This window comes from Triticum aestivum, chromosome 2A (genome assembly GCF_018294505.1).
Source record: "Triticum aestivum cultivar Chinese Spring chromosome 2A, IWGSC CS RefSeq v2.1, whole genome shotgun sequence".
In the NCBI taxonomy this organism is placed as follows: Eukaryota; Viridiplantae; Streptophyta; class Magnoliopsida; order Poales; family Poaceae; genus Triticum; species Triticum aestivum.
The window spans coordinates 310122001-310194089 of record NC_057797.1 but is presented as its reverse complement, the minus strand read 5'-3'; positions in this window follow the sequence as shown (position 1 = coordinate 310194089).

Here is a 72089-nt window from a genome sequence, read left to right as displayed (position 1 = left end):
TTGGCAACTCGGATATTGATCTTATTCTCGGAATGGATTGGCTTTCTAAGCACAAGGCGCATCTTGATTGTGCAGCCAGGCAGATTCAATTGACTCATTCGTCTGAAGATGTAATTGTCTTTCCCGCTCGTGATGATACCATCCGTCTGTTTTCTCTCAATGAGAAGGGTGAACTCGATGCTATCTCGCAAATTCCAGTCGTTTGCGAATATCAAGACGTCTTTCCAGAAGAGCTTCCAGGAATGCCTCCGCACCGTCCAGTTGAATTTGTTATTGATCTTGAGCCTGGCACGAAACTTGTGTGCAAGCGTCCTTACAAGCTCGGACCTGAAGAGTTGAAGGAGCTGAAGAAGCAACTCGATATTCAAGAGAGAATGGGTCTCATCCGGCCTAGTTCTTCTCCGTGGGGTTGTGGTGTTCTTTTTGTGAAGAAGAAGGATGGAACGGACCGACTTTGTGTTGATTACCGTCCATTGAACAAGAAGACCATCAAGAACAAATACCCACTTCCCAACATCAATGAGCTGTTCGAACAACTCAAAGGTGCCCAAGTATTCTCCAAGCTTGATCTCCATATGGGTTATCATCAGATTCGAATCCGTGAGCAAGATATTCCCAAGACGGCTTTCAGGACAAGCTATGGTTCATATGAATACACTGTCATGTCTTTTGGCCTCGTCAATGCTCCTCCGACGTTCTCTCGCATGATGAACTTCATCTTCAACGCCTACACCAATGACTTTGTTTTGGTCTATCTCGACGACATTCTGGTTTTCTCGAAGAACAAGAAAGATCATGCCAAGCACTTGCGTTTGGTACTCGATAAGCTGAGGGAACATCAGTTCTGCGCCAAGTTCTCCAATTGTGAATTTTGGCTCGATGAGGTTCTTTATCTTGGTCATATCATCTCTTCCAAGGGCATTGCCGTGAATCCTGAGAAGGTGTCTGCAATTGTGAATTGGGAACCTCCTCAAAACGTGAAGCAACTCCGTAGCTTCCTCGGTCTCGCAAGCTATTGTCAAAGATTCGTTGAAAACTTTTCTAAGATCGCGAAGCCTCTCTCTAATCTTGTCCAGAAGCACGTCAAGTACGTTTGGTCTCCGGAGTGTGACATTGCTTTCAACACTTTGAAAGAGAAACTGATCACTGCTCCAGTTCTGACTCCGCCTGATGAATCCAAGCCGTACGAGGTCTTTTGTGATGCCTCTCTCCAAGGTCTTGGCACAGTGTTGATGCAAGAGAAGAAAGTTGTTGCTTATACCTCTCACCAGTTGAAGCCCAATGAGAAGAACTACCCCACTCATGGTCTCGAGTTGGCGGCAGTTGTGCATGCTCTTTTGACTTGGAGACATCTCTTATTGGGAAGAAAAGTGGACATTTTCACTGACCAGAAGAGTCTCAAGTACATCTTCACTCAGCCTAATCTCAACCTCAGGCAAACTCGATGGGTCGAAATGATTCAAGAGTATAATCCGAGTATCGAGTATACTCCAGGCAAGGCCCATGTGATTGCTGACGCATTGAGCAGGAAGGCTTATTGCAACAGTCTTATTCTCAAGCCTTATCAACCCGAGCTTTGTGAAGCTTTCCGCAAGCTTAATCTACAAGTTGTTCTTCAAGGTTTCCTCGCCATCCTTGGAAGACCAGATTCGCCAAGCCCAGCTTCTTGATGCTATGGTGAAAAAGGTGAAGATTGGGATTGCCAAGAGTCAACCCAAGTACAAGTGCTACCGCCTTGACGACAAGGATACTCTCTTCTTCGAGGATCGTATTGTTGTACCCAAAGGTGACCTTCGCAAAGTGATCATGAACGAGGCTCACAATTCTCTCCTCTTCATCCACCCTGGGAGCACGAAGATGTATCAGGACCTCAAGCAGGCTTATTGGTGGACTTGAATGAAGTGCGAGATTTCTCAACTCGTGAATGAGTGTGATGTCTGCAGAAGAGTGAAGGCAGAACACCAAAGGCCAGCGGGTCTCCTCCAACCTCTCGCCATTCCAGAATGGAAGTTTGACCACATTGAAATGGACTTCGTCACTGGGTTTCCAAAGTCCAAGCATGGCAATGACGCTATATTCGTTGTCATCGACAAACTCACCAAAGTGGTTCATTTTCTGCCTATCAAAGAGTCGATCACTGCAGCTCAATTGGCGGAGCTCTATACCTCTCGAATTCTCTCTCTGCACGGTATTCCACAAGTGATCTCTTCAGACCGTGGCAGCATCTTTACCTCCAAGTTTTGGGATTCTTTTCAGAAGGCCATGGGCACCAACATCCGCTTCAGCATAGCTTTCCATCCTCAAACTAGCGGTCAAGTCGAGCGTGTCAACCAGATTCTTGAAGATATGCTCAGGGCTTATGTGATCTCCTTCGGCATGAAGTGGGAGGATTGTCTTCCTTATGCTGAATTCTCCTACAACAACAGTTTTCAAGCAAGTTCGGGCAAGGCCCCATTTGAAATTCTGTATGGCAGGAAGTGCCGTACCCCTCTCAACTGGTCCGAAACCGGTGAACGTCAGCTTCTCGGAAATGACTTAATCATAGAGGCAGAGGAAATGTGCAAAGTCATTCGAGATAACCTCAAAGCAGCCCAATCCCACCAGAAGAGCTACTATGACAGTAAGCACCGTGATTTGGCTTTCGAGATCGGAGATCATGTTTACCTCCGCGTCTCTCCAATGAAAGGTACTCGTCGTTTCGGTATCAAAGGGAAGCTTGCCCCCAGATACGTTGGACCTTTCAAGATTGTCAGCAAGAGAGGCGATCTCGCCTATCAACTCGAGCTTCCTTCAAACTTTGCAAATGTTCATGACGTGTTCCATGTCTCTCAGCTTCGAAAGTGCTTCAAGACGCCTGACCGCACCGTCAACTTTGAGGACATTGAGCTCCTAGAAGATCTCTCCTATCGTGAGCACCCAATTGCTATTCTCGAAGAGACTAAATGCAAGACTCGCAACAAGTCAATCAAATTTCTCAAAGTCAAGTGGTCACACCATTCCGACCATGAAGCTACCTAGGAACGCAAGGATCACCTCCGTTCTGAGTACCCGGCGTTCTTTCAGTCCTAGATCTCGGGACGAGATCCTTCCGTAGTGGTGGAGTGTTGTAACACCCTGGATGTAACTTTCCCAATTTGTACTCCACCTCTTGCCGTTTCCGGCGTTAAGTTATTTTATTTTCTCAGGTTCGGGTTTTTGTCTCCGTGTGTTGTTATCATTGTCATGCATCTCATATCATATCATCATGTGCATTGCATTTGCATACGTGTTCATCTCATGCATTCGAGCAGTTTCCCCGTTGTCCGTTTTGCATTCCGGCGCTTCGTTCTCCTCCGGTGGTCATTTCTACCTTTCTTTCGTGTGTGGGGATTAAACATTTCCGGATTGGACCGAGACTTGCCAAGCGGCCTTGGTTTACTACCGGTAGACCGCCTGTCAAGTTTTGTACCATTTGGACTTCGTTTGATACTCCAACGGTTAACCGAGGGACTGAAAAGGCCTCGTGTGTGTTGCAGCCCAACACCCCTCCAAGTTGGCCCAAACCCACCTAAACCCTCTCCATCATCTAGAGCGTTCGATCACGATCGCGTGGCCGAAAACCGCACCTCATTTGGTCTCTCCTAGCTCCCTCTACCTATAAAATAGCATCTCCCTTGAAATTTTCGGTTCATTCCACCCCTAACCCTAGCCCCGCTCCTCTCCGCGCGGCCGGACACGTCCGTCGGCCGCCAGACACATCGCCGCCACCATTTAGGAGCTGCCACGTGGCCCCCTGCGCCACCCCCCACCGCTCCGGCCCGGGAGGCCCAAGTCGGGCCCCCGCGAGCCCATCACCACCGCCGCCCTTCTCCTCGCCCGCGCCGCTCCCCTCGCCGACCGGCGCCGCCGCGCTGCCTCCCGGTCGCGCCTCGCCGCCCGGCCTCCACCGCCATCGCCATCGCCGGCCACCGCCATCACCACCGCCGCCCGGCCGTCTCCCCCTCCTCCGGCGGCCTCCTACGTCTCCGGCGAGCTCGTCAACTCCGGCGAACAGGAACTCCGATGATCCTCGAGATCCGTGCCGGCTGGATCTAGATCCGGATCGGGTTGACTTTTTGCCCGAAACCTTAGTTCATGTGCTCATGTTCATCATACTATAACTCCGCACCCGTAGCTCCGTTTTTGGCATATAGCATATCAAAATGTTCAACTCAGAGAGTACATCATTTCATTCGATTGCATCATTTTCATTTGAGTTCATCTTGATGCCCGAAATGCTGTTAGAAGAGTGCTACTTGAGATAATTGCCAGATCTGCTGCTCTATTTAGATATTTGTCATTTTTGCCATGATTATTGTGTGCATGATATGCCCATGAGCTCTACATATGTTTTGTTAAGGGTTTTGCCATCATTCAAGAGGTGCAACCCATGTATTTTTGTGATGTGTGTGGTGACTAGCACAAGCTTGCAAAGTGAGGCACTTGGTAATGCTGATTTCAGGGACTTACCATTTCCACTAAGTCCTTGATCTGTTTATCTCATATGACCTTATGCTCATGTTGTTTCCTAGTGATCCGTGCCTCTTTTGAGGATGATCAGTAAGGGTGTTTTGTTAATCTTGTAGTGCTCTATCCATCCATGTCTTTGTTTAAAATTATGGAGCACCCTAGCTTGAGTCAATCGAGCTCTACTTTTGCTACTTCGTGAATCTGGGCAGATTGTCTACTTGTTAGCGATTTTGCCGATGATGTTGTAGTTGATCCGTGCATGCTATGTTATTGTTCTTGCCATTTATAGCTTGTATTTTGTGTATTCTTTATGGGTGTATGCTTAGTTTGTCATGACTTGCTCTATAGTGAGTGCATCAAGCTCGTAAACATGCCTACTTGATATTTGTTTTCAGCATGCCCCAGTTTTCACTAAGTCTGAGAACTGATTATGTTTTTGCCATGTTCACATGCTTGCAATTGTATTTTCTAATCCCTTTTGGCTCAAGGTCACTAAGGGACTTTTGTTAAGCTCTTTAAGTAGCTCCATGTCATGCTTTACTTTTCCATGCTCAGGTCCGGTAGCATGTAGTTTTGATGCTCCGGAGAGTGCTATCTGATCTGAAATTCCAGACAAGTGTTAATTTCACCAAGTCTGAGATCTGTTTACCATATGCATTTTTGCCATGCTTGTTTGAACCTGTTAATGGAAGAATTGGCCGTAGCTCAGTGCTAGACTTTTGTTAAGCATCTTGAATGCATCCCTGCCATGTATTTTGAAGCCATGTTTGGGTGCTTTAGCTTGTTCATCTCTTTGCATTTAGATGGCTACTTGCTGTAAATCGCAGACCGGTGTCATATTTGATTTGCTTGCCATTTGCAAAGCGTAACTCCGATTCCGACGTTCTTTATATCATTTTCAAGCGATTTCATCTCATCTTTCCAGTGGCACACTTTTATTCCCAAGTTGAGGCCAGGTTCATGCATCCCCTGTCAAATCTTGCATATGCATCCCGCATCGCATCCCGCATAGCATATCATCTTTGCATCATATTGTTTGATCCTTGCACATGGTTGATTGTGTCCTTGTTGCTTGTTTATCTTGTTTGGGTAGATCCAGGAGACGAGTTCTCTAACGAGGAGCCCGTTGAGTTTGCTTTCAAGGATCCAGTCAACTCTGACCACTTTGCAGGCAAGATGATCATACCCTCGAAATCACTACTATCTTTGCTTTGCTAGATGCTCGCTCTTTTGCTATGCCAATGCTATGATGCCTACCACTTGCTTTCAAGCCTCCCAAATTGCCATTTTAAACCTCTAACCCACCATGTCCTAGCAAACCGTTGATTGGCTATGTTACCGCTTTGCTCAGCCCCTCTTATAGCGTTACTAGTTGCAGGTGAAGATTGCAGACCGTTCCTTGTTGGAACATTTATTTACTTGTTGGGATATCATTATATTGACATGTTATCTTAATGCATCTATATACTTGGTAAAGGGTGGAAGGCTCGGCCTCTCGCCTAGTGTTTTGTTCCACTCTTGCCGCCCTAGTTTCCGTTATATCGGTGTTATGCTCCCGGATTTTGCGTTCCTTACACGGTTGGGTTATAATGGAACCCCTTGATAGTTCGCCTTGATTAAAGCTTTTCTACCAATGCCCAACCTTGGTTTTTACCATTTGCCACCTAGCCTCTTTTTTCCCTTGGGTTTTCGGAGCCCGAGGGTCATCTTATTTAACCCCCCCCCCCCCGGGCCAGTGCTCCTCTGAGTGTTGGTCCAAATAGAGCCACTTGCAGCGCCACCTCGGGGCAACTCGAGGGTTGGTTTTAGTTGTATGTAGTGTTCATCTGAGTGTGCCCTGAGAACGATATATGTGCAGCTCCTATCGGGATTTGTCGGCACATTCGGGCGGTGTTGCTGGATTTGTTTTAACCTGTCGAAGTGTCTTGAAGAACCGAGATACCGAGTCTGATCGGAACGTCTTGGGAGGAGGTCTATTCCTTCGTTGACCGTGAGAGCTTGTCATGGGCTAAGTTGGGACTCCCCTGCAGGGATTTGAACTTTCGAAAGCCGTGCCCGCGGTTATGGGTAGATGGGAATTTGTTAATGTCCGGTTGTAGATAACTTGAACCTTAACTTAACTAAAATGAATCAACTGAGTGTGTTACCATGATGGCCTCTTCTCGGCGGAGTCCGGGAAGTGGACATGGTGTTGGAGTAATGTTTGCGCAGGTTGCTCTCTAGTTTCTCGCTCGCGCTTTGCCTCCTCTTCTCACTCTCTTTTGCGAACAGGATAGCCACCATATATGCTAGTCGCTTGCTGCAGCTCCACATATTTACCTTGCCTTACCTATAAGCTTAAATAGTCTTGATTGCGAGGGTGCGAGATTGCTGAGTCCCTGTGGCTCACAGATTACTATTACACCAGATGTAGGGCCTGATGATTCCGCTCCTGGTGACGCGCTCGAGCTCAAGTGGGAGTTCGACGAGGACTCTCAATGTTACTATGTTTCCTTTCCTGATGATCAGTAGTGGTGCCCAGTTGGGAGTGATCGGGACCGTGTCGCATGTTGGGTTATCTTTTATTTTGGCGCCGTAGTCGGGCCATGAGTGTTTGGATGATGTAATGTTGTTTATGTACTTGATTGACGTGGCGAGTGTAAGCCAACGATGTTATCTCCCCTTTTATTACCTATATTACATGGGATGTTGTGAAGATTGCCTAACTTGGGACATATGCCTTCAATGCGATTATGCCTCTAAGTCGTGCCTCGACACGTGGGAGATATAGTCGCATCGAGGGTGTTACAATGAGATAGTAATCGTCGTAGCCGCGTCGCTTTGTCGGCGGGTCCGCAATTGCTATCTTCTTCAATCTCATGTAGTCATATTCATACGTATTCTTGCCCAGCCAGTCCGGAAGGCTGATCCCAATGGTGGAGAAGGGGTCTACCGGAACGGCCGCACTGCTGTGGATGTTGTGCAAAATCATGGTGGTATCCAGCCGGAGTATGCAAGCCAATCTTTGTTGGCACCGACCCAGACCTATATATAAGACGGTGGGCAGCGAAGAAATTACGGGATGGAAATGGAATAACTAAGTACTACATGATCAAACTCCATTACTGACCTGCTCATCGGACAAAATCTGACTACCTCTCAACATCATCAGCTCTAGCAGAGTCAATGTGCAACCATGGCCAGGGAGCGGTGGACTGTTCGAAGAATTGTCCCATAGAAGAACCTTCTCCTCGAGGACGCATGGAAGACCAACAAGCATGGACTTTTCCCAAGCCTGTTTAAGCAGCGTCTTGAAAAAGTTGGTGCAGGAAGCACTGAGTCTTGCGGCGGTGAGGACGTCGGAGCGGTGTGTGATTTCTCCCAGAGAATCATCGTCCAAGGTCTCCCAGCCCCGACGAGGAGGAGAACCGCCTGGCGAATCCATGGCAGCAGCGACGAACTGCCTTCTCTCCGGGGGGGGGGGGAACTGGCGAGGAGGAGATAAGAGCGTAGTAACCGCAGGGCCTCGTCCCTTCCAACTGTAGATCGTTCCTCAGCGAAGGGGTGAGGCTATTATTTACTACTCTAAATAATAGCACTAGTAAATAATAGCACTAGTAAGAAATTTTTGGCACTAGGTAGTAGTTTTTGGTACCATGGAGTACTAGTACTAGCATTATGGAACGTTATGGGGTTGCATTATACTGTAAATAATAGCACTAGTAAGAAATTTTTGGCACTAGGTAGTAGTTTTTGGCGTGGATTAAGAAATTTTGGGTATGTTTTTGCCATTTTTTGTACATGCCAACTAGTGTCAAAAAACGTCGTACATTATGTGACGGAGGAGTACGTACTCGTACTGTAGCAGTACTAGTACTACTTTGCTCAACTACTCCTCAAAAAAGCACCCAAATAATGCTCTTGTTTTCCTCAAAAAAGTATGTTTACCAATGCATTAATTGCACTGCATGCATGCATAAATTACATTCGTTGGTCAATTTTCTCTTGATACTTGCATGCAATGATTTAATGCACCTTGGAATCTGAACATGTGATGGGAAACAACTAAATTGAGCCTTATAAAATGGAAAAACTAAAATTTTGAGATGAGCCCTATAAACCGGAAAGGAGGGAGTACTGTACTTCTAGTCTGGTCTTGTATAGTGCACCAGTTTTGAACTCTTGAATCTCAGGGCCAAGGAGCTACAGTTGGAAGTGGAGGGTACTACTGTTCTCTACAACCATCACTGTACTATCAATGCAGGGGAAGCACATGATGCGGAGCATCCCAAGGTCATCCCCATGGACCTACCATCGTCTCATCAAGTGCCTACCAGACCCGTGACTCGATCACGTGCAAGAGCCCTTGAAACCGAGGTGACATCTCTCCTCTCACAATTCCACTTCGAGGCACATGAAGCATGGCTACTACCTCATATGGATAGCTTGTGCATACTCAGGTACAATGGAGAAGCTAAGGAGCAAGGAAAGAAGAAGAGGAAGATGGACGAGAAGACGGAGAAGAAGAAGAGCTGCAGGAAAAGTCCCAGCCACCGGACGACCGGCCGGGACCGGACGTCCGGCACCTGAAGCGTCAGCCGAGCCCTAGCCAGCGGACGTCCGGTCCAGACCGGACGACTGGTGCCCCTGCACCCGAGGACAATGAGCGGACGTCCGGCCCCGACCGGACAACCGGCGCGACCGCACCCGAGCCGAAGTCAGCAGAAGTCCGGAGCCTCCGGACGTCCGGCACCCCCATCATAGAGCGGAACCAGCGGACGACTAGAGGACACCGGACGTCCGGCAGCTCCTAAGACACCGGACGACCGGTCCCCAGCGGACGTCCGGTACCTGTCTGCGCACAGTGTTCGGGCCCGAGGCCCATGTACCCCTTCACTTCGCCCCCATTTGCACTTTGACTATAAATAGACCCCCAATTCATCCTAGCTAGGGTTAGCATTGGTTTAGCTCATTTGAGAGATAGAGCATTGCTCATCCATATCAGATCTACTCCACGAGAGAGACCGCGGCCCCTCTTCAGAGAAGATCCACCTTGGATTCAAGACCCCGCTACGGGAAGATCCCCTTGTGGATTCAAGACCTCCTCACGGAGAAGAACCGGTTACTGTGTATCGTCCCTAGTTGTCCGTAGATTCATGTATCGTTCTATGTGCTCAAGGATCTTGCCCATGTGTGACCTATTCGTGTCGGTTTAGTGATTTCCTCTTGTGTTTTCCTTCCGTTCATCCTTGTGTTCTTCGTGTTTTCCCCGGGATCCGCTCCTTTCATGAAAGATCGGGCAATTAGGGTCTCTACCCTACATCATTTTGGTATTCAGAGCAAGGTCGATCACGATGTCGGAGCCCCCCTCTTCGTTTTCTAGCTTGATTTTGTTGTTTTTCGTCCTAATCCAAAAATCCCCACAAAAATAGCCACAAAATTTTTTCTTGTGTTTTGTGAGTTTTGATGATCTTTTGTTGGTTTTGATCTGTGAATTTGTTGTGTTGCAAGTGGATCTCGCCTTCCCCCACCATTTTCACCTTGAAATCCCATCAATTTTGACCCCAAAATCTCCATTTTCCACCCAAAATTGCGTCCTGGATCTGAAATTTCACGTTGACCCCAACCACCGGACGACCGCCACTTCACCGGACGTCCGGCGACCCAGGAAGCACCGGACGTCCGACGTTACCGGACGACCGGCGACTGGACATCCGTCCACTTCCGGACGACCGCTACTTCCACCACATCATCCGCTACACCACCTCAAACTTCCGCAAACCTTCCCAATATCCCAACCCACACCACCACTTAACCGCTACCTACTCCGACGATTTTGGTCGCCTTTGGTTTTGAGAATTTGAGTTGCGGTACCATATCCTTTTGTGTTTCGGTAATCTAGGTATGGTTCGACATCGACATCACCGCCGCTCATCTTCGCCACGGACGCGTCATCAACAACGATCACCTCGACTACGACTTGGTATTCTTGCCTCCACTTTGACACCATACCGAAAGCAAGACTGGTAACCTCATCTTGGTATTGGACATATCACTCTTGCCATTACATTGATAGCCATCATCGCCTTACTCCTTTGCGTTGCTTACCCATCGAGACTAGCCATTGAGTATTGCCGGCAACGAGACTTGTGCACTTTAGTGATCATACTTCCCATAGCATACATACATACATCATTGTTGCCCATATTGGTATCATCTCTTGTGTCACAAAGTTGTCATCGCCTACTCACTTGCTATCTTGGTTCGTCAAGCATTGCATGAGAAAAGAGCTCAAACATCAAAGAGCCAACCAAGCTTTTAAGCAAAGAGGAAAGATAAGCAAAGAGCTTTTAAGCAAGAACCATAGCATCATACAACATTAAGATTGTCATACTCGATCATCTTGGATCATATCATAGCAACACCTTGCATAAAACATATTTGCGATAGAAGTCGTTGCATTTTTGCTAAGTTGGTTGTGCACAAGTTCTTGTATCCGCCTATCGTGCAATCGTGCTAGCATCTCTCTAGTGTTGTGCAACAAGAGCATTTTTGTGGATACCACATTTTGGCTCATCCTTGGTTGCACAACCCCACTTATCTTTTTGCACGTGTTTTTCTGTGTACTGTATATTCTTGGTCTACTTGTTACATTGCATCTTGCGAATCTTCTCCAACATTATTGAATCTTGGTTACATTCACATTAAAAATTGTGCCACCATCATAACCAAGCTCCACCATAAGCTTTTACTTGTGTAGGTGTGAGAAACCGATGAGAATTCGTACCAATTGGGCTATTTCCTTGTCCTACATTGGCGTGATCATCGATTCACTTTCAACTTCGGTCAAGGTACATTTGGTACTCGTTCTTCTCTTTCTACCACTCACACTTGTCTTGGAATGATGGATAGGCCGAGTACTTCTACCAACCCACTCTTCATGGGGCAAGACAACGACATGAACTCCTTCGTCACCAAGAGTCATCTCTTTGGTGCACAACGTGCTTTGCATCAAGAGCAACAAGCTATGAGTGAACGCATCGACAACCTTGCCGCCGACTTGCGACTTTCCGAGCAACGTACCAGGGACTACTTCGACCACAAGCTCGATGATCACAAGCAAGAGAATGACGCAAGGATGGACGAGATTTACGCTTTTTTGCTCAACCGCTCTTCTTCCACTTCAAGAAGGAGCCGTTCAAGTCGCCATTCCGACTCAAGTACACCGACATCAAACACTCTTCGTCGAGCCGCGCGCACCGACCATCATGCAAACCTCAATCCGCTTCAGGACACCGACTCTCAAGAGCACCGACGACATCAAGCCGAAGAAGCCTTTGCGCTAGCTCGAGAACGGCAACAACAACGCCAACATGAAGAGGAAGAACGCGCGCGTCTACACCAAAATGCAGAAAATGCCAAGGCTCAACGTCAAGAACAACAACTCTGTGACGCTCAAGCACTTGAGGCGCAACAAGCTCTACGTGATGCGAGTCGAGCCGTTGCCGACCGAGGCCGACATGCACATGAACAAGAGGAAGCACTTCGCGAATAACTTCATGAACGACGATTTCAAGCTCGCATGCAACGTCTAGTTCCCCCTTGAGCTTGACACGCTCCTCCACAAGCTCGCCAAGACCATCAAGTTCATCAAGAGCATGAAAACAATGGGAATCCTCCGTGACAAGAGCAACACAAGGTTGACAACCCTCCGCGTCAAGAGCACCATGAATTGGACAATCATCTACAACATGGGCGTCATCATCCCCGACCCAACACAATGAAGAGCAACGCTACGGCAAGCTCAAGTTCACCATGCCCAAGTTCAACGGAAGCAACGACCCCGAAGAATACCTTTCATGGGCATTGAAAGTTGACAAGATCTTCCGTTTGCATAATTATGAAGAAGAGAAGAAGATCGCGATGGCATCCCTTGAGTTCCAAGACTATGTCCTCATTTGGTGGGAACAAGTCATTGAGCGCCGCGAGGCAAGAGGTGATCCAGCCATCACTACTTGGGCACAAATGAAGGATGTCATGAGAGCATGCTTCGTGCCTACCTACTACAACCATGACCTCTTCAGGAAACTCCAACAACTCAAGCAAGGAACCAAGAGCGTTGAAGAATACTACAAGGAGATGGAGATTGCAATGATAAGAGCCAATGTGACAGAAGATGATGAGCAAACTATGGCACGTTTCTTGAATGGACTCAATCATCCTATCATGAAGATCGCCGACTTCCAACCATACTCAAATCTCATCGAGCTCGTGCACCAAGCTACCAAAGCGGAACGCCAAGTGCAAGATGATTTCAAGTATGCCAAGTTCTCATCCAAGTCCTACGGCTTCAATAACCAAGCTTCCACGACTCCAACACCTACTACAAGACCGTCTACTTCCAACCTCAACAAGTCGACTACCAAGAAAGCTTCGCCTACTACAAGCAACTTCAAGATGAGAGCTTCATCATCATCAACCCCCACTGATGAGACCGTCAAGACAAGTTCCCTCAAGTGTTTCACTTGCGGAGGCCGAGGCCACAAGTCCTATGAGTGCACCAACAAGCGCACCATGATCTTCAACGATGATGGCACTTATGATTCCATGAGCGAAGGAGAAATGGAAGCCCTTGAGCAAGTCGCCATGCACCGCCAAGTGAACAATGAAGAAGAACAAGTCTTTTGTGATGAAGACTCAAGTCCCGCACTTGTTGTCTCCAAAGTCTTGACTCTCCAACATCACCAAGAAGAAGACCAAAGATGCACCATATTCCACACCAAGGCCGGCATCAATGGACGATCCGTCAAGGTCATCATCGATGGAGGGAGTTGTCACAATCTCGCAAGTGAAGAACTTTGCTCCAAGCTCCAATTGCCCAAGACGAAGCATCCACATCCATACAAAGTGCAATGGCTTAGTGACTCCGGTACCATCCAAGTCGAGCACCGAGTACAAGTCTCCTTCAAAATCGGCGCCTACGAAGACACCTTGGAGTGCGACGTCATACCAATGACCGTTTGCCATCTTCTCCTTGGACGACCATGGAAATTCGTTAGAGGAGTCGTCCACAATGGGCGTACCAACCACTATAGCTTCAAGATGCAAGGAAAGGAGTTTGTGTTACGACCTATGTCTCCACGCCAAGTGATCACCGATAAGCAAGCCACCCATCGTGGAGAGAATGGTGATAGAGTGAGCCACCAAAAAGAGAGTGAGCGCCACAAGCCCAAATTGAGTGCCTCCACAATGAGCGAAAACAAGAACCTAGTTCTATTTTCCACCAAACGTGAGATGAGAGAAGTGTGTGAGAACCCATCTAGTGTCCTACACTACGTCCTCGTGTGCAAGGACAATACACCACAAACTAACACTTCTCACACTCTTCCTCTAGTGTTGTCTTCTCTTTTGCAGGAATTTCAAGATGTTTTCCCCGATGAGCTACCTCCAGGACTACCTCCACTACGAGGCATTGAGCACTGCATCGACCTCATCCCCGGAGCACCGCTTCCGAACAAAGCTCCCTACCGCGTCAACCCCGAAGAAACCAAAGAAATTCAAAGGCAAGTAAAGCATCTCATAGACCATGGTCATGTGCGTGAAAGTTTGAGCCCTTGTGCCGTACCGGTCCTTTGTGCCAAAACGTGACGGTAGCTTTCGCATGTGCTCCGATTGTAGACCTATCAATGCTATCACCGTTCGTTATAGGTATCCCATTCCACACCTAGATGATATGCTAGATGAGCTTAGTGGTGCCACTATCTTTTCCAAAATTCATCTTAAGAGTGGTTACTATCAAATCCGCATTCAAGAGGGTGATGAATGGAAAACCGCATTCAAAACCAAGTTTGGTTTGTATGAGTGGTTAGTCATGCCTATGGGTCTCTCGGAAGCACCGGGCACTTTTATGCGCCTTATGAATCATGTCTTTCGCCCTTACATTGGTATATTTGTTGTGGTTTACTTCGAGACATTCTTGTGTTTAGCAAATCTATCCAAGAGCATGTCACCCATGTCCGCACCGTTTTGCAAACTCTTAGGAAAGAGCGTCTCTATGCTAATATGGAGAAATGCCTTTTTGGTGTTGATAAGCTCATTTTCTTGGGTTTTGTGGTCTCTTCTAAGGGTGTTCATGTAGATGAGTCCAAGATCAATGCTATTAAGACTTGGCCGCAACCAACCAACTTGCATCAAGTGCGTAGTTTTCTTGGTCTTGCGGGTTTCTATCGTCGCTTTGTGAAGGATTTTAGCACCATTGCTTCGCCTTTGCATGCTTTGAGCAAGAAGAATGCGCCTTTATTTGGGGACCATCCCAAGATACCGCATTCAATGAGCTTAAGAATTTGCTTACTCATGCTCCCGTGCTTGCTTTACCCAACTTCGACAAGCCTTTTGAGATTCATTGCGATGCTAGCGGTAATGGCATAGGAGGTGTGTTAACGCAAGAGAAGCGCCCCATAGCTTACTTTAGTGAGAAACTTTCCGGAGCGCAACTCAACTATCCCATCTATGACAAAGAGCTATATGCATTAGTCCGCGTTTTACATGAATGGGAACATTACCTTCGTCCCCATGAGTTTATCATTCGTACCGATCATGAGACTATCAAGTATCTCAAGGGTCAAACTAAGTTGAACAAGCGTCATGCTAAATTGAGTGAATTCATTGAGTCTTTTCCCTATGTCATCAAGTACATCAAGGGTAAAGAAAACATCATTGCGGATGCTCTTTCCCGCATATGCATGCTAGTCACGCAACTTGAGTTAGATGTCATTGGCTTCGAGCATATCAAAGAATTGTATGAGCATGATGACACTTTTGCCACTCCTTATGCCAAGTGTTTGTCGAATACATCATGGGAACGCTATTACATCAAAGATGGCTATCTTATGTGAGCTAACATACTTTGCATCCCCAAGTCGTCACTTTGTTTGTTGCTTTTGCAGGAATCACATGGAGGAGGCTTAATGGGACATTTCGGACGCGACAAGACGTTCGCCACGCTCTCGAAGAGCTCCTTTTGGCCAAAGATGTTTCGGGACGTCAATCGCTTCACCAACCGATGTTCGACATGCCGCAAAGCTAAGTCCAAAGCTCAATCTCATGGTCTCTATATGCCTCTACCGATTCCATACCAACCATGGGAAGACATTAGCATGGACTTTGTACTTGGTTTGCCTAGAACTCGCAATGGGAAAGATTCTATATTTGTCGTTGTGGACCGTTTCTCAAAAATGGCACATTTTATTCCTTGTCACAAGATAGACGATGCTTCACATGTTGCTAATCTCTTTTGTAGGGAAATATTGCGTCTCCATGGTGTGCCAAAGACAATTGTCTCGGACCGCGACGTCAAGTTCCTTAGTTACTTTTGGAAGACCTATGCGCCAAGCTCGGAATCAAGCTACTCTTCTCCACGACGTACCATCCTCAAAACGACGGCCAAACGGAGGTGACAAACCGCACACTCTCCGCTCTACTTCGAGTACTAATCAAGAAGAACATCAAGGAGTGGGAGGAGTGCCTACCTATCGCCGAGTTCGCCTACAACGGAGCAAGACACTCAACAACCAGCAAGTCACCTTTCAAGGTCGTTTACGGATTCCAACCATTGTCACCATTGGACATTCTTCCTCTACCACTCCAAGAGCGCATCAATTTGGACGCAAGTGCGCGTGTGACACATCTCAAGAAGATGCATGAAGATACAAGAAACACCATCGAGCGCCAAGTTCAACGCCTTGCGACCAAGCTCAACTTCAACAAGCAACCTATGGTCTTCAACATTAGTGATCGAGTCTGGCTACACCTTCGCAAGGACCGCTTCCCACAAGAACGCAAATCCAAGCTTCGACCACGAGCGGATGGATCCTTCAAGGTGCTTGCACACTACAACGACAACGCTTACAAGATCGACCTCCCGCGCGACAAGTACAGCGAGAGCAACATCTTCAATGTCAAAGATCTCTCTCCCTTCCATGGTGATGAAGATTTTGATCCGAGGACGGATCTTCCCCAAGGGAGGGGAGATGATGCGGAGCATCCCAAGGTCATCCCCATGGACCTAAAATCGTCTCATCAAGTGCCTACTGGACCCATGACTCGATCACGTGCAAGAGCCCTTGAAACCGAGGTGATGTCTCTCCTCTCACAATTCCACTTTGATGCACATGAAGCATGGCTACTACCTCATATGGATACCTTGTGCATACTCAGGTACAATGGAGAAGCTAAGGAGCAAGGACAAGAAGAAGAGGAAGATGGACGAGAAGACGGAGAAGAAGAAGAGCTACAGGAAAAGTCCCAGCCACCGGATGACCGGCCGGGACCGGACGTCCGGCGCCTGAAGCGTCAGCCGAGCCCTAGCCAGCGGACGTCCGGTCCAGACCGGATGACCGGTGCCCCTGCACCCGAGGCCAATGAGCGGACGTCCGGCCCCGACCGGATGACCGGCGCGACCGCACCCAAGCCGAAGTCAGCGGAAGTCCGGATCCTCCGGACGTCCGGCACCCCCATCACAGAGCGGAACCAGCGGACGACCGGAGGACACCGGACGTCCGGGAGCTCCTGAGACACCGGACGACCGGTCCCCAGCGGACGCCCGGTACCTGTCTGCGCACAGTGTTCGGGCCCGAGGCCCATGTACCCCTTCACTTCGCCCCCATTTGCACTTAGACTATAAATAGACCCCCCATTCATACTAGCTAGGGTTAGCATTGGTTTAGCTCATTTGAGAGATAGAGCATTGCTCATCCATATCAGATCTACTCCACGAGAGAGACCGCGGCCCCTCTTCGGAGAAGATCCACCTTGGATTCAAGACCCCGCTATGGGAAGATCCCCTTGTGGATTCAAGACCTCCTCACGGAGAAGAACCGGTTACCGTGTATCATCCCTAGTTGTCCGTGGATTCGTGTATCGTTCTATGTGCTCAAGGATCTAGCCCATGTGTGACTTATTCATGTGGGTTTAGTGATTTCCTCTTGTGTTTTCCTTCCGTTCATCCTTGTGTTCTTCGTGTTTTCCCCGGGATCCGCTCCTTTCGTGAAAGATCGGGCGATTAGGGTCTCTACCCTACATCAGTACACCCGCGTAGTGGCCTAGTGGGTACTCTCGGTGCTCTATTCAGTCGCTCCTCTCACGTAGCTGGCCTACTCAGCCGCTCCTCTCACGCACATACTAGCAGTCTGTTTATCAGCGACGGTTACTACGGGGGTAGAACATTTGAGTTATTTGATACAGCGAGACTAGGCTTTTCGCTTCCATTTGTGGAGGTGTAATGGATCTCGTCGAACTTTGTTAGTAGTTCCTTCTTTATGAATTAGATGAAGCAAAGCTTTTGCCTCCATTTCAAAAAAAACACATGTCAAGAGGAATTTCTTTTATAGTAGAGCTGATAATGGAGTGAAGTCCATGCATGCAACGCCACAAGCTACAGAGTAGTAGTAGAGCCTTTTACGTACAGAGCCATATTGCACAGTTCCCAATGCCCCTCCAGGCTTTTCCGGCTCCTCGGGCTTAATTGGGAGGCGCTAGTTTAAATATGCTACTAGCTATAAGCTGCAAGTGAGGTGCGGCTAGGGCGAGCACACGAGCCACAAGATGCTCAGAAGGAAAACCCGTTCACATGGCCAGGCTCTCCAGACTCCAGTGCACCCAGATTGTGGGGTCGCACATCCGTTTGACTTCAAAACTCAAACTACCCGTGTAAAATATTGGCTCGCAGTGAAGTGTAGTACTCCCTCCGTTCCGAATTAGTTGTCGTAGGTATGGATGTATCTAGATGTATTTTAGTTCTAGATACACCCATTTCTGCGATGTATCTAGATAGTATACTATTTTAAAAAAAGGCCGCCGTGCGTTCGGCCGGGATTGAACCCACAAAACGAGGTATACACTCCCCCGACCACTAGTAGTACTTGTTGGAGTACAACGCAACCTAGAACCGCCTTTTGTCGTTAGTAGTACGTACATTGTTCCTTACAAGAAACCCATAAGAGCATGGTTAATTGTATAGCCAGCTGCTGGCTATAAGCCAGTGCCATGTCATCTATAGCCCATCTTATAGCCAACATGTAGTAGTAGTTTATTTCTTATAGACCGCTGACTCAGCTCTATTGTACTTGCTCTAATAATGCAAGAAACCACTAAAATGCCAAGAAACTACTACCACTTGCATACGTGGCAGACTTAAGATAAGACTACCTTATCAACCATTGTACTCCTCTTACCAACAAAAATCCTCGAGTGACCTCCTACCTCCGGCCCGTCCACCTAGTCATCCTCGGCCATGGGACGCAGCTAACGCCGCCGGCAGAAGGCGAGGTCAAAACCGCCGGCGGTGCGGAGCCCATGTTGCAGCAGCCCGGATGCCAGCTCCGTCCGGCGCTCGCGGTCGCCAGCTAGCCAAGATACCTCCGTCCAGCTGCTTGTCTACAAGGTTTGCTATCTAGATTGGTACAGCAGCGCGGCGGCTTGCTCGCGCGCGCCGCGCTAAGGCCAGCCATCTGGCTCAAGCGAAGGCCAGCACGGTGGCTTGCTCGCTCATGAGTCACGCTCGGGCCATCCTGCCAACCCGTGCGGAGGCCAGCGCAGCGTCCATCCCGTCCGGCGGAGCGGCGACCAACTCGCTCATCACCGGCGCCACCGACGAACACGCATCAGTACTGTTTGAAGTAATGTTCAGGAAAAATAATGATTTGAGGGGGAATAACAGGATAGAAGGTCAGATGTGGGTCCCTCGTGTCAATGGTCAAACAAAATGTGTTGGTTTAAGCTACCTCGTCAACACGGACATGTGGGCCAACCCTGTCATAAATGGGTTAAAATGAACCTAATCGGTAGGAGTACTAGGTAGTTTTTGGCATGGATTAAGAAATTTTGGGTATGTTTTTGCTATTTTTTGTACAATAGATTCCTCCTAGGGTTGGTTGAAAGTGGTATTTTTTTGTTAAATACTCTACATATTGTAAGTAGGAGTGAAAGTTAAGCTGTGGAAGCCAATAAGCAAGGCTAGTTACATAGTGCATATGTGTACATGATTGAAAGTAAATATCAACCATGAGTGACTAATATCTTGATGGAAAACTCTAAAGTATGGAATACTAGGAAAAGAAATGCATGGCTAGAAATACTAGCAGTGTTCATGTCCGTTGCAACGAATCACAATTAGAATAATACTTATTCACAAACTTGGTAAAAAACACTCTAATTTTGATATACATATGTCACTAGAGATATATTATGTTTTAATTAGAATATATTCCTTGGGCTGTTTTGCTGAGGTCAGGGAGGGATGTGGTTGGTTTTAAGATACTAATTATGGGTTTTTCTGCAAATTGGTAGACAAGTGGGATGTTGGTGAGGAAAGGCAACAACTTACCTCACAATCGTTAGATGTAGATCTAATGGTCAGAAACGACGGATGGCAGACACACCAGCATCACCAACTTAGTCTTGTGTAGGAGTACTAGCAAGATCCGTGCATTGTACGTAACATCAAGATGAATTTTTTTTATAAAACATTTGTTGTGATTGACCCTTGCGGGAGTAATCCCATGTGTAAAAACTAATGATATCTCGAGAAATATGAGATAAGGTGAAGAGGAGTGGGGTGTGGTGGTGGTTGGTGGTCGGACTGAGCGGAGGCATGGGGATTGATGAAGCCGGTAGCGGCCACCAGGCCAGTTTGTTCCAGAGGCTTCCTTTATTAATTGCTCAACAATGAGGTTTGTTGGAGATAAGGATGAACGAGCGAAGGCCTTGTCTGCAAATGTGGAGAGGGGTGCGGGTATCTTTTAGTTTAATTTCCATCCGTCAGATATAGATCGGACGGTCTATGTTGCAAGATGGCACACGTACCATCATCACCAACTCGGTTTTTTATAAGATAAGAAATATAAGTATGGAGATACAAACGTATTATCGATACTTGCTTCCGTAAACTAGCATCTACATTCTATTCAACGCCTCGACATGTGGGGCCTTAGCACAATGACTTCTCGACTGTGTAAAACAAAGATTTTCCCGTCGCCGACAAGGAGGGGGTGACGAAGGCGCGCTTTTTGGCTTGCTCTAGTCCTAGTAGTCATACTAGGTGGTCTGACACTAGTAGAAAAAGGGCCTGTTGTCCCGGTTCGTAAGGGCCTTTTGTCCCGGTTCCTGAACCGGGACTAAAGGGTCGGTACTAGTGCCCTTTTCCTTTAGTCCCAGTTCAATCCAGAACCGGGACAGATGGGCCTCCACATGGCCTGTGCGCGGAGCCCACGCAGGAGGGCCTTTGGTCCCGGTTGGTGGCACCAACCGGGACCAATAGGCATCCACGCCTCAGCATTTTTGTGGCTGGGGTTTTTGTTTTTTTTTGAAAGGGGGGGGGTTGGGGGGTAAATTTAGGTGTTTCATATATTGTGTTAGCTAGCTATAATTAATAGAGAGAAGTGTCCTCTCTTATGTCCGTGCTTGGTCGACGCTACATACTATACATACGTATAGAGAGGACTAGACACGCTAGCTAGCTAGTAAGCAAACAAAAGAAACAGAAGATCGTCATGAACATATATGCATACAGAGAGAAGTGATATCTACCACCTCTCCTTCTCCGAGAGATTGGTCGAACAACAAGTTCTCGTATGTCTATCCGACACTACCGGCTACATATACACAATAATTATCTCTTAAAAATATAATCTCCTAACATACGGACTCATGGTCCACATAGTATTCTCCGTCTTCAGCGATCAGTGGTCAAGAAAGAATGCCGCCAATTCCTCTTGAATTGCTCGCATGCGAGCTGGTGCTAGGAGTTCATCCCGCTTCCGAAACATCTAATTTGAAGATGGGGGTCAATACATACATACATACATACATATATATATATATATATATATATATATATATATATATATATATATATATATATGAATGAATGAAACTCAACACAAATGATGGTAATAAAATAAAATTGTGAATGTTGTTATTTACGCACTTCATATTGTTCGTCAGAGTAGCCCCGCTCACAGCTCGTGTGGTGGATGGACTCGCAAATGTAGTATCCACAGAAGTCATTCACTTGTTCCCGCCACAACCACTTTACAAGAATAGAGGTCAGTCAAACTGATAAGCAAGAATGCCAAATGGTATTGATGAAACTAGCGCTTGAATCAATAGGAGATGCGCGGAACATGCTACTATAGTACCTACTTTCGGGTGTCTAAATTGCAGCTTCTTCGGGAGTCCCGGAGCTTTTTTGGTGAATTTTTTCCAAACCCAGCCAGACAAAGAAAACAATTACTTGATATATCAGGAAATGAGCAAAGTTGCCGATATGGTGGATAATGATCGATTTAACTTACTTCTCAAGCATTTGAGTCATTTCCGCATAGTCCTAGGGATCTTTTCATCTTTAGTCTAAGACGGTTACTAGTCCCTGCTCAAGCTTAATCTCTAGGAGAATAAAGTGGAAATTGCACACGCATGCATAACTCATCAATTACATTACTATAACCTTGACTAATATATAAGGGAAACCGAATATGCACAAGACAGTAACACTCACTTGAAGTTGTAAGGAAAGAGTATTATATCTTTGTTTTCATTTATTACCAACGATCATAGCAAGTTGGCCTCGGTATCTGCGGCATGAAATTTAACCTGAGTTGCATCTATGCTATTTGTGTTAATGAACCCAATATCACCGATTTGTCGTTTCTTCAATTCGACGATCTTCAATCTGCATAATATAGTGAGGATAATTATAAATACATGCAATGAAAGAGCTGAGCTATATAGAGAGACTTAATGACAGAAGTAGTACTACTTACAGATAGTAGCAGGTGACCATTGCTTTATCGAGGGCCAATTGATTGAAAAACTGAAAGAACTCCTCAACTGGAACATGCAACAGATCAATTCCAACGAGGTCATGCTCCTTTTTAACTCTCACATACAAAGTACTCCTCCCCCCAGACTCTCTGCAGAATTTCAAGTACCAATCATGCAATCTTCGCATCATCGTTGATAGAGATCTTTCATCTTTGACGAGAGGCTTCCCGTACTCGTATCTTTGTATCCGCACCTCCATGAAATCATAATGTACATCGCCGGGCAGGTAATCTCCAAGATTGCTATAACAGGGCACCATCCTCGGATCATTAGCGACGATGTTGCTAGGCACCTTGAGCGGGGGGCACGATTGCTTCGCTTGTTCGTCGAGCTGTGCAATTTGTTTCCCAGCTCGTCGTTCTTTCAGCCTTTTATCACTGACAGTACTTCTCGACCGCTCCGCTTCGGCAAATTCCTTTCCAATAATGCGCTCATAGTTTCCTTTTGGCGGAGACTTGGGTGGTTTTGTCAGGGCAGCCAGAGTGCGCTTCACTTTCACCGGATCTACCTTCTCCTTCGGAGGTGGATGTTTCTTTGCATTCACCCCTTCAAAGAAGTTCCTCACTTCTTCTCGTGTGATCTCGGTGTTCTCCTCCAGGGTCCTCTCGTATGGTAACTTCTCTGGAGTCTTCGGAAAAGGACCGAATCTGTATGTCCTCCCGCCTCTAGCTGTACTGCTAGACGCCGGCAGAGCATACAGAGCGGTTGTCTTCTTTACTTGCTTACGAGGCGGAGGAGAAGGACTACGACGCGCCGGAGTAGCCGAAGCGGCGATAGGTCTCTTCCGCCCTTGCTGACGAGGCAGAGAAGGAGGAGGCTGGCTGCTTGGGCGCGCCGGCGCAAGTGGAGAAGGAGGCGGAGTGCTGCCACGCGCCAGAGAAGGAGCCGGCCGAGTGCCCTGATCGTCACTCGCCGGAGGAGGAGGCGGTGGAGGAGGCGGAGTGCCCTGACTCGCCGCAGGAGGAGGAGGAGGTGGAGGCGTCCAGTTCGGAAGGTTGATGAGCTCCTTCCGCCATAGGCATGGAATCTTCAGAGCAGAACCCACCGAGTGTCCCCTTCACCGGTAGGGTGGTCAAGCTGGAGGTCCTCAAATCCCTCGGTTATTTCATCCACCATCACCCTAGCATATTGATGGTGTCCTGGACTAGGAGGTACTGAACATGTCATCTCCCGATTTGATAGATTGGGTCGAGGACCCCCGTGGCCGTATACTCATGGGCCAGTTCGGACAGCTGCCGCATACAAGGAAGATTCCACAAGACTTGGCGATCAAGACAAGGACTTCTCCCCACCGGCATATTCGGCTAGGACTCTTGTTAACCTAGGCCTCTGGTGCACTATATAAACCAGGGCCAGGCTAGTCGATATATCATATATACATACAATCATACCATAGGCTAGCTTCTAGGGTTTAGCCTCCTTGATCTCGTGGTAGATCTACTCTTGTACTACCCATATCATCAATATTAATCGAGCAGGACGTAGGGTTTTACCTCCATCAAGAGGGCCCGAACCTGGGTAAAACATTGTGTCCCTTGTCTCCTGTTACCATCCGCCTAGACGCATAACTCGGGACCCCCTACCCGAGATCCGCCGGTTTTGACACCGACATTGGTGCTTTCATTAAGAGTTCCGTTGTGTGATCGACAAAAGGATCGATGGCTTGCCTGCAGATCAACTGCGACTTTGGCATCTTCGTCACCAGCTCGACTGGTCACCTTGGTTCGACCAAAACTGCGCCCCGTGTTCGGATCACCATGTTCGGACGAGGGCCTTCATCAAACATCAACTCCCATCTCTATCAAGATCATGGAGGAATCATCCATGGAGCTCGGGGGCTCAACGTCAACATTGCCCTCAAGTGACCGTGCTGTTTTTCTGGACAGCAAACTCGTATCTGCCGCCACCACCTTCTCGAGTATCGCTTTGACGATCGCTTTGGTGGAATTGTGCGGAATTGAGTCTACAACAACCCAGGAAAATTTCGTCGAGTTCCGATGGAGGAATCTCTGGCAATCGACGATATACCGGAGCCCTATCAAATCTGGACGGGAATTTGGATGAGTTTAGGACGTGGTGTCCAGCTTCTATCTTGGACGTCCTTTGGAAGATCCAACTGTTGATCGGCTGCGGAATTCCTATATCTACCACCTCTCAAAATTACAGTTCGATCCGACCGTCTAAACTCCGGGAACCTTCCGATTAGTGCATCACTTTTCGGATCTGTTTGCTGCGCGAAAACGAATTCGACCCGCGTTCATCTTTTTTATGAACGGGATTTCGGACGTCCTTTTTGAAGGAAGTTTTGTATGGGGTATTGTGTTTTGTTCCCGAACACATCCCACTAACTTTAAGATCTTTTGAACATGATCTTCAACATCATGCTGGTGTCAAACCAGTCCGGCAATATTACTCCACGGCTGCTGACCTGCGGTAGACACGTCGTCACTTTAGCCGAGCTCAACTTCTTCGGATCATCATCTCGGCAAGCCGAACAAGAGTCTGGCATCGCGAAGGATAAATCATTATCAACATCGCCGCCCCACGGATTACACGGAGCGGGCATACCGGCATCGTCGCATGGTCGCTTCATCTAGCCAGCATCGACCACGTCACGACCTGCATCGACGGGGCCGCACAATTGTTTCTTCAAGCTGGTGTCCATCACGCCTACCTACTTCGACTCATCAGCAGACGTCGAGGCTTCGACATCTCGGCTGGACCGGGGGCTTCGCCATCTCTTCATCAACCTACTCCGGACACTTCGGCGTCACTAGCCGACCAGCTCCGTCACGTTAGCTGGGCCGAGGGCTTTGCCTCGGCGAGTCAACCTTTACCAGCATTGCCATGCCGTCGCTTTATCGCCCATCAGGCAATGGGTGTGCGGAGCGAGTCTCAATTTTGGGAGCTTTATCGCCCATCATTGCTATTAATCCTAGTATTTTTTGCTTGTTTGGGTTCATTTTTCCCAAGGAATTATTACTTTGGTTTGTCCATGATATGTACACAGGTCTATCAAATGGTGACCGCATTAACGACGGTCGCCTGGTGGTTCGATCAGTTTCCGTACATAGTCCGGCGAACGCCGCATCCAGAGCTCGGACCGACCTGTGAATTCAGGCTTTGCCGCGCCTTTACTACATCACGCCGATGCCCTGCATCGACATTGACTTTGGCGCCAGGCCATATTTTTTCTATTCTTCACTTTGCATAAATTATTTATTATGCAACACATTTTTTTAATTATCATTATTACTATTATCTCCGGTTTGCACTATTTTTTGTGCACAGGAAAATGATCTGGGGACTTCGGCGTCACTCTGCCGGTCTACATTGACCGTGCTATGTCACCACTTCGGCTTGTCGAGCTCTCCGCTCCGCCACCTCGGGGCCGGCTTGGGGGATGGAACCTTGCCCCGCATCAAGCTCGGACCGCGTCATCAATACTGAACACATTAACCAGCTAAGTCGCTTTCATACTCAAAGATTTAATTTCTAACTTGTGCTCGGTTCGACCAAGCATTATACTTTTTTGGAAAAAAGTTCCTTGTAAAAAATTTCCTTGTCCAAACTTTGTTTGTGACGCATAAATTCAAATACCTCGTTTACTTGGGGGCTTCCTTTACGAAGCTTTTCCTATTGCATATGATTATACTTGTACGGCTGCGTTCCTTGTTCGTGTATTATGCCACAATATGCACCATATTGACTTAAGCGATTTGCAAGCTGGGTTGCCTCGCTCCTGTGTTTACCCCTACGTTCCCGATTGTTCGGCTAGGGAGTAAAGGGAGCACCTCTGCGATTGTCACGATCGGGTCACCCGAGCCGGACCTCAGACTGGGTGAAGCCGAAAGCTAGCGCTCTTATAGTTTTCAATGATGGTCGGCACACAACGGAACTCATGAGTACAAAAAATCTATTGCACAAGTCTCATAATAACAATGAGCACCGAAGAAAGGTATCGGTGGGGGTACTATTTTCTTCGAAGATGCTTCTTACACTTCGCAGTATTATAGCATAAGTTCCCTGAGCGCGCTTTGTTTGTTACAACCTTATGACCTGATTGCCTGGTTATTAGAAACACCGTTGATATTCTCGACAGATGGAATACATAACACTTTTCGGTCCTTGACCGAAGAGGGAGAAGCCGACGGTCGGTTAAGACGCGTTTAAAGTTCGGTTGAACATAAATATGATATAAGTACTTCGGTACATGCAATCATTCTTTTACCCAAGTCACTTGGGGGCTCTTAAATTTATTTGAGCCGTTTTATAATAAGTGTTCTTCTTCTTAGTCGTTGCAAAGTTTTATTATTATTATTATTTATCACTCCTTTTTTCGATGCGAGTGTGCGGTCACTAGCCGGGGAGCCTAATTTCTCTCTCCAATCCGCTAGAGTTTAGTTTGCTAAACTGGCCTAATGAGAAGTACTCCGCCCTCGGGATAGGAGGTTGAAGCCATAGGCTGACCCGCTCGAAGTCTTGAGATAGAATATATCATGTTAAAGCACGACAGAAGCACTTCCTTTTTCTAAGACCAATTTTCGGATTGGCACTGAACACTTGCTCTTGTTCGGACGTCATGTTTTTACTGACGTTTCTTGGTTTTCCAAGATTTTTGGCACTTTTAAACTATTTGTGCTTTTCCAGCATTAGCCTCGCAGTGCAACGCCGGACACCTTTAGGGATTCGGCAAAAACATTCTCAGATATTGCTATATATGCATCGATTTCGAATTGTGTCTTCGGTCAATAGTTGGGTTGCCCGGCTCCTGCGCTTGCCTCCTACGTTCCGCTTTATTCGGCTAGGTGTGCAAAGGAAGAACCACTGCTATTGTGCTTCCAGCTCATATGGTTAAGCACCTCAATGGAGAAAGCCGAAAACTGACTGTCACAATAAGCGTAAACTGGTCAGCGATCCGATGACGGTGTTAAATGACGGGCCATTCATAACTATGGCCGAAGTGTTTACGGCTTCACCTCGACTGTCGCCGAACACTACCGGGCGCTAGTAACTGGCCTCCCAAACAAAATCCTCAATATTTTGCTCTTACGTTAGAGCTGAGGTTTCATGATCATGCTTAGCATGACAACACAAAGAAAGGGACCGATAGCGGGACTATTTTCTTTGGAAGACAATTCTTATGTTAAACAGTAATATAACATATCTCTCCGCGTACCTTTGTTTATAAAACCGTATGGCTAGATTGCCTTGTTTGTCGTAAATCTTTGCCCTCATAAAGGCTTTATAAAGTAAGACAAACACTCCTCGACTACTGGCCCAGGAGGTGGAAGCCGATGGTCGGTCAACAAAGTTTTGTACAATGCGGATTCGAGCATTAAATGATGTAAAGTACTTGGGTACATAGAGTCATTACACATAATTTGTGATTTTACTACGGATGTTCATCCTTAATTCGGTGACCCGTGCCCGCATTAAGGCTCGGTGGCTACTGGGCTTTGGGCTTATTATTTACAAATATTAAAGGGGCACATCGATCCCCTGATCTGGTGTTGCCACCCGACCAGTGTCTCAGGGACTACTACATTGCTTGACCAATGCAGAAAATTTTATGTGCAATATAGTTTCCGAGGAGATTTTGATCCTCAGGTTGGTCGGCCGCACCCAACCTGAGTCTCGAGGACTGAGCACGCCGCTTTTAGTGTCCCGAAGTATTCTGCCGAGCTTGGACTTGATCCTCAGGCCGATTTTGCAAATCAACCTGAGTCTCAGCGGCTACTGGGATCAGCGGTCTTACGTCATCCTTCAGGTGCATCTCGGGTTTTAGACCGATACACACCTTGAGGGCTACTGGCTATATATCTCGGCAGAGAATAAATTGCACCAATAAAAAATATTCACAAAAATCGTCCGACATTCAGGGTGGTGCACCACCTCGGAAGCAGCCCGACATAAAGCTCGGGCGCTAGTGGCTGGCTCCATAGAGGGCATTTCCGGCATTAAGCTCGGCTAAACTCCTTCAAACTTCTTTAAACCAAGGTGATTTACGACACCTAGGATATAGTCCGGTTTTGGAGCTCGGATATACAGTCCGGCGTTGGAGCTCAGATACATAGTCCGGCGTTGGAGCTCGGATACATTCTGGTGTTAGAGATGGGAAGCGGTCCGACGTTGGTGCTCGGTTGCAAAAGATACCTCGAATACAGTCCGGCGTTGGAGCTCGGACGCAAGAGGACGCTGCCGCCCGGGAACAACTTCAAACTCGAGGTGTGGCATAAAAATAATAAGGGATTGATAAAGGCCGGAAACTTAAAGGGGCTCCTCGGATACCCGACGTGTAAACCCGTCGAATGCATTTCGGCGATCCTCAAGATCGAAGATAAAGAAGATTTGTTGAACCAGTTTTCAAGACTGACGACCGAAGATGAAGAACACTTCAGAAGAATCGAGGAGCGTCCCTAACTTGAAGACCGGTTCATGGGGCTACTGACGGTGTCCTGGACTAGGGGGTACTCAACACGTCATCTCCCGATCTAATAGATTGGGTCGAGGACCCCCGTGGCCGTATACTCATGGGCCAGTTCGGACTGCTGCCGCATACAAGGAAGATTCCACAAGACTTGGCGATCAAGACAAGGACTTCTCCCCACCGGCGTATTCGGCTAGGACTCTTGTTAACCTAGGCCTCTAGTGCACTATATAAACCAGGGCTAGGCTAGTCGATATATCATATATACATACAATCATACCATAGGCTAGCTTCTAGGGTTTAGCCTCCTTGATCTCGTGGTAGATCTACTCTTGTACTACCCATATCATCAATATTAATCGAGCAGGACGTAGGGTTTTACCTCCATCAAGAGGGCCCGAACCTGGGTAAAACATTGTGTCCCTTGTCTCCTGTTACCATCCGCCTAGACGCACAGTTCGGGACCCCCTACCCAAGATCCGCTGGTTTTGACACCGACACATATCCTTCTAAAATCGGCCGACAGTGAAAAGTCGCGCCGGGTTCAGTAGGAAAAACAGAGCCAACAGCCGCCTTGACCTTCATACTAATCCATTGTGTCATAAGGTGGCAATTTTGAGACTCCGTGATACCATCCATGGGATAGCTGGCAGGAGCTGTCAAGACATGCTCCGGCTGAAGCAGCTCGGTGGAAGCCATGCTGCTTCTCCGCTGAGATGGCGGGGTAGCTTCGGGGGAAGCTTCGGCAGTTCGTTTGCTGCGATTTGCTTCTCGTTCCTCTATCGCTTGTACCGTTGCTTGCAGCACCTGCATTTGGGTCTGCTGCACTTTTTTCCTCCTCTCCTGGCATTTGTAACCGCCTGTGTCCAGAAACCAACCTTCCATGGAATGGAGCCTGGCGTGCCTCGTGTCCGTCTAGGGTGCTTAGGATTCCCGAGGGCCATTGTGAGCTCGTCGTTCTCTCTGTCTAGAACGAACGTCCCTTGCTGCACTGCTTCGATATACTGCTGAAGCTTCTTGACTGGTATGTCCATTTGATCGTTCGTCCAAATGCACTTCCGTGATACAGGGTCCAAGGTTCCGCCAGCCCCGAAGAACCAAGTCCGGCAACGGTCTGGCCAATTAATTGTCTCTGGTTTGATCCCTTTATCATCCATATCATTCTTAGTCTTGGCCCACTTAGGCCGGGCTACGAGGTAGCCACCTGACCCCGTGCGATGGTGATTCTTCTTCTTCGCAACATTTTGCTTGTTTGTCGCCGACATCTTCTTACTCTTTTTCGATGTCTTGTTGGCCACAAATGCGGGCCAGTGATCTCTGATCTTCTCATATCTGTCCTTGAATTCTGGTGTCTCTTTATTTTCGACAAACTTATTCAGCTCTTTCTTCCACCTCCTGAATAGTTCTGCCATCCTCTTAAGAGCAAAATACTTGATTAATTGCTCTTTAACTGGCTTCTCCGGATCATCCTCTTGCGGTAGGGTGAAATTTGACTTCAGCTTAGTCCAAAGATCATTTTTCTACATATCATTGACATAAGACACCTCAGGGTCTTCTGTAGCCGGCTTTAACCATTGCTAGATGCTGATCGGGATCTTGTCCCTAACCAAAACCCCGCACTGAGCAACAAATGCGCTCTTTGTCCGGAGGGGTTCAATCGGTTGGCCGTCGGGTGCGATTGCTATGATCTCAAACTTTTCATCCGAGCTCAACTTTTTCTTTGGGCCTCGTCTCTTTACCGAAGTTGTGCTTGATCCAGAGGGCTAGAAAAAAGAACAAAGACTTAATTAATATGTGTACATACCAAAACAATGAATGCATCAATTAGCTAGTCAGCAGAAGCTTAACTAATATATATACCTGGCCGGACTCGGTTCGGTCACCGAAGACGTCATCACGGTCTCCTTCTTGCATCGGCATTGGGTCACCGGAGCCGTCCTCACGGTCTCCTTCTTGCACCGGCATTAGGTCACCGGAGCCATCATAATCGTAGCCAGCTGCTTCCAGACCATCGGTGTCGTTGAGAAACAACGAGCAGACGGCATCACTTCCTCATGCGATTATGTGCCCCAACAACTCTTCTTGTACTTCGTCTCGGGCGGTGTCCATTGTTTCTACAAATATTTACAACATGGAAATTATTATTCAAACATGACAATGGATATATTAGTGGAAAACATAGAACTAATATTAATTAGTGGCCTCGACGCTGCTTCTCTAGGGTTTGGGGTGGCCTCGACGCTGCTTCTCTAGGGTTTGGGGTGGCCTCGACAACGCTTCAAGGATAAAAAAAGAAGAGGAAGAAGAAAAAAAAAGAGGAGAAGAAAGAATAGAGGAGTTCTTACTCCTTTATTCTTTCTTCTCCTCTTTTTTTTCTTCTTCTTCCTCTTTTTTTATCGGGAAGGAGGGTCGTCGAGGGTCACCGAGCGGTAGAGGAAACCCTAAAGAGCAAGTATCGTGGGTGTGAGATATATGTGGCCGTCGGTGTCGGACACTACATCCACGTCCCACAAGTGACGTGGGCGTCGAAGCCCGCGTCACTTGTGGGACGTGGATGTAGTGTCCGACACCGACGGCCACATGTATCTCACATCGACGATACTTGCTATTTAGGGTTTCCTCTACCGCTCGGCGACCCTGACCCTCGATGACCCTCGTTCCTGATAAAATAAAGAGGAAGAAGAAGAAAAAAAAAGAGAAGAAGAAATCTTTCTTCTCCTCTTTTTCTTCTTCTTCTTCTTCCTCTTTTTTTTATCGGAAACGAGGGTCGTCGAGGGTTGCCGAACGGTAGAGGAAACCCTAAATATCAAGTATCGTGGGTGTGAGATACATGTGGCCGTCGGTGTCGGACACTACATCCACGTCCCACAAGTGACGTGGGCGTCGAAGCCCGCGTCACTTGTGGGATGTGGATGTACTATCCGACACCGACGGCCACATGTATCTCACACCGACGATACTTGCTATTTAGGGTTTCCTCTACTGCTCGGCGACCCTCGACGACCCTCGTTCCCGATAAAAAAAGAGGAAGAAGAAGAAGAAAAGGAGGAGAAGAAAGAATAGAGGAGAATAACTCTATTCTTTCTTCTGCTCTTTTTTTTCTTCTTCCTCTTCTTTTTTTATCCTCTTCTTCCTCTCATGTTCGACGACTCTCGACCCCTCGGTGACCCTAAACCCCCTTTCGACCCTCGACCCCTCGGCGACCGTCGACCCCTCGGCGACCCTCGTTCCCGATAAAAAAAGAGGAGAAGAAAGAATAGAGGAGAAGAACTCCTCTATTCTTTCTTCTCCTCTTTTTTTCTTTTTCCTCTCCTTTTTTTATCCTCTTCTTCCTCTCATGTTCGGCGACCCTCGACGACCCTCGTTCCTGATAAAAAAAGAGGAAGAAAAAAAAAGAGGATAAGAAAGAATAGAGGAGAAGATCTCCTCTATTCTTTCTTCTCCTCTTTTTTTTCTTCTTCCTCTTCTTTTTTATCCTTTTCTTCCCCTCATGTTCGACGACCCCCTCTCGACCCCCTCTCGACCGTCGACCCCCTCTCGACCCACATATATAAAACATTTTCTTCCTTCTATTCCTTCTTCCTAAATATATATATATATATATATATATATATATATATATATATATATATTTTTTAAATGAAACTAACCTAAAAAGTACTAAATCAGAGAACATATATAGATAAAACTTTTCTAATAAAAAAAATCTAACTTTTGCATATATGTATTTTTAAAACATCATTACAATTGAAAAAATACATACATATATACCTATATGAACATACATAAAAAAACATATATGAACATACATACAAAAACATATATCTAAAAGATACATACGTACATATATATATATGAAAATCTAAAAACATGTAAAAAAACATGTATAATTAAAAAAATGCACGGCGGCGGCGGGGGCGGTAGACGCGCGGTGCTCACAGAGGCGGCGATGCGTCGGGCACGGGACGGCCGGCGAGGGCGCGGGCGACGAGGGCGCGGGCGAGGGCGCGGGCGACGGCGACAACGGGCGCGGGCGACGAGGGCGCGGGCGAGGGCGACGACCGGCGCAGGCGACGGTCGACAAGGGTGCGGGCGACAGCGACGGCGGGGGCGGCGTGCGGCGTAGGGGCAGCCTGGCAGTGTCGAGGAGGTCAGCGTCGTCGGGGGCAACTGGCAAGGGAAATCTGAAAATTTCACAAGTCCTGGTTATATACCAAAGGCATTGGTCACGGTTCGTGGCACAAACCGTGACCAATGCTCCCCTTTAGTCCTGGTTGGTGCCACCAACCGGGACCAAAGGCCTCTTTTCAGCAGCCCAAAGGGCGGGAAGCGGCAGCCTTTGGTCCCGGTTGGTGGCACCAACCGGGACTAAAGGGGGGCATTGGTCACGATTTGTGCCATGAACCGTGACCAATGCCCCCTTTTGTCCCGATTGCTGGCACCAACCGGGACCAAAGGCCTTGTGCTGCCCCGCGCCAAAACTTTAGTCCCACCTCGCTAGCTGAGAGAGCTCGAGAGTGGTTTATAAGTGCTACTGCGCCTTCCCTCTCGAGCTCCTCTCAAATGCAGGCTTTCGGGCCTAACCCTGCGCTGTGTGCCTGTGGGCCTGCTGGGCCTCCTACGGGCCTGAATCCTGGCCCATGGTAGGGTTTCTAGCCGTATTCAGGCCGTGGGGGCCCAGTAGGTGGCTCTTTTTTTTCTTTGTTACTTTATTTACTTTATTTTGTTTCTACTTACAATAAAATACTTATTGTTGCTATTTTTTCCATTTTTTGTTTTGTTTTCTGCATTATTTATTTTCTTTTGTTTTTTGCTTTATATTTTAATTCTTTTTTGCTTTTAGTTTTAGAAAAATTATGAACTTTCTGTTAGTGCCATTAGTTTTCAAATTTGAAAACACTTTTTTAGTTTTTTTGTTTTCTTTGTTGCTTTATTTATTTTATTTTGTTTCTACTTACAACAAAATACTTATTGTTGCTATTTTTTCCAGTTTTTTTGTTTTGTTTTCTGCATTATTTATTTTCTTTTTTTTTGCTTTATTTTTTTATTCTTTTTGCTTTTAGTTTTAGAAAAATTATAAACTTTCTGTTAGTGCCATTAGTTTTCAAATTTGAAAACACTTTTTTATTTTTTTGTTGCTTTATTTATTTTATTTTGTTTCTATTTACAAAAAAATACTTATTGTTGCTATTTTTTTGTTTTCCAGATTTTTTGTTTTGTTTTCTACATTATTTATTTTCTTTTGTTTTTTGCTTTATTTTTTATTTCTTTTTGCTTTTAGGTCAAATTATAAACTTTCTGTTAATGCCATTAGTTTTAGAAAAATTATAAACTTTCTGTTAGTGCCATTAGTTTTCAAATTTGAATAGTTAAAATTTGAATTCTTTGAAATTTGTGTGAATCACAAGTTTGTGATTAACTTTACTAAAAAAATTAACATAGATGCACCTATAGAGAAAATTCGACCTAAATTCATAGTTTTCAAATGAACTCTGAAAAAGTTGGCATAGCATACTCGTGTGTTACAAAGTTGGCATGGTATCATCATAATAGTTGCGGGAGAAAGTCTTCACTTTTTCTTCGCTTGTGTCATTTGCTTATTGCGCCGTAACCATGGATAATCTTCACCGTTTATCAGGATGCTTGGGTCAGCCTTTACATTGAAGGGAGGAATTTCATGAAACTTTTCATAATCTTCAGACATGTCTGTCTTGCCGTCCACTCCCAGGATGTCCCTTTTTCCTGAAAGAACTATGTGGCGCTTTGGCTCATCGTATGATGTATTCGCTTCCTTATATTTTCTTTTTCTCGATTTGGTAGACATGTCCTTCACATAGATAACCTATGCCACATCATTGGCTAGGACGAACGGTTCGTCAGTATACCCAAGATTTTTCAGATCCACTGTTGTCATTCTGTACTGTGGGTCTACCTATACCCCGCCGCCTGACAGATTGACCCATTTGCACTTAAACAAAGGGACCTTAAAATCATGTCCGTAGTCAAGTTCCCATATGTCCACTATGTAACCATAATATGTGTCCTTTCCGCTCTCGGTTGCTGCATCAAAGCGGACACCGCTGTTTTGGTTGGTGCTCTTTTGATCTTGGGAGATCGTGTAAAATGTATTCCCATTTATCTCGTATCCTTTGTAAGTCAATACAGTCAAAGATGGTCCCCTAGACAACAAGTACAACTCATCACAAACAGTGTTGTCACCTCTGAGACGTGTTTCCAACAAACTGCTGAAAATCCTAATGTGTTCACATGTAATCCAGTCGTCGCACTGCTCCGGGTGTTTGGAGCGCAGACTGTTCTTGTGTTCGTCGACATACGGGGTCACCAAGGTAGAGTTCTGTAGGACTGTGTAGTGTGCTTGAGACCAAGAATATCCGTCCCTGCATATTATTGAGTCACTTCCAAGAGTGCCTTTTCCAGACAGTCTTCCCTCATACCGCGATTTAGGGAGACCTATCTTCTTAAGGCCAGGAATGAAGTCAACACAAAACCCGATAACATCCTTTGTTTGATGGCCCATGGAGATGCTTCCTTCTGGCCTAGCATGGTTACGGACATATTTCTTTAGGACTCCCATGAACCTCTCAAAGGGGAACATATTGTGTAGAAAACGGGCCCAGGATGACAATCTCGTCGACTAGATGAACTAGGATGTGCATCATGATATTGAAGAAGGATGGTGGGAACACCAACTCGAAACTGACAAGACATTGCGCCACATCACTCCTTAGCCTTGGTAAGATTTCTAGATCGATCACCTTCTGAGAGATTGCAGTGAGGAATGCACATAGCTTCACAATGGCTAATCGGACATTTTCCGATAGAAGCCCCCTCAATGCAACCGAAAGCAATTGCGTCATAATCACGTGGCAGTCATGAGACTTTAGGTTCTGAAACTTTTTCTCTGGCATATTTATTATTCCCTTTATATTCGACGAGAAGCCAGTCGTGACCTTCATACTGAGCAGGCATTCAAAGAAGATTTCTTTCTCTTCTTTCGTAAGAGCGTAGCTGGCAGGACCTTTATACTGCTTTGGAGGCATGCCGTCTTTTTCGTGCAAACGTTGCAGGTCCTCCCGTGCCTCAGGTGTATCTTTTGTCTTCCCATACACTCCCAAGAAGCCTAGCAGGTTCACGCAAAGGTTCTTCGTCACGTGCATCACGTCGATTGAAGTGCGGACCTCTAGGTCTTTCCAGTAGGGTAAGTCCCAAAATATAGATTTCTTCTTCCACATGGGTGCGTGTCCCTCAGCGTCATTCGGAACAGCTAGTCCACCGGGACACTTTCCAAAGATTACGTGTAAATCATTGACCATAGCAAGTACGTGATCACCGGTACGCATGGCGGGCTTCTTCCGGTGATCTGCCTCGCCTTTGAAATGCTTGCCTTTCTTTCGACATTGATGGTTGGTCGGAAGAAATCGACGATGGCCCAGGTACACATTCTTCCTGCATTTGTCCAGGTATATACTTTCAGTGTCATCTAAACAGTGCATGCATGTGTGGTATCCTTTGTTTGTCTGTCCTGAAAGGTTACTGAGAGCGGGCCAATAGTTGATGGTCACGAACATCAACGCCTTTAATTTAAATTCCTCTTGTCTGTGCTCATCCCACGTACGTACACCGTTTCCATTCCACAGCTGTAAAAGTTCTTCAACTAATGGCCTTAGGTACACATCAATGTCGTTGCCGGGTTGCTTAGGGCCTTGGATGAGAACTGGCATCATGATGAACTTCCGCTTCATGCACATCCAAGGAGGAAGGTTATACATACATAGAGTCACGGGCCAGGTGCTGTGATTGCTGCTCTGCTCCCCGAAAGGATTAATGCCATTCGCGCTTAAAGCAAACCATACATTCCTTGGGTCCTTTGCAAACTCATCCCAGTAGTTTCTCTCGATTTTTCTCCACTGTGACCCATCAGCGGGTGCTCTCAACTTCCCATCTTTCTTCCGGTTCTCACTGTGCCATCGCATCAACTTGGCATGCTCTTCGTTTCTGAACAGACATTTCAACCGTGGTATTATAGGAGCATACCACATCACCTTTGCAGGAACCCTCTTCCTGGGGGGCTCGCCGTCAACATCACCTGGGTCATCTCGTCTGATCTTATACCGCAATGCACCGCATACTGGGCATGCGTTCAGATCCTTATATGCACTGCGGTAGAGGATGCAGTCATTAGGGCATGCATGTATCTTATCCACCTCCAATCCTAGAGGGCATACGACCTTCTTTGCTACGTATGTACTGTCGGGCAATTCGTTATCCTTTGGAATCTTCTTCTTCAATATTTTCAGTAGCTTCTCAAATCCTTTGTAAGCCACAGCATTCTCTGCCTTCCACTGCAACAATTCCAGTATGGTACCAAGCTTTGTGTTGCCATCTTCGCAATTGGGGTACAACCCTTTTTTGTGATCCTCTAACATGCGATCGAACTTCAGCCTCTCCTTTTGACTTTCGCATTGCGTCCTTGCATCGACAATGACCCGGCGGAGATCATCATCATCGGGCACATCGTCTGGTTCCTCTTGATCTTCACCAGCTTCACCCGTTGCAGCATCATTGGGCACATCGTCTGGTTCCTCTTGATCTTCACCAGCTCCCCCCGTTACAGCATCACCGTATTCAGGGGGCACATAGTTGTCATCGTACTCTTCTTCTTTGCCATCTTCCATCATAACCCCTATTTCTCCATGCCTCGTCCAAACATTATAGTGTGGCATGAAACCCTTGTAAAGTAGGTGGGAGTGGAGGATTTTCCAGTTAGAGTAAGACCTCGTATTCCCACATTTAGTGCATGGACAACACATAAAACCATTCTGCTTGTTTGCCTCAGCCGCATCGAGAAACTCATGCACGCCCTTAATGTACTCGGAGGTGTGTCTGTCACCGTACATCCATTGCCGGTTCATCTGCGTGCATTATATATAATTAAGTGACCAAATTAATAGAAGTTCATCATCACATTAAAACCAAAGTGCATACATAGTTCTCATCTAACAACATATAGCTCTCCAGAGCATCTAATTAATTAAACCATACATTGAAACTATGTAAAACATTTCAATGCGAAAACAAATGCGATCATAATCGCAACCAAGGTAACAATTGATCCAACGACATAATGATACCAAGCCTCGGTATGAATGGCATATTTTCTAATCTTTCTAATCTTCAAGCGCATTGCATCCATCTTGATCTTGTGATCATCGACGACATCCGCAACATGCAACTCCAACATCATCTTCTCCTCCTCAATTTTTTTTATTTTTTCCTTCAACAAATTGTTTTCTTCTTCAACTAAATTTAACCTCTCGACAATAGGGTCGGTTGGCATTTCCGACTCACATACATCCAACATAAATAAAATCTATGTCACATTGGTCGGCATAATTTTCATAAACAATAAATTAACCGATAGTTATAAAGATAATATATATACCACATCCGAATCATAGACAGGACGAGGGCCGACGGGGGCGGATACCAAAACCATCGCACTATATAAGATGCAATAATAAAAGTAAGAAAATAATACAAGTATCTATGTAAACATACAAGTAAGAATATTTTTACTTTCAAAAAGAAGATAAGAACAAGAGGCTCACCACGGTGGTGCCGGCGATGAGCTCGACGCGGGTGATCGACGGCGGTGAAGACGAGGACGGGGCGTGACGGACCGCTAAATCTAGACAAATATTGAGGAAAATGGATCTTGGAGGTCGACCTTGGAGAGGAGAAAGCTTAAGTAGTGTGGCTCGGGTATTCCATCGAACACCTTGTGTGCATAGGAGGTGAGCTAGAGCACCAAGCCCTCTCCCCCTCGGCCAGAAAAAAACAGAGCAGTGTGCTCTGCTCTTACGCGAGGGGGTATATATAGGCACCTCATTGGTCCCCGTTGGTGGCATGAACCGGGACTAAAGGGGAGCCTTTGGTCCCGGTTCAAGCCACCAACTGGGACCAATGGTGGTGGGCCAGGAGCGTGGCCCATTGGTCCCGGTTCGTCCCACCAACCGGGACCAAAAGGTCCAGATGAACCGGGACCAATGGCCCACGTGGCCCGGCCGGCCCCCTGGGCTCACGAACCGGGTCCAATGCCCCCATTGGTCCCGGTTCTGGACTGAACCAGGACTAATGGGCTGACCCGGCCTGAACCAAAGCCCTGTTTTCTACTAGTGTAAGCACGTGTATATTTATTCTATTTCACGTCTCGTGTTTGCCGTACTGCCACGACTGTTCATGAATAGACGGTAAGTTATTCACGGGGAAACACTTGTTGAGCGTGTTTGAGAGAGAGAGAGAGAGAGAGTGCGTGTGTGATATGTTAGAGACTGAGGCAATGATAACGGATTCTTTGTGTCTATGTGTGTGGAGGATAGAGAGAGACATGTACATGGGGATTTGTATTGTGTAACGTGGAGACACATATACATAATTAGAGAGTGAGTGTGTGGGATACACGTGCGGACATGAGGAGAGATGAGGATCCAAGTAAATGGGTGTTTGTGCATGTCTGTGTGTGTTTGTGCACGCGTTTGTGTGTGAGAGGCAGAGAGTGTATGTGGAGTAGAGAGACCACTAATGATGTAAACCTAGTATAAGGGAAGGGGGGATGGTGTGACATGTGTAGTAGCGAGATCGCACGGGTGCGGGCGGGGGGAGCAGACTATTTGGAAGAGACATCGGGTGTGTGTGTGGGAGAGGGGTGTGAGAGCGAGAGAAAGAGAGAGCTAGCGACGGAGAGAGAGAGAGTGAGAGGAAGAGAGGGGGCGAGAGGGACCGTTTGTGTCCATAAATGGCGTATAGATAGGGAGACAATGTTGATGTTGTCCGAAATTGGCCTATGAACGGAGACACAAGGGAAGCAAGTCACCGTGTGTGTCATAGGGACTTCATGAGAGATCGAGAATAGATGGTGTAGAGAACAATGTGCGAAATCGAGAATGATTATACATTAGGGAGCTATGCAAAGAGTCACGACATATATGTATACGGGGAAAGATCTGGGGCGGGTCCGCATGTGGGAGAGATAGAAACAGGAGAGTGGTGCACAAGGAGACAAAGTGTGCTTGTTTACAGTGGGGGTGGTGTGTGAGGTGAGTGCGTGAGAACCACATAACTAGGGAGACAGACGTTTGGGGGTGACGTTTTGTGTGTATGGAAAATATACACTCTACATAGTGCGTGTGCTTGGGTAAGAGAGATAGCGGGAGACCTAGAGAGTGAGGGAAGAGATGTGTGCATGCCCGAGAGACAAAGTGATAGAGACCTATGTTGGGGTCCGGACTTTACAAGAGAGAGGGGTGTTAATGTGCTTGTGTGTTGGTGTTTGGGGCAGAGAACGACTTCTCTCTCTCTGTGTGTGTGTGTGGGGGGGGGGGGGTTGACTTCAGATAAAGAGTGAGGTGTCTATATTTGAGGGACTTTAGAGTAATTGAGATATTGTGCACTCATGGTTGGTCAATTTGTTTCACAGTTTGTACTATGAGATAACGATACTTTTGAACATGCGTGATATACCTTGATGTACCAGAATTACAAACCTAAGATTGGCATTTTGGAATTCGACTCCATCATTAGCTTTTGTAATTCATTTAAACGGAGGTACATTTTTTAAGCCGGGATTTCGTGATTTCAAATTCTGTTCAAACTTTATAATCATCCACTTTATTCATACACATACACATTTTTGCTTTTGTTATCATATTTAGGATAAACACATTTGGAATTTCATTTGAATTGGACCGTATGATGGTATTTGCTTGTAGTACCTCAATGATCCATATTTGAATTGAATGGACAATCTAAGTTTCGAGTTGGAGACATTGATTTTCAAAACTTGCACATTTTTTTGCGTGCAAAACAAACAAATTGTCAGCCATGATATCATAGTCGGCTGTACGAGAGCAGAATACTTATAATTTTAGGCGCCAAAAGCTTTCAAACTTCCCGCTCACATCGAAATATCATGCGCCCGAAAGTTTAGCCCTGCGATATTCCTGTTTTACCCCTGCCACATGAACGAAAAAGGGCTGCTTTGGTAACTCCATTGTTTTCCCCTCTTTGCCCCCAACATTCTTCCCCAGAGCCCCTCCCCTTCCCCTCCCCGACCCCCCAACCACGGCAAGCCGCCGAATCTAGTCCTCCGCCGCAGCGGTGGACCTCACACCCCGCCGGATCTACCTTCCGCACCTTGGAACCCCCAACTGCCAACTCACCACTTCATCGGAGCCGCTTCAGCGACTGGCTTGTCCACCGCTCCAGATCTCCTTGACCGCCATTATGGTCCACCGCACCGGATCGGCTTAACCGGCGCCCTCGTCCACCACAGCGTAGGCCCTTCACTGACTCCCTCGTCCGCCCCTTCGCTGGCCCTTCATACAAGCCCTCGTCCACCGCAACAGATCCGCCTCACCAAAAGCGCTGTACAACACGCCCGCCGAAGCCTTCGTCCACTGCACCGGACCCGCTCCACGGATGCCATATTCAACTCCAGCAACCCTGCTTTACCGATGTCGCAGCCTCATCAGGTTATTTCGATTTGTACTCCTTTCAGTTTTTCTCTTTATCGTGCAACTATTAACTTACCACAGATGAGTTTTCTTGTATGTCGACAGGCGCCGCAACCGTAGCACCGGAGCCGCTTCAGCGACGGCGACAGCCAGCCCAAACTCAACCGCAACACGAGCACCATCGACGATCCTTAGCTATCAAGTATGACAACGATACCCATACGCCGCCGAGAATCAGGTACTATTATCCAACGGCCGGCGCCTACGTTCACTTTTCTAGCATAAGCAGCGCACCTTTGAATTTCTTCAGGGCATCATTCAGTTTTTCATGAGACGCGTTATTCTACTTGCACCTGTAGGGCCATACTTCTGGCAGTGAACATGTTACATGTGCTAAATTACATACCAGTGCACATATAGTTAATATGCTTTAGTTTTGTTCTGATGCCACCTGTTGGTTCCATCAGACTGCTTAATGTTCTCTATGCTTAATTACATGTCAGCAAACTAGCATGTGGTTTCGCTGCTTTTTGTTCGTTTTACCCTACATTCTCTGAAGCTAGCTATTACATCACTGCTCCGAGCCTATGTTCATTACTTGTTTGTGTGTTCTTGATCTTCCCAAGTTGCATGACTAATTTGATGCTTCTATTAATTATGGAGCTGCCAACCCCATCAAGCAAATTATTTGTTCTTTTGGGGCTGGCACCTTGAACAAGCATAAAAATATAGGGAAGCAGATATACTCCCTCTGATTCTATTTACTCTGCGCATAACTCTTGACCCACATACCAAGGAGGGCACTGGTTTAATTTTTCTGGATTAATTTGCCAATTAATTAGGGCAGAGGCGGATGGGGCAGGGCACAAAAGGAAACCAGTGCTAGGAATCGGCAACGCACAGACTAATACGAGAAAACTGAGAAAAAGTTATACGCAAAGTAAAAAGAATCGGAGGGAGTATTGTCGTGTATGCACACACCCTTCTTTCATTAGTTTAGATGAACCATTGATGATCAATTCGGACCAGTGCATGCGATTAAAATTAATTTTACCTAAATAGATGGTGCAGAATAAACTACAACAACTAGATTTGCAACCACGGGATACTGACGATATCTTCAAAGAACATTGCAACAACAGCTAGGCTTCATAGCAACATATGGTAAGCCAGTGTGTTTTAGTACATGTGAAATGTAATGCGAGTGGGCTGCTTTCTTGGCTTGTGCCCTCAATGTGTAATCCTACCGAATTACAAATAGTTCAGTTGTCTGCTTTGCTGTATTGCTTGATTCGAATGCTTATTTGTTGTTACGCTATACCTGAGTTGGCAAATATGTCAGAAGTGCCTGTTGTACTGTCGTAAAGAAATGCATGCCTATTTCATTTGAGTCCTTAATGTTTCCTCTCAACTTCATCACAAGACTGTCTTCGTAGTTTATATGAGGCCACACTTTTAAGTGCTTTCTCGGATTATTTCAACTGCTTAGATGCCTTGGCAACTTAAATATAGCGACTGTACACTCCCTTTCAACTAGGGATGTCAACTGGGTCCGGTTTAATCCCGATTAAAGTCCACTAGTGGTATGATAGTTCAAAAGAGTTTTTGTTTTTTTGAGGAAAATGAACTAGGGAGGTAGAAAAAACTAACTAGATGGGCTGGCGGATTTCGTTTATTTGCCACTTATATCCCTAGTTTCATCTTACCATTTTAATTACTTTTCGGCTGATGCTGCTTCGAACCATTTAAATATAGTTTGCCATGCTCGGCAATAATTCGTCCGTCGTTTACCATGTAAGCTTACTGCCTGGATCATACGATAACTATCTCTTACTGATGTCTAGCGGAAACCTTTCAGGATGCCGTTCACACTAGGACACAATGTACAACCCCAGAATCTATTTGTGGAAGTAGTGCGCCATCCATGTTACCAGATGGTAGCAGTTCAGAGGCAACACCGCCGGAGAGCAGTCTGAGCACAGATATTATAGTGCTTGAGGCTCTACTATAGGAAGAAAGAGATGGTGTGGCTGTCATGAATGAGGTAATCTTTATCTTGAGGCTAGAAATTACGGAATTAGCAGCACGCATTATGCAAGCAACCCAAGAATTGGAGGAAGCAAGAATGTTGCATTTGAAGACGGAGGAGGTCCTCCTGTTTCTGCTATCTGAAGCCCAAGATAATCCTGGTTCTTCTTTAGATACCAGTTGAAATTTTCATTAGATTATTTTACTTGCATGTTGTGTCATGTCTCTGAATGGATTATGTTGCAAGACCCCCTATGTTGTCCATGTGTTGTAATGATCCGAATTTTTTAGGCGAGGTAATCCTCAGTACTTGTATGATTGACATAAGGTGAACTGTTTTTCGTGTGAGCATATTGTATTGGATGAAATAACTGTTTGACTCAGAGTGTATCCAACCTACTGAATTCAAAGATCACGACATTTCTAAATCATAATCATATATAAAGGTGGAATACATCTTTGTTGTGGTTTTGAAGAAATAAATAACAAAACGTATAATTATCTGTGGATATTTGTAATCGAATACAAATTGGATTTGAATTTAGTTTGCCAGGTCCCAGGGCAAACGTGAATGCTAATTCTCCCAAGTTTTGAACGAAACGGCTAAACACCCACTATAATTTGTGGGCTGCCCGAAGCAAGTGTTTGAGAGATGGAAATTACTGTCTACCCCTGACACTTGACATCCTTATCCATAGGATTTACACTGCTGTCGATAGCGGTAGACTAGTAACTTCAATCAGACGTGACACGACGGCCTCTGAGCCCATTTAGACATGGTGGGCGCCAAACGTGGGCGGAAAACACATTTGATTCAAGCTCGTCTGAAAGACATGTGTCTCTTCCTCCATTTCCCTATTCATACACGGTGGGTGGCAAAACAAACTCTCCTCGTCTGAAATCGATGTAGGCTTATATTTAAATAGGGGTAGATGTGTAACTTCCATCAGACGTGACACAACTGCCCTACATGTCAGCCCTGTTCATACACCGTGGGCGCCAACCGTGGGCGGCAAAACACCCTCTCCTCGCCCAAAATAGTTACCGACAAATATTTGGGAGATGCGAGATTACCGTCCTATCCCCAACCGACGCGATGTCCGAAATTTTAAACGGGGGATAAGTTCGTAACTTTTCCCCATTTCAGAGAAGCGCGTCCCAAACTTTGAGATCCCCCTCCCCTCCATTTCCCCATTCATACACCGTCGGCGGCATGACAACCTCCGCACTGCGGCCAGCCTCCTCCATCCGCCACCCCATCCTCCACCTTGCCGGAGCCGCTACCCCTACCCCATCGTCCACTGCAAGAGATGGACGTCTCTGATCCATGGCGCTGGACCAGGATCCTTTCATCGCCTCCTCTCGCTTCATCGGTGCCATCGTCCACCTTGCCGTTGCCGCTCCTACGACCGCCTCGTCCACGGTAACAGGATATATCCCCCGACCCGGCCGTTTGTCGTCTAAAGTCTTCTTCCCCGCCGCCGATAGCCATCACACCCGCAGCACCCTCAACGTATCAGCATAGGCCTACACGGCGTCGCAAGAGAGCTGGTACTCTTCCATATGTGCTTAAGTTATTGATCTCACCCGAAAAATAGATCGTAATTTGTTTACTGTACTTTTCTTATCCGTACCAAATCATAGTGGCTAGTTGAAAGAAAACATTGGTTGCGAAGTAGCTTTGTCCGGTTTTCACCTTCAGATCCGCCATGGCACGGGCACTATACTCGTAAAGCTTATGGTTTCCTCCCTTCATATTCACTACCATCATCGTAGGTGCTTCGTGTCGTTCTAGCACTTCCCCTCAAGACCTCAACCCAAAGCTTACGTGTTGAAATACGAATCTGATATGATGCTAATATCACTAAAACAGAGAACGTTTAATTGGTCACCTAATGTTCCAATATTCGTTTCGAAAATCATGTGCGCCACTCACTGGTCCAGCTAGTTCCACTTCCCTGATTTTTCTCTTGATGCTTAGGGTTTTCCCCTTTTATATACTCTACTATGATCTGCATAGGTGCTTTCTGTCGTACTAGCATTACTCCACCCTTGAAGCTAAACAACACAACACTCAGAATTCGAAAGCTTAGTTGTTCAAATATGATTGTGATATGATACTGATAATAGTTAACCAACACATTTAATTGGTTAGCTAAAGGTCCCACTTGAGTTTCCAAATGCATGTCGCGACATATAGAGAGACAGCATAATTGCATTTCTTTGTCACTTGTTGACCATACTTTCTTGTCCATACCAAATCTTAGTTGTTATTTCAAAGCAAACATCGGTTGCTAACTAACCTTTGCGCGGTTTGCAGCATCAGATCTGCCATCCCACTGCCACGGTCAACAATGTACTCATCATGCTTATGTTTTCCCCATTTTATGATGACCACAATCAGCCTACGTGCTTCGTGTCGTAATAGCACTGCTCCACCCATCGAGCTAAACAAGCTTAGTTGTACAAATTCATATATGATATTATTGTTTATATTAGTAAAACTGAGAGATGTTTAATTGGTTAGCTAAATGTTCCTACTTTAGTTTCGAAATGCATGTGAGCCACATATGGAGAGACCGGAAAGAATAGTATTTCTTTGTGCGCTCTGGTTCATCATGGGTGGCCAACCGACATTGTATTAAAAGACTTGTAATATCTTCAATCTGCTTGCTCTTCTGCTCTTCTTTAAGATGATACTCTTCTCTTGCGGTCGACTGGTCAGGTCGAGTTGTTCTCCCTTAGTATATTTTGAATCTGTCAGGTCAGGTCGACTTGTTCTTCTTTACTATATGTTGAAGCTATCATCTGTGAAGTGTCATCACTTCTGGAGCTCTCATATTTTGAGTAGTAGGCCACATTATATTAATTCACACAACAAATTACAGCATGCATTGTAACACCCTCGATGCGGCTATATCTCCTACGTGTCGAAGCACGACTTAGAGGCATAACCGCATTGAAAGCAATGTCGCAAGTAAGGTAATCTTCACAACAACCCATGTAAATAGATAAAAGGGGAAAGGATACATAGTTGGCTTACACTCACCATGTCACACAAATACATGAGTAACATTACAATCATCCAATACACTCATGGTCCGACTACGGTACCAAAATAAAGATCAACCCCCACATGTGACAAAGTCCCCGATCGCCCCAACTGGGCACCACTACTGATCATCTGGGAAAGACACATAGTAAGGACGACAGTCTTCATTGAACTCCCACTTGAGCTCAAGCGCATCGTCTGGAGCGGTATCATCGGTCCCTGCATCCGGTTTGGAAGTAATCTGTGAGTCATGGGGACTCAACAATCTCACACCCTCGCGATCAAGACTATTTAAGCTTTTAGGTAAGGCAAGGTATGATGTGGAGCTGCATCAAGCGACTAGCATATATGGTGGCTAACCTATTCGCAAAAGAGAGTGAGAAGAGAAGGCAAAGCACGGAAGAACAACTATGATCAAGAAGTGATCCTAGAATAACCTACGTCAAACATTACTCCAACACCGTGTTCACTTCCCGGATTCTGCTGAGAAGAGACCATCACGGTTACACACGCGGTTGGTTCATTTTAGTTAAGTTAAGTTTCATGTTATCTACAACCGGACATTAACAAATTTCCATCTGCCCATAACCGCGGGCACAACTTTCGAAAGTTCAAATCCCTGCATGGGAGTCCCAACTTAGCCCATCACAAGCTCTCACGGTCAACGAAGGATATTCCTTCTCCCGAGACATTCCGATCAGACTCGACATCCCGGTTACAAGACATCCTCGACAATGGTAAAACAAGTCCAGCAACACTGCCCGAATGTGCTGACAAATCCCGATAGGAGCTGCACATATCTCGTTCTCAGGGCACACTCAGATAAGCAATCCGTACAACTAAAACCAACCCTCGAGTTTCCTCGAGGTGGCGCTGCAAGGGGCTCTAGTTTGGACCAACACTCAGAGGAGCACTGGCCCGGGGGGGGGTTTAAATAAAGATGACCCTCGGGCTCCGGAAACCCAAGGGAAAAAGAGGCTAGGTGGCAAATGGTAAAACCAAGGTTGGGCATTGCTGGAGGAGTTTTATTCAAGGCAAACTGTCAAGGGGTTCCCATTATAACCTAACCGCGTAAGGAACGCAAAATCCGGGAACATAACACCGATATGACGGAAACTAGGGCGACAAGAGTGGAACAAAACACTAAGCAAAAGGCCGAGCCTTCCACCCTTTACCAAGTATATAGATGCATTAGGATAAACAAGATAATATGGTGATATCCCAACAATAAACAATGTTCCAACAAGGAACGATCTCCAATCTTCACCTGCAACTAGCAACGCTATAAGAGGGGCTGAGCAAAGCGGTAACATAGCCAAACAACGGTTTGCTGGGACATGGTGGGTTAGAGGTTTGACATGGCAATTTGGGAGGCATGATAAGAAAGTGGTAGGCATCATAGCATAGGCATAGCAAAAGAGCGAGCATCTAGCAAGCAAAGATAGAAGTGATTTCGAGGGTATGATCATCTTGCCTGCAAAGTTCTCAGAGTTGACTTGATCCTCGTAAGCGAACTCAACGGGCTCCTCATTCTCGAACTTGTCTCCCGGCTCTACCCAAACAAGAACAACAAGCAAACGGAACACAATCAACCACGTGCAATGCTCAAACAACATGATGCAAACATGGTATGATATGCGGAATGCGGTATGTGATGCATATGCAAGATTTGACAAGGAATGATAGAACCTGGCCTCAACTTGGAAATCCAAGAGTGCCACTGGAAAGGTGAGGTGATTTCGGTTGAAATTGATATAAAAGATCACCGGAATCGAATGCATGGTTTGGGAATGGCAAGCAAAACAAATATGGCAGCGGTCTGCGATAATCAGCAAGTGACCAACTAAATGCATCAAGATAAATACGCTACATCACTCAAACATAACAACAAAATACATGGCAGGGATCCACTCATGAAGCTTGACAAAATATGAACACTGAGCTACGGCTAATTCATCCAATAACAGGTTCAAACAAGCATGGCAAAAGTGCAAATGATGACAGGTTTCAGACTTAGTGAAATTAACGCAAGTCTGGAATTTATCATCAGGAAGCACACTTTAGAGCATGAAAAACTACATGCTACAGGAACTTAACATGGCAAAGCAAGGCCTAGAATGAAGCTACTCAAAGCACTTAACAAAAGTCCCTTAGGCCTCGTTCGGTTAAGCCCAGCCCCGCAGGTTTTGGGTCTAATCCACGCGGGTCCGCAGGGATTTCCCCCGCTGGGGAATAAACCCGGCCCATCCAGTTTTTTCCATTCGGTTAAGCCCCGTGTGGTCTTTCCCCGGCCCAAACCCCTCCAAACCCACGCGGAAAAAAACATCTCCTGGCACCCCGTGGAAGCAATCCCCGAGCGAGGCGCTCGTTTCGTCTCTCCCGAGCGAGGCGATAGAAGCGGACGGCGGCGGCGGCGAGTGGACGGCAGCGGCGGCGCAACCTACGCGGAGAGGAGGGTGTCCCCCTGGTTCGATGACCTGCCACGAAGCCCTTCCTGAACCCTAGCTAACCTCCGATTGTCCCATCTCCCCCGCCGCCCCCTTGTCGCGGCCGGAACCCTAGCTCTGGAGAAGTGGTTGCTGCAGGCGACGAGATCTCTGGTTAGTTCTCTCTCCCCCTCCCCCTCGCACTGTCTCTCTCTCTAGCAGCACTGATTCGCCCCCTCCATGAAAACCTAGCCGGATCTTGATCTGTCTTCCCAAATGTCAAGGTCAGACTTTCTTGGGGTTTCCTAGGAACTAGCATCAGTTGTTATTTAGATAGGCAATGCAGTGGTTGCTTGCTGGGTGTTGTCACTGAATATTGAAATGAGAAAGGAAGGTCAGCTAGGTTACCTATGCTGATAAGTTAATTACTCATTCATATGTTTTTTGGTTCAGTTAATTACTGAGAAGTATGTGTAGTTGCATTGGCTAAGAAATGTGTTTTACTCATTCATTAGCTAAGATCGTATATGTTGTTGTTCATTCTTGCAGTTGTCGTCAACATTTTAGTCTGTTCAAACTGCAACATGCAAATTAATTTTCAAATAGCATGTTCTTCTTTCTGAACATTAGATACTTCTGGTATGATCATTGGCAGAGTATATAAGTTGTTCTCTTCATGGCAGTGGCGAATCTAGGACGCAAATGGAGGGTAGGCTGAACTTGAAATACGTTAATTTTTGTTGGAGGCAGTGCAGTGTGATGCAATAAGATGGCTGGAAGTTTTTATTTTCTAGGCTAGGCCTAACTAGTGCGCTTAGTAGTAATTTTTTGGCGATTTTTTAGGGCAGGATTGAGCCTGTTCAAGCCTGTTGAGTAGAATCGGCACTGCTTCATGGTGCGTAATCATCATCTGTTCTTGATTCTTGTTCTTGATTATCTAAATATACATAGTGCAGTTTGTGTACATAACGAAAATATAGCTAATTCCGTATTTTGTCTCCATTTTCTATAGGCTAGCTTCGTCGCCAAGACCCTGAATTGGGCAGCATCGTGAAGGACAAGGTAGATTAATCCTGTTGTTTTAATCTTCTCCTTATTCATATTACTGTTGATTATTATTGCTTGGTCAATAGATCTGTGTTACAAACTGTTTTCTTGGTAAGCTGAGAGCTATGTTAATATCTGACATTACTAGACGTTGTAGTTGTTGAAGAATTTGAGCTGAAGTGCTACCTCCTTCCTATTGACATTACTAGACATTGCAGTTGTCCTTTTTTCCACTGTTGTCCTTTCTGCTAGATGATGTTCCGATGCCGGACATATGAACTGTTTGTTTGTACAACTTGCACTCTTACTGTTTAGGTGTAGTAGTAATAACTAGCGGCATTTTTCTTCTTTAGACTTGGAATGGATCCGGAAATGAGGGATCGTGTTAGGAAGAGGGAGGAGGAGGATGACGAAATGATGTTATTTGTTTTTCCTGCACTACATTTGATAGAGACCGATGGAGGTGCTCTTAGGGAGCGGAGGATTCCATGCCATACATCATCGCTAACAGGCGAGATGTTTGTTAAGGAGTTACTCGAAGGGCACGTCAAAAACTATCGGGTAGCATTTAGGATGGAGCCGCATATCTTCAAATCTTTAGCTAATTATCTTCGAAGGGAGAAGTTGGTGAAAGATACCAGAATTAAAGTCGAAGAGAAACTAGCATCATTTTTGTGGATGTTGTCCCATAATTCTTCATTTGAAGACCTTCAAGTTCGGTTTGGTCACAGCGGGGATACTTTCCATTGGCAAATGAAGAATTTCTTTGACATCATCCCTATTCTCTCCAAGCATTTTTTGAAGCCTCCAAATCCCAGTCAAGTGCATCCGAAGATTCAGTCGGACACGAGATTCTTTCCTTATTTTCAGGTTTTTGCTTCGCCAACTTTGATCCACATCAATAACTTACTATTCATGTTATAGGTGCTAAGTTATAGTATTTCGTTGCAGAACTGCATTGGGGCAATTGATGGGACACATGTTCCCATAACAATTTCAGGAGAAAAAGCCGCACCATTCAGAAATAGGAAAGGGACCCTAAGCCATAATGTTATGGTCGTGTGCGACTTCGACCTGAACTTCACCTTCATTTCTTGTGGCTGGGAGGGATCTGCTACTGATGCTAAAGTTCTTCGGTCAGCCCTTAACAGCGGGTTTCATGTACCTCCGGGCAAGTTTTATCTGGTTGATGGTGGTTATGCCAACACACCTTACTTCTTGGCACCGTATCGTGGTGTTCGGTACCATTTGAAGGAGTTTGCACGCGGTCGTCGTCGACCCCAAAATCATAGGGAGCTATTCAATCTCCGGCATGCCGTGTTACGAAATCACATCAAACGGGGATTAGGAATCTTGAAGAAGCGGTTCCCAATCCTAAAAGTGGGCACGCATCATCGAATAGAGAACCAAGTCAAGCTACTAGCAGCGGCGGCAATCTTACATAACATCATCCGATCTGAAAGAGGAGATGAGCGTTGGTTAGATAACCAACCAAACAATATACCTGTCATGAATTTTGTGGATCTTCCTGACGGTGATATTCCTCAAAATCATCAAATCAACCATGAAGGCGACAACCTTCGAGATGCCATTGCTCATCAAATGTGGGCTGATTATCAACATGCATAACTTGTCATTTGTAGTGTAGTAGTAATAAGTTTAGTGTAGAAGTTTATGTTTTTTTTCTGTTGTTCATGTCATGAATATTGTTCAGAAGTCACTATGATGACTGCTCGAGGGTCACCAAGGTTGAGCCTCCTCAAAAAAGCTGTCGAAAGGGATAGAGCATCACCTCCTACAGGCAGTGTGACAAAGAGGAGGAGAGGGTCTCCCAAAGGTAATAAACTAGCCGTGACTTTATTTCTCTAGTCGGGACTTTATTTTCTTAAAACCAAAATAGTTAAGATAGAAAAAGGTACATTAACATGCAATGTGGAAATGAAGAAGACAGAGCGCAATGGAATGCAAGCCTTGAGAAAGATCTTGTGGACTTGCTTCGTGAGCATGATACACCTGAACATAAGGGTCAAAATGGATGGAGCTCTGAAGCATGGAATACGATAGTGAAGAAATTCCACCAAAAGAATCCTTATGCTAGGTACGAGAAGAAGAAAATCCAAGAAAAGGAGAAAGAGTTAAAAAGAGAATACAAGATGATCAAAGAGATAAGGAAGCAAAGCGGCGTTTCATGGGACGACCAGCAGTGCAAGATTCTAGCGGATCCACCACTTTGGAAAAACATCATCATAGTAAGAATGTCATTGTTATTCCCTAAAAGTTTCATTCTTGTTGCATGCTCTAATATCATTTTCTTGTCAACTATGTAGTCACACCCTAAAGCTGGAAAGTTCAAGACAAAGGCCTTCCCTCTTTTTGAAGCTTTGGGAGAATTGCATGATGGTTAGTTATCAACTTCATTATATACTCATGTCATTGTTTTATGTTTGTTTACTCTTCTAGTTTGAAATCTTATACTTGATTGTCACTTCAACTTGTAGGCCAAACTGCAGAAGGGACATATAACTTCACCTCTATCGAGTCATCACATTGCTCAACCCAATCACAACTTGAGAATCTTGGAGGAGCTGGCGAGAATCAAGGAGAAACATCAGCTGATGGTGAGAATCTTGGAGGAGAAAGGGTGCAGATTGATGAAGATGTTGAGGAGGTGTATGTGCAAGAAAACATTGCTGTGGAGCCCCAGCAAACTCAACCAAATTTGGCTACTGTACCCTCAAGAAATGGAGAAGAGAAAGAACCAAAGAGATGGAGGGGGGCGAATGGTGATGTGGCTGCAATGATGGAGAAGTACCTGGAAATAAGGGCGAAGCAGGTGGAGGATGAGAGGAATAAGCCAAGGGTTGTGGATGAGTACTCTATCAAAAACTGCATTGATCTGCTCAAAACAATGGACATCACACCTGAAGAAGAAGTCAAGGCCTTCCGAGTCTTCAAGATCCCTGAGAACCAAGAGATTTTCATGAGTGCCAGACCGGAGACTGCACTTATGTGGCTGAGAGCTGAATGGAATAACTCGGGTACTCAAATTCTGCTTCTATTTAATATGCATGTTGCTAGCATGTAGTTTTGATGTACAACCTTGGTTTTCATGGTACCCCTACTGGGACTCGCATGTTCATCTAGATCACATGAACCTGCCTTGTTCATCTAGTAACCTGAAGCTGATGGTTCAACTAGCTCACATCAAAAGGTCCATTTCTTATTCTGGTTGTTGATGATAATAGAAACAAAGTTATATAACTACTGCAACTTGTTAACAGTTGTTCCTTTTAACAATGGTTGTTGATGCCTCTCATCGTGCTGTTGCTGTTTGATAACTTAGCAAAGACTCCAATTTTATGTGCCTGGATCAATCCATGTGTTTTAAGTTTTTACCATATAGTTGTGATCTGTTTGGTGCATATGGATATGATGTTGCTGTCCATTTGATATTTCTTTGCTAGCTGGTCAATATATATCTTGTTAGTATTTCTTTGCTCAGTTGATTGTTGATTGCCAAAAGTAAGACATCTCATATTTATTTCTTTGTTCATGTATACTGCTCTCATATTAGTCCTTTTATATGAACTAACTGCCTTCATTGCCAATGCAGTGTATCGATCGCTACAGAAGCGACATCGGCGAGATAAATTATGTAACATCTGTATTATATCTTGCATGATTTTCCAAAGATGCTAAACCATATTCTGAAAGTGACCGATTCTAGTTTGGGACAACTGAGAATTTTTGAATTATTTTGCTATCCATTTGAGATAAATTATGTAACATCTGTATTATATCTTCATCGATTTTACTGTTTATTTGAGATAAATAAATTATGTAACATCTGTATATCTTGTACAGTTTCTTCTCTTATGTTCTGTAATATTTTCTTACTGCAAGAAAGCATGTAGGCTGTGTGGTCTTTTAATTCTATGGAACAATGTTGTCTTTGTGTATGGATTAGAAGGGGAGCAACCAACCGAACAGGTTATGCACATAGGGATTTCATATGAACGGGGAATGGTAGGGGTCGGGTGACAAGACGGGGATCATCAAATCCCTGGGAGGTTAGAAACCACACGTGGAATCTACCATGAGGCAACCGAACAAAGCCTTACTGATCTTGAGCCAAAAGGGATTAGAAAATACAATTGCAAGCATGTGAACATGGCAAAAACATAAACAGATTCAGACTTGGTGAAAAACTGGAGCATGCAAATCAGTTAACGAGTAGGCATGTTCACGAGCTCGATGCACTCACTACAGATCATGACATGAAAAACTAAGCATACACCCATCAAGAATACATGGCATAGGAGCTAGACATGGCAAGAACAATAACATAGCATGCACGGATCAATAGCAACATCCTCGGCAAAGTCGCTAAACATGTCAACAATCTGCCAGGATTACTTTATAGAAAAAGTAGAGCTCGATCGACTCAAGCTGGGATGCTCCATAATTGCAAACAAAGACATGGATGGATAGAGCACCACAATGTTAACAAAACATCCTTACTGATCATCCTCAAAAGAGGCACGGATCACTAGGAAACAACATGAACATATGGCATAACAACAAAAACAGGACAAGGACTGAAATTCTAAGTCCCTGAAATCAGCATTACCGATTACGCTACTTTGCAAGCTTGTGCTAGTCACCACAAATGTCAAAAAAATACAAGGCAAGCACCTCTATAAGGATGGCATGGCATTTAACAAAACACATGTAGAGCTCTGGATCATAGCATGCACACATTAATCATGGAAAAAATGACAAAATGCCATTTGCTGAAACAGATCTGCCAAATTCATCACATAGCCCTCTTCCAACAGCATTTCTGGCATCAAGATGAGCTCAAATGAAAATTATGCAATGAGATTAAATGATGTACTCGTCGAGACAAACATTTTGATATGCTACACGCACAAATCAGATCTACGATGAGAGAGTTATGACATGCCAAAGTTTGCAAAAAAATTAGGGTTCGGGGATGAAAAGTCAACCCTCGCGGATCTGGATCTGGCGCGGTTACTGTAGCAGCACTGTTCACCAAAGTCGATCGTCGTCGCCGGAGAAGAAGGCCGGAGCTGGGGCAAGGTGGCCGGAGCTCCGGTGGAGGTCGGGGACGGCGCCGGCGGTGGCCGGACGCGACGAGGCCGGCGGAGGTGCGGAGCGGCGCCGACTCGGGTCGGTGAAGAGGCCGGGGCGGCGAGCTGGCGTCGGGGGTGGCGAGGGGGCGAAGACCGGCGAGGGGCGGCGCTCGTCGGTGCAGTGGCGGAGCGGGCCGGCGCCATAGTCGATGGTGGCGGAGGGAGAGGAGTCGGATGGCGCGGGCGTGGATCGGCGGCGGCGGACGATGGGCTCGTGGGGGCCCGACTTGGGCCTCCCGTGCCGGAGCGGTGGGAGGCGGCGCAGGGGCCATGTGGCAGCTCCTGAGTGGCCGGGCGCGGCGGCGCGGGGCGTGTCCGGCGGGAGCGGACACGTCCGGCGGCGGAGGAGACGAAATTTTAGGGTTAGGGTGGTTTTGGATCAGGGATTTTCGGGGAAGAGACCATTTTATAGGTAGGAGGAGCTAGGAGGCTCCAAATTGAGCACGGTTTTCGGCCACGCGATCGTGATCGAACGCTCTAGACGATGGAGGGGTTTTGGTGGGTTTTGGGCCAAATTGGAAGGGTGTTGGGCTGCAACACAAACAAGGCCATTTCGGTCCCTCGGTTAACCGTTGGAGTATCAAACGAAGTCCAAATGGTACGGAACTTGACAGGCGGTCTACCGGTAGTAAACCAAGGCTGCGTGGCAAGTGTCGGTCCAATCCGGAAATGTTTAACACCCACACATGAAAAGAGGTAGAAAGGGACACCGGGTGACATAGGAGTGCTGGAATGCAAAATGGACAACGGGGAAAATGCTCGGATGCATGAGACAAACACGTATGCAATGCAATGCACATGATGACATGATATGAGATGCATGACAAAGGCAAAAACACACGGAGACAAAAACCCGGCACTGAGGAAAAAATAACTTAGGCCGGAAACGGCAAGAGTTGGGATACAGATAAGGTAAATTACATCCGGGGTGTTACAACACTCCACCACTACGAAAGGATCTCGTCCCGAGATCTAGGACTGGAAAAACGCCGGGTACTCAGAACGGAGGTGATCCTCGCGTTCCCAGGTGGCTTCACAGTCGGAATGATGTGACCACTTGACTTTGAGGAATTTAATTGACTTGTTGCGAGTCTTGCACTCAGTTTCTTCAAGAATAGCAACTGGGTGCTCATGATAAGAAAGGTCTTCTTGGAGATCAATGTCTTCGAAGTTGACGGTGCGGTCAGGGGTCTTGAAACACTTGCGGAGCTGAGAGACATGGAACACGTCGTGCACATTTGCAAAGTTGGAGGGAAGCTCGAATTGATAGGCGAGATCGCCTCTCTTGCTGACCATCTTGAAAGGACCCACGTATCTAGGGGCAAGCTTCCCTTTGATACCGAAGCGACGAGTACCTTTCATTGGAGAGACGCGGAGGTAAACATGTTCTCCGATGTCGAAAGACAAATCACGATGCTTACTATCATAGTAGCTCTTCTGGCGCGATTATGCTGCTTTGAGCTTATCACGAATGACTTTGCACATTTCCTCTGCCTCTGTGATCAAGTCATTTCCAAGAAGTTGACGTTCACCGGTCTCTGACCAGTTAAGAGGAGTACGGCACTTCCTGCCATAGAGAATTTCAAATGGGGCCTTGCCCGAACTCGCTTGGAAGCTGTTGTTGTAGGAAAACTTGTCATATGGAAGACAATCTTCTCACTTCATACCGAAAGAGATAACGCAAGCCCTGAGCATATCTTCAAGGATCTGATTGACACGCTCAACTTGGCCGCTAGTTTGAGGATGAAAAGCTGTGCTGAAACGGATGTTGGTGCCCATGGCCTTCTGAAAAGAATCCCAAAACTTGGAGGTAAAGATGCTACCACGATTTGAAGAAATCAACTGCAGAATGCCGTGCAGAGAGACAATCCGAGAGGTATAAAGCTCCGCCAATTGAGCTGCAGTGATAGACTCTTTGATAGGTAGAAAGTGAGCCACTTTAGTGAGTTTGTCGATGACAACGAATATAGCATCATTGCCACGCTTGGACTTTGGAAATCCCGTCACGAAGTCCATCTCAATGTGGTCAAACTTCCATTCTAGAATGGCAAGAGGTTGGAGGAGACCAGCTGGTTGTTGGTGTTCTGCCTTCACTCTTCTGCAGACATCACATTCATTCACGAACTGAGCAATCTCGTGCTTCATTCGAGTCCACCAATACGCCTGGTTGAGGTCATGGTACATCTTTGTACTTCCAGGGTGGATAGAGAGGAGTGAATTGTGAGCCTCGTTCATAATGACTTTATGAAGGTCACCTTTAGGCACAACAATGCGATCCTCAAAGAAGAGAGTATCCTTGTCATCAAGGCGATAGCACTTGTACTTGGATTGACTCTTGGCAATCCCAATCTTCACCTTCTTCACCATAGCATCAAGAAGTTGAGCCTCGCGAATCTGATCTTCCAAAGTAGGAGAGACTTGAATGTTGGCGAGGAAACCTTGAGGAACAACTTGCAGATTGAGTTTGCGGAAAGCTTCACAAAGCTCGGGTTGGTAAGGCTTGACAATCAGGCTGTTGCAGTAAGCATTCCTGCTCAATGCGTCAGCAATTACATTGGCCTTGCCTGGAGTATATTCGATACTCGGATTATACTCTTGAATCATTTCGACCCAACGAGTCTGCCTGAGATTGAGATTAGGCTGAGTGAAGATATACTTGAGACTCTTGTGGTCAGTGAAGATGTCCACTTTTCTTCCCAATAAGAGATGTCTCCAAGTCAAAAGAGCATGCACCACTGCCGCCAACTCGAGGTCATGAGTGGGGTAGTTCTTCTCATTGGGCTTCAACTGGCGAGAGGTATAAGCCACAACTTTCTTCTCTTGCATCAACACTGCACCAAGACCTTGAAGAGAGGCATCGCAGAAGACCTCGAACGGTTTGGATTCATCAGGAGGAGTCAGAAGTGGAGCAGTGGCTAATTTCTCTTTCAGGGTGTTGAAAGCGATGTCACACTCAGGAGACCAAACGTACTTGACATGCTTCTGGAGAAGGCTAGAAAGAGGCTTCGCGATCTTTGAAAAGTTCTCAACGAACCTTCGACAGTAGCTTGCGAGACCAAGGAAGCGGTGGAGTTGCTTCACGTTCTGAGGTGGTTCCCAATTCACAATTGCAGACACCTTCTCAGGATTCACCGCTATGCCCTTGGCAGAGATGATATGACCAAGGTAGAGAACCTCATCAAGCCAAAACTCGCACTTTGAAAACTTGGCGTAGAACTGATGTTCTCTGAGCTTATCCAGCACCAAACGTAAGTGCTTGGCATGATCTTCCTTGTTCTTGGAAAATACCAAAATGTCATCGAGGTAGACCAAGACGAAGGCATTTGTGTAGGGGTTGAAGATGAAGTTCATCATGCGAGAGAAAGTCGGAGGAGCGTTGATGAGGCCAAAAGACATGACAGTGTATTCATATGAACCATAGCTTGTTCTGAATGTCGTCTTTGGGATATCTTGCTCATGAATTCGAATCTGGTGATAACCCATACGAAGATCAAGCTTGGATAATACTTGAGCACCTTTGAGTTGTTCAAACAGCTCGTTGATGTTGGGAAGTGGGTACTTGTTCTTTATAGTCTTCTTGTTCAATGGATGGTAGTCAACACAAAGTCGGTCTATTCCATCCTTCTTCTTCACAAAAAGAACTCCACAACCCCATGGAGAAGAACTAGGTCAGATGAGACCCATACGCTCTTGTTCACCGAGTTGCTTCTTCAGCTCCTTCAACTCTTTGGGTCCCAACTTGTAAGGATGTTTGCAAACAGGTTCTGTGCCAGGCTTAAGATCGATGACGAATTCAACTGGCCGGTGCGGAGGCATTCCTGGAAGCTCTTCTGGAAAGACGTCTTCATATTCGCAAACGACTGGAATTTGAGAGATGGCATCCAGTTCATCCTTCTCATTGAGAGAAAACAGATGGATTGTATTATCCCAAGCAGCAAAGACAATTACATCCTCGGACGAATGAGTCAATTGAATCTGCCTGGCTGCACAATCAAGCTAAGCCTTATGCTTAGAAAGCCAGTCCATTCCAAGAATAAGATCAATATTCGAGTTACCAAGAACCATTGGAGAAGCCAGAAACTTCAAATCACCCATCATGATAGAAATATCCGGAACCATCATGCTAGAACTTAGACGCTTAGCCGGAGAAACAACTTGCAATGCTCTAGGTAATGCCTTAGTACCAAAATTGTTCTCTGATGCAAATGGGAATGACATGAAAGAATGCGATGCACTAGAGTCAAAAAGTACTTTAGCTGGAATATCGTTAACAGGAAGGTTACCCATGATGACATCTGACGAGTCCTCTGCCTGAGCTGCATTCATCAAATTGACCTTGGCGTGCTTGGGGTTATGCTTGACCACAGTTGTACTTGCCGATCTCACAGGAGGAGGAGGAGCGAGACACCTCTGATTGAAGCATTTGTTGGCATAGTGACCCTTCTGTTGGCACTTGTTGCACGTGACCTCTAAAATCGGACAGTGATACGGAGCAGTTGATCTTGGAGCTTGAGACGAAGTCTTGTTCTGAAAGCCACGGTTGGGTGGGTGGGAAGATCCACTACCACCTTTGGTCTTCTACTGATAAGGCTGACAGAACAGAGGAGGAGGAAGCCAATACTTTTGCTGCTTAGCCACTTGAGTTGAGGAAGAAGGAGTTGCATCTCTGACTCGCTTCTTGGAAGCATCACACTTCAGTTGAGCAGTCTCTTGCTTCATTGCCATGTTGTAAAACTCATCGTACCTCTTGGGCTCAAAGAGGACGAGAGCTAGCTGGATTTCTTCTCTGAGACCACCCCTGAACTGGTAAATCATGCTCTTCTCGTCAGGGACGTCTTGCTTAGCAAAACGGGCGAGCTTCTGAAACATTTTGTTGTACTAGTAAACAGACATAGTGCCTTGCTTCAGGTTGTGGAATTCCTCACGCTTGCTTTCAACCACACTCTGAGGAATATGATGAGCTTTGAAGTCTTGACGGAATTCATCCCAGGTAATCACACGGCCTCCTCTGGAATCTATGTACTGCTGAAACCATTCTACAGATTGGTCTTTGAGTTGGAAGGAGGTGAACTTGACAAAGTCCTCAGGCCTGACGTTACTGCACTCGAAATGCTTGCATATGTCCACGAGCCAATCATCAGCGTCTGTTGCCTCAACACAATTGCTGAAGGTCTTTGGCTGGTTAGCAAGGAACTAGTTGAGTGTAGCAAACAGATTCTGATTGTTTCCATGACCTTGGTTCCCTTGGTTGCGCTCTTGAAGAAGTTGCATGATCAGCTGCGTGTTTGCACTGGTAGCGGCCATCACAGCTTGCCATGCCTCAAAGGTGGAGGTGGTGGTGGCGGATCAGGATTCAGAGTCGTGCGCGTTGGAGGAGCCATCCTGAAGAGGTTGACATCCGTTAGCAACTTGATAGACAAATATTGAAGCTGAATCAAATGGGTTGAAATTGCAACATAAAGTCTTCACATCCGAACAAAATGAATGAATGCGTTCCAATTGAAATGGTCACATTTCCATAAATTGAGAAGCCACTTAGAATTGAGGTAGAAGAAAAAAAACAAGGTACGGAACAAGAACAAATACTTGGTAAGGATCACCCAATCTCAAACCAAATATCCGCGGAAGAAGAACTAGAGCTACAAGAATTCCCACCTATGAAACTCCCGAACCTTTTCGGTTATGCAATCAGGTGTTGGGGATACAGGGGAAGCATAATATCTCACCCAAATCTAGCAAATCCTACATCCAGTTGTATCCATCCTTCAACACATAACCGAGAAACCTTCAGAAATCATTTACCTCAACCTTCGAAAAGCATCCGTTATATGAGTTATGGCAATACTCCCGAACTCCCGCCCCAGTACTGGGCGGCGTCGAGGTTATCTCACCAACAACTGCATAAAAGAGATTTTCGATGTTAGCGAAACTTAGGTATTCCAGAATCTCAACGATAAAATTGTGACGACAACACCTCGGAGCTCAACTCCCCGGGACACTACCACAACCCCTAAATGACAGGAGGCACCAAGAACAATGTTTTCGTCACAAATCGATCGGAACGATTCCAAGATACCCATGTGATCCTAAATTTTTTTTAGTGAAATTTGAGAAGAGAAGAGTCAAAACTCTACGTCAGGATGCCTCACCAGAGCGATGAAGGGACTGGGGAGTAAAAAGAATTCCTAAACTCTCCGATATATATAATCCTAAATGACTCAAAACATTTTTCTAGACTCAACAACGCCAATGATTCGATCAAGCAGGGGCTCCTAAGGTCAGGTCTGGCTCTGATTACCAACTTGTAACGCCCTCGATGCGGCTATATCTCCTACGTGTCAAAGCAAGACTTATAGATATAGCCGCATCGAGGGCGTTACATGCATGTCATCTTTTAAAAGAATTGCAGAGATAGCACACAGGGTTTTACAGGGAGGCAGTATTGGATTAGAATCACTTCTGCATTACAAAGAAAATCTCACTTGTTTTTATGTTTTCATGCATGTCAGATATTGAACATTAACAAAATGAATATGAGAATGGGCGCACAAGAGGAATATTGCGGAATGATCCACTGGCTATCAAACTTGACATGGTGGAGGATGGCCTATCTTATTCACCCATCAAGGTGCTTGCTCTAACTTTGCAAAGTTGTATTGGTTGCACATATTTTGCATCTGACCTCTTGCATTACTTCTACTTTGTTACACCATCTGCTTAGTTTAAGCATCATATATGAGTATATGCCATACCTATCCATTTTCTGTACCTATTCCATGTGTCGTCACACTATGTTTTTCCAGTCAGATGTTGTTCTTTCGTAATAGGTGTCCAAAAGGAAGAGGGTGAGTGCAGTTCGTCAAGGAGTACAAACTAGGTATTTGGAAAAGGTAGTGATACCTGTTAAATTAGATAGATCAGCAGCCACAGAAAACACAGGCCCAACTGTACCACACTTTACCCCTACTCCAGTGGCCAAACCCCTATTAGAACTGCTGGGAGCCCAGCGTCAGGTACTGTCTATGATATCAATTCAAAATTTGAACTCCTAAATTTCTGCTTGTGCCTTACCTTCTCTCTTGTATGAAAACTAATTTCAGATGAATCTCCTTGCTCAAAGGATCATACAATCTCAAAACAATAATGGGTTCTGCATTGCTCTTCAGTACCTCTCCCCCTTTTGCCTTGTGACACTGTACTTAATGAATTGCTATTTGATTATGTATCATCAGTCTGCACCTGAGCTTCAATATCCTCTGTTTCTTCCAATATTATTTGATCTATATTTACTCTTTGCAAAATGTAGAATAATGGCAATGCTTATAAAGAATTTTCTTTGGGGAATTTATTGAATTATCCTTCCATCAACATGGAGAAGGGCTTTGTCCAGCCCGTGTTAACATGTAATGTAAGTTCATCCTTCTCAAGCCTTCAAACTTTGTTCTAGTATAGATTAGGATAGGCATCATTTCCTCCGCTGCTGTTTGCTTTGCTGTTTACATCTGATTGGATGTTTGCAACAACTACCAGTTTCAAATTGTAGTTGTAAAAACATGTTCCTTATGCTGAACAAATCCATTTATTTGCTTATATAATTGTGAAACCTGTTACGTGTCTCCTTGTTTCTCTTTCAGACTCGTATCTCTTATGCCAGGCAGAACTTTAGGGAAGATAGTGAGCCAAACCATCTTGAGGACAGCAAGATGACCCCAAGGTCCTGTCTTGATGAAGACAGTGAGTTGAAGCTACTTAATCAGTGCAGTCGCTGCCTCAATCAGTTCGACTTCTTCAGTCTCGACTTAAAGCGGAAAGGCTTGCTTCAGCTCAGCTCTGACTTGAAGTTAAAGATGCAATGAAGATGTCAGAGGACTGCCGTGCGCACCATCATGCCTTAAATCTAGTGTTGATGCATCTATCGTTGACACAACTGAGGTCTACTCAGCTTCTTTAGCTATTTGGGGGGGGGCGACCTGGCCAGGCCTAGTGCCTTCTGAAGTGCTCTCAGTTTTGTATATTCTTTTGTCGGTGTGTTTATTTGCACTAGTGGCGAACTTTGATGCCCAGTTGATGTAATATGTGTGATAGCCGTGATAGCCTAGCGTAAGTTGCTTGCTTATTTATTTCCTTGTTGTCTTGTTTATTTGTTTACTTCTAGTCATTGCAGGTCTTTTTCCACGGTTTGCTAGTGGCTGCATTAACCTACTTTTTAAAACTAGGCCACAATAACCATGGGCTAATATTTACTATAGTGACACTGGGCCTCCTACATGCCGTAGAAACAGTGGGCCTTCTACGGGCCGTAGAAACAATGGGCCTTCTACGGGCCGTATCATCAATGGGCCTTATACGGGCAGTATGATCGATGGCCAAACATGGGCCAATAACAGGCCGCATTATGGCCGTAAACGGGCTAGAGTTGGAATCGTCCGTTCATGGGCCGACCATAACGGGCCATCATTAATAGGCCGTATTTGATGATGCTATGAAAATGGCCCAATGTATTAACGGACCACAAATGGGCCGACTGTAACCACGGGCTGAATTTGGCCCACAAGCAGAAAATGATAGTAACGGGCCGTAAGTAAACGAATGCTGGAAATGAGCCCAAGAATAAATGGGCTCTGAGAAGGCCGAAAGATAACATGGGCTGGAAACGGCCCAACGGAATAACGGGCCGTTAATGTGTATAAAGTGATACACTGTTCATCACGGGCCAGTTTCACCACGGGCCGTTAATGGGTGTAAAGTGATACACTATTCATTACGGGCCAGTTTCACCACGGGCCAGTTTCACCACGGGCCGTTAGTAGGCCTCATATGGGTCGAAAGACGTCATGGGCCATACATGGGCCAGAAGTGAAAACGGGCTGGAATCATATTGGATGGCCCAGATGACGCTACTGGCCTAATTCGGATAGGGCGTAATGGGCCTTGGGTTAGCGGGCTATAAATGGGCTATATTCGAACATGCCGTTAACAGGCTTTCCATGGGCCGGCCTGCCAGCGTTTGACCAAGTCAAACGGGCCGGCCTTTACACAGGAATGGGCCTCTGTTGGGTCGTGCCATGAGTCGACGTATCATAGGCGCCTATCTGACCCACTGACGAGCTAACACGTGTTTTGTCCGGCCAATAAGAATTTTACACGTGGAAATTTCCCATTGGTCGGGGATGTTAACGGGTTATCGGATCCAAAACCCGACCCGATAGCTTAACGGCGTTCTGTTACGGTGGATGCCTCGTGCCGGTCACCCTTGACGAAAGCACTTCTGTATCGTCATGGAAGTGGACACTTCCATGATGATAATTTTGGTAATGTCATGGAACACTTCTACGACAGCACAGGTATGACTATCTTGATTCTGTCATAAATTTGTCATGGATGCACATGCATGACAAAAAAGCGACCTACTATGACAAACACGTATCATCACGGAAGTGTATTTTTTTGTAGTGGGTAGTCCAAGGTTGAATGGCACAATAGCGGTGCAAGCTAGGAACAAAATGCAAATGCTGGGAATGATTCTAGTAACTGGGGAGAAACCCAACAGTAAAGAGAGATTCCACTGTTTGAATGGTTCTAGGATAATCGAGGAAACCGAGAGCGGATCCCAATTAATGCCGACGATATGTCCTAGTGCTTGCGCATGCTCTCAAGAACTTGAGCATTTCCATATTCATCAAGTTTTTCCAATATCCATGTCAAGGATCCTAGTAACACAACATACTACCATGATGAACAATGGTGGAGGATGCAGATGCAAAGGAAGATAACACCTTCTCAGATTTCACCTTAGCGAGGCCAAGGAATCAAAATCTGGATGATCAACTGAGAGACATTTAGCACTCCGCTTGTAATGTTCTCCTTGATGTGCTAGCCTAACCCATTCATTGAAATGGTTTGGTATCTAGAACATCAAGTAGCAAGTCAGACTCCGGGAGCTTAGGAATCCATAAGGAATAACTACTGGAGTAAATCCTAAAAAATCCTTATGGGGAGGTGGCCAACTTACTCGATCAAGATACTACAATAATAGGTCTTCCCGGCTGGGTGTGTTGGCCATGACATCCACTTTACCGGGTTACAGAGAGACCAATATGATAGTTCCTAGGAAATGTTCCAACCATCATATCTGCCCGAGATTCAGATCTGGCTGGTGTCAGAATAATCCAGACTCATCGGGTCTGGAAAGAAGAATGGAAGGTTGCAACACAAATTGACGAGATAACGTTGCGAGATTCTCGGGAAATTAACTACGATAGCAAGCTCCAAAACATGAGCTGGTTCTGCTACACACCTGTGAACACACTGTCCTAGACAAGCATGATCACATGGTAGTCTTATAACAAAACACTACCGAGTTCTGGCTGGGAACCATCATCGAGGATATCGAAGTCTTGTGCATGATCTAGAATTAACACCACAGACTCCTTTTCCTTGGGAAAAATCAATCAGTGTCTTGGTGTGCTAGGGATACATATAGAATACTTCGCACATGTGCATGACTGACTTGGGATGATTCCAGAGGAAGCAAAAACAATCTTTCTCGAATTCACGGCGGCAACTTACACCAAGTGCACGTGAATTAGAGGAAGTCACTTCTTTCATCCAAACATAGACTTCATGAACGGGACACGAAGAAAATGCTTACACAAGCCTCCAAGACTATCTTGATGTTCAACACGAATCATGGAGAAGATAAAGATGTTGCCGATGGGATCAACAACAACTCATCCAGGTTTCCATATACATGGGATTCCACAATTTGTGAAGAAGGTGATAGCATTGGTCAGACCCAAAAGATATAGTGGTGTATGCTCAAGGGATCAACCACGAGTAAGACAACATTACATATATCATTGGTTCCGATTTGATTTGATGATAGCCCACACTCAAATCAAAGCTTTGACAAGACAATAGGTCCAACAACTGATCACGAGGACCAATCGATGAAGATATCATCTTTCTTCAACACACACACACACACACACAAAAGATGTCCCTTGAGATGAACTAGGTTAGGCAAAGCGTTTGTCTTCCAACTCTCCAAGTTGTTGTTTGACTTAACCAACTAGCTCAGGGGTATACAACACAGATTCTTGGAGAATGGGTGGTTTGGAGGAAAACCAACGTGATCACGAACTCAACATAGCGGTCAGGTGACAACCTGGTAATACCTCCGAGAAGATATTCGGAATATCACGAACCACCGATATGTTACTAAGCTGGAGAACAATCTTGCTTTTCAGAGCAAGACAATATGATCAAATAGGCAAGGGATTGAATAATCCTAACTCATTCATCGAAGAGTGCACCAGAGATAAGGACTAGGTAGCACAATCAATCTTAGAATGATAATTCAGTACCAGCACACTAAGAATGAGATTATTGTCCATTAACTACCAAGCAACGGGGTTGCTAGCAGTATTGATTTCACACATCACGATTCACTTGTCGGCATTCCGGTCACAATAACACGGGAACCGAGGAATTAACAATAATGGCAGGAAGTATTACTGCGTCAAGAATTCATAAGAGGTGGGGCAATTCTCATGTCACTCTTGACATAAAGATGGTAACAGTCCAAGGTAGAGGAGAGCAAAAGCTGGATTGACATTTTGATCCGTGGATACAATTGCTTTGACCCAATCCTAGATATGGATGAGGTTCTGGAGTTTGTTTCTCCTAGTCATCTCAGAATAGAATGGCTTGACAGACCACAAGAGTAGTAGGTATCGATGAACGAATGCACACTTACCCCTGACTATCAATTGATAGGCGATGGTCGGAATACAAATGAAGAGGGACAACTCAAGAGGACATATATCTTTCTGAGTTGTGGATGCATAGATTAATATGTCGAACCAAGTTCAACATGTTTCTTCCAGATAACCCATGCAGAAAGGTAGAACTGGCAAAATCACAATTATGAATGGAGAACTCCTCGTGAGTACTATGATTGTGATATTTTGGTTCGAAAGAACTTCTGCCATAAGCAGTTCATGGTATCTGGAAGAAAGAAATACCACGGACCTCGAGGACTATCGGAAGGTTTACTAATATCCTAAAGGAACTAGCAACACTATCAACAAAAGGTAAGTAGAGTGAAACTTGGGCTCAAAAACCCAGAAATAGAATGCCTACTAACTAAATGGCATCACGGGATGCTTTCAAGAATGATGGCCAGAATCATCACACTGGGGATACGGAAGCATTGCTAAATTCTTGAGGACACCTAGGGTCATAATACTAACTCCAACATACACGTCAAGGCAACGGAGTACCTCAACACACCGATTATTGTGCTTAATCTGGCCCAAAATAGAACGGAACATGGAGGGAAGATTTGCAAGTGCATCAGACTATTTAGAAACTTGGGATGACCCGAACAGCATAGCGGCTGTAATTGCTCAAAATATTTGAGACAACCTCCAAAAATGGTGGCATAGCCATTGAACATCACAAACTCAAGGTTCTGAGGCCAGCTATGAACATATGTAAGTAGTAGGAACTGAACTGAGGCTTGAACTCAATAATCCTAGGCAACTACGGTTTAGTAACACGTCATCCTGAGAGATGGAAGAGAAGCCTAGTTCTTATCCCCGTAGAAAAGATAAGATGACTCAGATCAGAAGGTCATGAGGATAAGGAGTAAAAAGATCCTTACGTTCCCATCCCCAATCAATTCCCTTATATAGCTAAAGCATTTCTAGACACGACTTCGGCCAGCTTGGCTTGGTAATCCTACAGGTAGTCAGGCTCTGATACCAACGCTATCAGGCCCCCGATTCCAAGTCACATCGATCAGCCGGTAACACCTCATACCATTTTGCGGCCTCACGCACGGTATTCCCAAGGGTGTCGCCTTACCATGGCCCGGGACCGTTTGCGCTTTTTGGATCACGTATTTGATAGTGTCGCTAGCATCCATATGACAGAGAACCCGGGCCGACATGGCTAGTCGTGAACCCAAAGTGGCACTAACCTATGGGGACAGGCATACATGAATCACATTGAGCATGTCGGTCAGCAGTGTGTGAATCCGGGCTGTAGCACTGGGCTAACAGGACTCTGGGAACCCGGGCTGTAGCAGGCTAGGCAGGACTCCGGATGTCACCGTGTGACATTTACCCGAAGGGACAGACACAGGAACAAAGTGAAACACATGCCGGCTAGTCAGGTGTCCTGAGCAGTAGTGCTGGGCTAACAGGACTCCGGTGAACCGGGCTGTAGCGGACTACTATGGCTCATGGAAGCACTAGACTACATTTCCCCATAAGAGAGGCTGCCAAGGATAAACAACTAGATTGTCGGATCCCACACATACCAAGCATTTCAATCATACACACAATATGCTCGATATGTGTAAGTACAACATGGCATCACAACATAACTCTACGACTCAAGTATTTATTCATTAGGCTCCGAGGAGCGAGATATTACAAACATGGGTCTCATGACCCAACAATCATAGCATACAAATCAAAGCACATGCGGAAGCTTAACATGTCTGAGTACAAACATCTACAAACGAAAAAGGCTAAGAAGCCTGACTATCTACTAGATCCTGCCGAGGGCACAAGATCGTAGCTGAGGTATCAAGCTAAACGTCGAAGTCCACACAGAACTACTAGCAAGCCTGATGTCTCTCTGCAAAACATAAAATAGTCAAACGTGAGTACAAAAGTACTCAGCAAGACTTACATCAGAACTAACTACATATGCATCGGTATCAACAAAGGGGGGTGGTGGAGTTTAACTGCAGCAAGCCAGCTATGACTTAGTGGCTAACCTGAACTACGACTACAAGCAACTCTTTTGAGGTGGCGCACACGAGTCCACATATTCACCATATCAATACCCCACCAGGGATCCGCTCCCGTCTCCCTACGAGAACGCCATCCATAGCACTCACACGTATCTTGCGCATTTTGGAGTATCCACTTCAAGTTATCTATGAACTGTTATAGGCAACCCAGAAGTCCTTTATTGTGGACGCGACTATTTGAATAGATGATATTATAACCCTGCAGGGGTGTACTTCTTCACACATGTTTCCACCACTTAGTGTCTGCACATGACATGTGCTCGGCCGACTTCAAGCGAAAGCGGACGTGGGTGTAGACCACGACCTGACTAACCACACAAGTCTCTAGTCCAGGTTTATCGCCTATTCGGGTTCCATCCGCGAGGAGATCCGGCCGGAGTTTCACTCACAGCCCCAAACGATGTGTGCAGGGTTCCCGAGACACCAAACGGGCGCCCGGTACACCATGCCACGGTGTATCTACCGCATCATAGCCCACCCCTAGGGTCAGCGCTACGCACGGCCGCCAACACATATCCTACAAACACCAGAAACTAGTTGCAACTCCTGGACAGAGGACAAGGGCGGTTAATAAGTCGAGCGGGGTCATATTTCAGGGCCCAACGTGTGGTAGTAGCTGTTTCATGGATCATAAAGACAGAACTCAGTTCCTAAGGACGGCTTCAATGAGATAACCCACCATGTACTCCTACATGGCCTCTCACTGATACCTTTACCAAATTGTGTTCACACACTTAGCTCTCAATAGTAGGACATGTTCACACACCTCCGATTCATCCCCGATGAATCAGACCTGACACAATCCTAAGCAATAGCAAGCAAGACAAACAACCATGAATGAGTAGGCACATCAGGGCTCAAACAACTCCTACTCATGCTAGTGGGTTTCATCTATTTACTATGGCAATGACATGTCATGTAGAGGAAAGGGGTTCAGCTATCGCAGCATGTAACAGTTGAAACGGTGTTGTCCTAATGCAGTAAAAGAGAGCAGGAGCAAGAGAGTGGGATTGTATCAGAATGAACAAGGGGGTTTTGCTTGCCTGGCACTTCTGAAGATAACATTGAGTCTTCATCAGTGACAACGATCACAACGTCAGAACAACGTCTACCGAGGGGGAACAACACCGACAAACAAAGAAGAAACACGATCAATGCAATGCTCAATATGATGCATGATCATGACATGGCAATAATGTTATGATTTGCACTAATGCATCTAGCAACAATTTAAATGAAGTCCATATGGACTAAGGGTTCATATGCAAACTCCATATTTAGCATTTAAAATGCCATTATCATGTTTTCACTTATACAGTGGGTATAAGTTGGTTTAACATGCATGAAAGTAGCATAAATGGATAGATTGCATTTTTCTGATAATTTTTCATATATAAATTATTTCATTTTGAGGTATAGATTAATTTCTATGATTTTTTGAAGTTTTGGGCATTTTCTGGAATTTCCTGAATAAACTTAAATCCAGAAAATGATTTACTACATCAGCCTGGCGTTAGTGTGACGTCAGCGGTCAACTGAGATGGTCCAAGTCAACCTTGACCTGTGGGTCCTGTCTGTCTGTGTCAATTAAACTAACTAAGTTTAGTTAGCGTTAAACTAATACTAACCTAGTTTAGTTAGTGGCCTGGGGCCCACACGTCAGTGAGTCAGGGGGGAAGTCAAACCCCGATCAAGCGGGGTCAAACCCGCCGGACCAGGTCAACGGCTCGTCGCCGGCAAGGCCAAGGACGGTGGAGGGGTGCGGGTTTCCTCCTCCGATGACTAAATGGCCGGTGGAGGGCATCTAAGTGACGCGGGCACTCGTCCGCGTCCAGCGGTGCCATTGGTTCGAGCTAGCGTGGACCAAAACGGCGGCGGCGACGACTAGTGCGGCGGCCGGAGTTCGTACAACGACGAGATCGGCGCTACAGTGGACGAATGGAGTAGTGGTTGGTCGAGTTAGGATCCTAGGGTCGCCCTGAGCACGATAGGGTGCTCGACTGCAAGCTTGTGTGGCCGTGGTCACGGCGGCGGCATGGCCGGCGGAGCCAAGCTCTCGTCCATGATGGTTGTTGCGGTTGCAGGAAGCAAATGAGCGAGCGGAGAGAGGGGTTCGACGCAGGGGCTCACAGTGGACATGTAGAGTAGATCAGCGGGCTCAGGGAGGCGTTGGAGACTCTTTTGTTTCTGTTTTTCTATTCTGTTTTTCAGTTTTGTTTTGTTTTGCCACTATTTAAACTCCAAACAAATTCAAATCAGTGCCAAAACTTTCTGTAAATACCTATGTGGCTTATATGGACTTTTCCAAGTGCACACAAATATTTCTGATACATTTGAAAATATATTCTATATATTAGGAATATAAATTCAAATTCAAATACAATATGATTTAATTTCAGTGCCCAAAATATTCCTTAAAAATGTTCAATATTTTTGGTTTGGATCCAAAGCCTTGCCAAAATTAGCAAACATTGATGAACGGTACTTTGGTTCATTGAAAGCATTTTTTTAAGCTGGGCCTATTTGGATTTCAAAGTGCTAGGGTTTGATCACCCCCATTTCAAATTTCCATGAAAGTTAAACATGATGCAAACACTAGGCAGCACCAAAAGCTAGGGATGTGACATGAACGTCATGGAGCATATGATATGTTCCAGGAAATGAAGTTAATATTTCAAAAGAATGCCCGGATTGAGAGATATGAAGTCTCCAATAAGTTCTACAGCTGCAAGATGGAGGAGAATAGTTCATTCAGTGAGCATATACTCAAGATGTCTGAGTACTGCAATCATTTGATTCAACTGGGAGTTAATCTTCCGGATGATAGCGTCATTGACAGAATTCTTCAATCACTGCCACCAAGCTACAAGAGCTTCGTGATGAACTATAACATGCAAGGGATGGATAAGACGATTCCCAAGCTCTGCGCAATGCAAAAGGCTGCGGAGGAAGAAATCAAGAAGGAGCATCAAGTGTTGATGGTCAATAAGACCACCAGTTTCAAGAAAAAGGGCAAAGGGAAGAAGAAGGGGAACTTCAAGAAGAACAACAAGCAAGTTGCTGCACAAGAGAAGAAACCCAAGTCAGGACCTAAGCCTGAGACTGAGTGCTTCTACTGCAAGCACACTGGTGACTGGAAGCGGAACTGCCCCAAGTATTTGGCGGATAAGAAGGATGGCAAGGTGAACAAAGGTATATGTGATATACATGTTATTGATGTGTACCTTACCAGAGCTCGTAGT